The sequence below is a fragment of the Ammospiza caudacuta genome, chromosome 4 (genome assembly GCF_027887145.1).
Source record: "Ammospiza caudacuta isolate bAmmCau1 chromosome 4, bAmmCau1.pri, whole genome shotgun sequence".
NCBI lineage: Eukaryota > Metazoa > Chordata > Aves > Passeriformes > Passerellidae > Ammospiza > Ammospiza caudacuta.
Window position 1 is genome coordinate 11,023,405 of NC_080596.1, and position 63,043 is coordinate 11,086,447.

The following is a 63,043-nucleotide window of genomic DNA, read 5'->3' on the forward strand; positions in this document are numbered from 1 at the left end:
AGTGAGTTTGTATCGTTGTTGCTTCAGGAGCCCCAGTCCTGCTCCTAATGGCACATTGCTCCTTGCAAAGCTTATTTTTGAAATGACAAAATTTTCTAAAAATCTGTTCCTTTGCCTGAAATGGTGAACTGAACAGCAGAGGCAAGAATTGCATCATATTACTAAAGATGAGCAAATGGAGTATAGAAGAGGAGAGGAAGTAACTAATTAAACTATAAACCTATTAAGATGACTTTTAAATTATGAAAGGTTTATAAACACACAGCATGGGAAAGAACAATTAACACATCCATGTAAATGGAAATTTGAAACAGTGAAGGATAAAAAATCCTTTTATGTCAAACAGACTATGAGAGATCTACCTAGTGGCCTTCTACCAGAGAAAAACAATTTTCCTTTTTTTCCAGTTTACCTTATTAAACCATTTATACATTAGCCCATCAAAAATTAGCCCACAATAGGAGAAAGGCTTCACTGTGAGAGAAAATAATAATTTAGAGGAATGAAATTAACTGAAATCAGATCAAAATTACAAAGAAAACCACAAATTCCTTGGTGTTGGAGAGACTCTACTGCCCTCACAAATACAAACTGATTTCAATACAATCTATTGCACTGAAAGGGAAAGTATATTTGGAGTAAAGCTACCAGCAGAATTTTCTAGGATTAGCTTGGAGACTAAAAATAGCACATAGTATCATGACTAATTTTGGTACAGCGTAAGCGTGTGCTTATGACATTTTCTGATGACAAAGTCTGGAGGCAGTGTCAAACTAGAAAAGGCTTGGAATATCATACAGGTCATTGAACTCCAGTTACTGAAAGGGGATGAGGTTAGAGTGTACAAAGTGCACGGCTGCAGCCTTGGAATTAATAACAGGAATATTCTATTACCAGATGATAGTTCATAGTTTAGAAAAGATAAGGTAAAAAACCCAGTATATACATCTGTTGCAGCAAAACTATATACTATGAGGGAGATGAAGCTATGAAATCTACCCTAAAAAGGATTTATCTTATTTATTACCTTATTTCATTTAGCTTGTTACCTTCATTTCATCATTGAGGCTAATTAATTAAAATCTGTGAAAATGTTCATTTATTATTTCTCCTCAGTTATACTGGGGATGAAGAAGGACAAGAGAAACACTAAAAGGAAAGATATTTGAAGTAGAACTTTGTCACAACATGAAACCATCTGAGAAAATTGCCAAGAAAATTCATCACAGAGACTCAAGAAGTTTCCAGTTGTTGGGGACATACAGAGCTGCAACGGCTTCCTAATGGGAGTATGGGGGCAAAAACCCCAAACCTGTTTTAAGATGAAAGCTTGGTAAATTTACAAATGGGGTTGTATGACCTGTTTAACTGCTGCAGGGAAGGAACTAGGCTCCATTATCCATGAAATATTTTCTGATCCTGCATTCTCTTTAGAAAGCAGATGAGAAGGTTTCAGCAATGGAGGAAGCACAATGCAAAATGGACATTTCAGTCCAAACATAAAGGAAAAAAATTAAATGAAAAGTAGCTGTGATCTGATGACCTGGACCTAGGTTAGCTGGCAAAAAGGCAAATTCTCTTACTTGCAATTTTGGAAAACGTCCCTATTCTGTTTCCTTCACAGCATACCCTGCTGCTCTTCCAACTACAGCTCTGGTATGTTCCCAAAGCTGCTAAGGGTGATAAATTTTTGTCTTAGCAGTTCTACTTTTGTTTCAGTTATAGTGTTTTCTTTACACGGATAGTCCAGAGCCAAAACCTCTCTCGCTAAGTCTCCTGTATACCTCGAACTCCTCCAGTTCGCTCTCCAGGGATATTCCCTCTGTAGCAACAGTTCTCAAGTCCTAGACCAAGCGTGTTTGGCAGCAGGGAGAGGAGATCCTGTAATTTATGTACCCATGACACCTTTCCACAGCTGCACAAGTCTGAAGGTTTTGTTTGCCCCAAAGCTTAGCTGTTTTTGCCAAGAAAAAACAGCTAGTGCAGTTAGTCCAATAAAAAGCAATTCCCTTTATAAACCTTGCCTTGAGCATTGAGTAAACAACAGGGCAAAGTCGAGACCTAAAAGCAGTTCTCAAATACCTTTTTTTTTTAACAACAGAAGCAATTCTCAGGTAACTGCTGGCCAAATTTTCACCATCAGCCTTGGGCTCTGCATTGTGGCGCCCTTATTTCCCTGAGTGCTCGTCGCCGGCTGCGCCTAGCTGGCACAGTTGCGCCGCCAGTTGCACTGGATTCATCCCCTTGCAACAGCCATGCCCTCCTAGAAGTGACTTGCCCTTGGACAGCCCTTCCTCTCGTCTCTCCAGTCCAGAATACGCACAACTCCTTGGGGTCGGTGCATGGCTCGGGCAGCGGCACACAGGGGGCAGCTCTGGCCGAGCTCCGGGCTCGGCGCCCTCGCTTGGTCCCGCTGCCCGCCCAACCCCGCTGTTCCCGGCCGGCCTTGGGCGGCCCCGGGGCGGCTGCTGGGGCACTGCCGGGAACTGGGGCCGGGGCACCGCCGGGGCAGCGGCCCTGCCCAGCTCTGCCCGGGGCACCGCCGGGGCCGCGGGCCTGTCCAGCCCGGCCCGGGGCACCGCCGGGGCCGCGGCCCTGTCCAGCCCGGCCCGGGGCACCGCCGGGACCGCGGCCCTGCCCAGCCCTGCCCAGCCCGGCCCGGGGCACCGCCGGGGCCGCGGCCCTGCCCAGCCCTGCCCAGCTCTGCCCGGGGCACCGCCGGGACCGCGGCCCTGCCCAGCCCTGCCCGGGGCACGGCCTGAGCCGCTGAAAGAGAGTGAGTGGCGATCGCAGCGCCTCAGGAATGAAAACCTCACCCCTTCCCCTTCGTATCGCTAGTTAAACCCTCCAACTCAAAGCCGAGTTATTCGTTCTCCCCTCAAAACATCGGCTGGTTTATCCACGACTCCTCTCTGTGTTCCTGCAGCTTGTGCTTTTCCACAGAACTATTTCTCTGCAAGGGCACGGCTTGTAAACTCTTCGGGTGGTCTCCTCAGGCAGCCAAATGTGCAGGCTGCACATTTATTTTAAAGAGAAATGGGAAAAGCATTTCATTACAAAGGATGCTCAAGCTGGCCTCTTTAATTTTGATTCCTTCCCACTTGAAGCTATAAATACAGCTGAAGATTACAGAGGGTTGTAAAGTAAATACCAAAAGACAACATTTACAATTTTCCGCACAGCTACACCCTAAACCCATAATATAAGGGAATCTGCCCAAAACTTTGAAGTGCTGTTATAATTTGTTATATCACAAAACACTGGGATTTCTATGTGTTTATTTAGCCACCTGCCACTCCCTCACGAAGTTTTCAAATCCATTTGTTTGCTATATAGCTAAACAGTATTAAGGCGAACTGTACTTTCAAGTTATTTGGATTACAAAACAGTAACCAAAAGCAAATTCATGCTAATGAGTATTTCTGACTTGTACTTTTTGCCTTGTACTTGGATGATAAAATACATTTTTAATCTAATTTTTTTTTGGTGGGGAGAAAGAAACCTTCAATCTGAAACACCTATTTTCTCCTTTTTTCCTCACACTGGATGTTATTCCTATGGCTCCACCAAAAACTTTTAAATTTTAAAAGTAATTTTTACCTCAGTTCCCATTATTAAAAAAATCAAAACACAAAAAGACAGACTACTAGTACTTCTGCTCATTTGGGAGCACATTGAAGGCAGCAGTTGCTACAGATCATCTAATTTTACCAAATGATATAATAAAGCAAAACTGAGAATTAGGAAGATTTCCTTTCCCTGTTTAAATTCACTATGATCCACACTGTAGCATGTCGTGTCTTCCAAAACCAGACTCTAATATTGCAGCTGATAGAATTATATTTGCAGACCAGATTTCTGTTGTTGCTTTGTTAAAAAATCATCAGGTTACCTACTTTGTGTTTTCTAGTTTTTACCACAGTGTATCTCATTTGCACTTCTCTGTGATGTTCCCAACTTAAGCAAAGTTGCACACTTGCTTAAGATAAACATCCTACATTGTGATTTCACTTTAGAATATTATCAGCATATTTACCCCAATATGAGGTAAATCTCTGAGCTCTTCCAGTATACTTTGGTCTAACTGAAGTTTATGGAAACACCTTAATGGATCTGAATTATCTCAGCAAGGTGCTGGCTGAAGGATGCTATTTCCCATACAAATTTTTCCATCAGGAGACTACTTGATATTTACGGTGTGACACAACTTTTCTTCTTTGCTACATTTGTAAGAAGTATAATGGAAAGCTTGAGTAGAATCCACTGAAGTTATGTGAAGCTTGGCTGCTAAGAATATGAGGAAAGCTAAAAGAAAATGTTTGGCTTAAACACTGGATTGCAGTGGTGTGTTCTTGGAAAAAGAACAAAAATATTTAGCTATTAAATGAAAATATTTTTAATTACAGAAGAAACCACACTGAGTTTGTGATGCCTGTTTGAAGCCTTGTGTCTACAGAAATGCACTAACAGTAAATTTCAAATGTTTCCATCAGAAGGTTTAAAGGAATTCTTGGTGCAAATAATTCTACTGTATTATATGAATTCTTCCTAGTAGAAGCTGTGTTGCTGCATTTCAAGCAGTTCTGACAATTACTCTCTTGTCTCTGCAGGTAAAATTTGTACTATGAATCTAAAAATTACTTAAATCTTAGTGCAATGTGCATAGGTATGTGGCAGCATTGATAGACATGTCATGCAGACATCCCCCTATGTTATGGTACTTTTTAAAAACAAGGTATTTATAGGCAAGCTAACCTGAAGTTTAATGTTTCTGCAGTGGAAAGTTGAAGCTGGCAAAAAGCACACAAATTGTCTCTTCTGCAATTTTAGCAAAGGGAGTAATAGTAAATCAGTTTAGACCACGAAACCAACTGCAATTACTCAAATAATTTACTGAGATTATTCAGTAGCACAAGTGTGGGTGCTTGTGAATATGCCCCAGGATATATCATACCCATCAGGAGTTCTAAGCTCTCAGTTGCCAGGGAAGAGAGTAGAATTTTTCAATAGTATGGCTCTCCCTATACCATGTATATATTATGTATATATTATTAATGTATAATTAAACTCAACACTGAATTAATGGAATTGTGGCATCCTGCTAATACTGCATATCAGATCACCATCTAAAATTATTGAGAATATTTGAACTTTAATAAATGTAGCTATGAAGATGGAACAAAGATGACCCTCTCTGGAGCTCAAAGAAAGACTTCAGGAACAATACTTTCCTTATGTCTTTCAATGTTGCTTATTAGCTGCCTGAATAAGATATTTTTTGGAATGTAATTCTCCTCCAAATACTGATCCCGCCTAAAAGCTTCTCAACTTGGTAATTGGTGCAGCCAAAACATTATTTATGTGCATACTGAACCACTTTAAAAACAGTCAAGAGAAATATTTTGTGTTGAAGAACACCAATGACAGCAGTCCAGATCGTAAGAGTCCCATCTCAATACCGAAAATTGAGTGGGTGCTACAGACTGTGAGGAAAAAATAAGGCTCAATTCAAAGTGAGAGACTGTTTGCTACTGTTCACTAATTTCAGTGCCAGATTATTTTAAATTGAAGCTCCACCTCATTGCCTCTTTCAGGACAAAGAAAATAAACTGCTTTTGACATGTTCTTCAGAAAACCCAGATCTGTCAGATAGGGTAAGTTTCATCTGATTTAACTTTGCTTGGGAAGATATCAGAACTAAGCTAGTTGCTTGCTCTTCTGCTATAGTTATAAGGAAGAGAACAGAAAATATTTATCTAAGCTGGCTTTAAGTGGCATGTGTTAATTTCAGTCTTTTTACATTGGGTAGAGAAAGTCTTACAGTAAATACCAACATTTTCAAAAGCCAGACCAGGCAAGATGAATTTCATAGTCTGCAACTTGGCTGCATCTCTTTCATATGAAGAGTAACAAGTTTGGAACGCAGCCTTAATCCTTCAAGAGTAAGCTGCATGAATGTCTGTCTGTATATATATAAATATTTAACAATAAATAACAAATATTTAATATATACATGTTTAGGAATTTATAGTGAAGAATATGTAGAACCAGGCAATACAAGAGAAGTTTGCAATAGGGCATTTAAGTCAAATTATAAACCATAACGATTTGAACAAGGTTTTTTCTGTTTTTATCTTGATAAATATGATCTATCTACAGGCAAGTTACGTAGGAGTTTATGAAATAACTGAAAAATGGGGGGCTTTGTATTGTAGTAATTAACATTAGTTTTATTCATCTCTTCCCTCCTTGCAGGTCTTTCCAGACATGCTTCACTAAAATGGAGGGTGAGTAAAACCAGCTGGGTTTGGTACAGAGTAGTGAACAGATAGCAAGCACTCTATGTCCAGCATCTCATCCATTCAACAGTTCAACAGTGCAGCTTTAACTGTAGTAACCTGAACTGTATTATGTTAAAGCAGTAGAGGGGGTTATGTTAGATCTGGAGCAATACATACCAGGAAAGTAAAAAAAAAAAAAAAAAAAAACAAAACAAACCACCAACAAAAGTGAACAGTACAGACTATGCTTGCAGATTCTAAACACTAAAAGACTCTCTGTAGCACAAATTGAAATCTGAGAAGTTAATGCTGTTAAGACATCTTGAGAAAGACCTTTAAATTCAGCTGGTTTTACAGCTTTGCCATTGTCACAGAGTAATAGTGTTTTACATGTAAGGTTTTGTGATATATTTAACTTAATCCTAATCCAATGTTTTACATGCTGTAGAAAGTGAACAGAAAAAATTGCATATTGGTAACTAAGGTCACAAACCTTGTAGAGATATGGAGAGATAGCTGCAGAGTTTTAAAGTGAAACTCAAACTAGCTTCAAAGGAACAAGCTCAGCTACTGGAAACAGCGTAGCCATGGCAGCAAGCAGTTCATGTCAGCTGTAAAAGCTGCCTGGAAAGGTAGGTAAATATTTGGACAACTTGCTGGCACAGAGTTCATGTGCTACAGCAGCTACATTACTTCAGCATTTTATGTGCCACTCAGGATGACCTCAGCCTAAGGAGATGGCATAATTATACCTGCTGGCAACTCAATGCCTTGCACAATAGGCTTGGAAGCACTCATGAAAAGAAAAATAAATTTAAAACTCTACCAGTTCTTTATGAGTATCTGTGTAGAAATCTCTTGGTCAAGAGAAATTAATAGATGCTTATTCCTAGTCTCAAGCTGTCAGTGGCTTTTCCCTCCCCAGTACTCAAATATCTGCCATTACAGAGTAAGTGATAACAGTTATCAGTGTATTCAAATAATATTACCACTTCTTGTATGTATATGTTTCCCATAAACTATTTTATATATTCATCTCATCATTCAGATGAGCACTCCACAAACTTGGTTTTGTTTCTGCACTGTTAAATGAGGAGCCCAAGAAGACTGTTGACTTTGGCCAGTACTGTTTCAGAGTGCCCACTGAAAGCCAGATTCCATTTTGTTAAAAAATTGCAAACATGAATAATTTCTTCAAGTTGTTCAATAGTACAGCCCCTGTTCAGGGGAATAGATGTGATAAGATACCTTTCAATGTATGGTGTACCCTTCGATGAAGGGTGTTAATCTCAAGGCTTTAGGACCAGTCATTTATTATCCACATTGGTTTTGTTTCCTGCCCTGAAAGAACATAACAGGCTAGTTCTTCTGAGATTAAGGTGCCTTCTGAGGCCTCTCATCTAAACTTACTTTGCACCACTGCCTTTATATTCAGTGGCTGAGAGTGTTTTTTACCCTCAGTATCTGATACCCTCAGTATCACCCTCAGTGACTGAGATGCTACTAGCAACCGATGGATTGTTAGAAATCACTATAGCTAAGCCAGCTGACCTCACAATTCTACTGCCCTTAAAATAGATTTCACTAAAGGTATTTTTCTAGAGTTGAATTTGGTTTAGACATGAATAATTTAAAGAGGTCTTTTACAAGACACCACAAAAGATCAATTCAGATATAAACATACCCAGTGCTGTGTATGCCAGCTACTGCAAAATGCCCTAAGTGTTCCTTTTGCAGAACAAACTCCAAACATATGTACCAATTCAATACATATTGTTTTCTTTAAATCATACAAGCTATCCATTAATGAAATAGTTAATAGTGATTTCTTTTTTATTTTCTTCTAGTTACAGAGTTAGATACAACAAGAAAAGATTAAGTTGCTATTCAGTGCTCTGCTTAGGGGACAATATAGGCTATTCATTTTTCAGGGTTTATTTCTATTTTAAGTTTCTATAAATATGCTAATAGTTAAAAACTGTATTTTCATAATGAGATAGCAAGATTTTTCATACATACTTTGTCATATTTATGCTTTTATGTACTTATGCACAAGAGAAAATTGGACATGAGGAAATGCGGTTATTTAGACAGCCTAAACTTATTTGGTTCAAACGGCTTATTTGGTTACAAACAGGCAGCAAAGTGCATAGGAAGGCCTTTGTCTGCGAATACTCATATTCTACAAAGTACATAGATTAGTCTTTATACTGTTATGATTAGACTTCTAAAATTAATATTGATAGGAAAGATGATAGATGGCTCTGTCTAGAATTATTTGGATCTGAAATTCTACCTATGAGATTTAGGTTTTATAACTGAAGCAACTCACCTAAACAGAATCCAGGAGAATCTAGAATACAGTGATGCCCTAGTATTTAACCTGAAAATTTAATTGACATTAATATCTAACTGGAATCTAACTTACTGAGCTTTAAAAATGGGCAGAAACAAGTGTAAGTGGTTAGTTGCAGCTAACAGCAACATCTTAAGATAGATTATATTTACCATACACATTCATGTTTTTTATTGTGAAATCTCACAACCATTTTCTGGAACATGTATATGCAGTTATGCAGTTTACCACCTATCACTACAAAATAATATCATAGTAAAGATTTGCCTTGTTCTAAAAATAGTGTGAAATATACATTTTTAACATGTTTTAAAGTTCAGAGAAAATAAATATATGACTAGCCCAGTTTTGACAATGGGTTGGATTGCATGACCTCTAGAGATGCCTTCTAACCTCTGCTACAATTTAAAGAAAACTCTGTGGCCTAAATTACCTTATGTTTCAATCACAGGGAAAGATAGGAACACCTTAGACCAGAAAATTTATAAGAGAAAATGGATATTCCATACAAATTTATGTTTTTGTTTCCATGTGTACTATTTTAAAACCTGGTTTCCAGAGTGACTGATTTAAAATATATTCTCTGATGTGTCTGTAGCTGAGCTGCTCTGTATTAATTCTAAAAAAAGCATTTCTCATGGAAAGCTTGACCCAGAGTTAATTTTAGAGGTGCTAGCAAATGCTGCTGTTATAAAGCCTCTTTTCCTGTTTATGGTAAGAATGATCTCCTCTTTTTCTCGTACTTATAATCTTGCCAAAAACAGAGGTCATTAGCAAGGTGAATCTCTGTTTTTTCAGTGCTGCTGTCAATGTAATTTTAGGAAATATCCACAACTGCTGTACAAGTTTTCAGATGGAAAGAAATATTAGTTTAATCCACATTTTTTCCCATTGCTGGTATTGATGTTTGTACTTGGTATAAGGGATGTAAAGGTGGTTTTTAAATTTTTATTTGTTTATTTATAAACCGTACAGAAGATACTGTTTAAAGTAGAGGTTCATGCATTTTCCCTTATAACAGTGAATTTCTGTAAACTGAGAAGGGGTTTTGTAAAAGGTGTAATAATTGCAACTGATACAAATTACTATCCATTAGGGTTTAGGATGATATGACCCCTGTCTTAGCTGAACTAACATTAGCAGCACTTAAAATACATGCAATATACTTGTATATTAAAAAAACAACAACCTCTTTAGTATATACTTATGAAATAGCCTGGGAAGTCAAAAAAATGTATAAACTTTATCCTCCTAGTCAGAAATACAAGTACTTACAGTCCTTTTTTCCAGATCTTCACTTTTAGGTGACATTTCAAAAGTAATCAGATCAATGGGAAGAAAAAAATAGGGGATGGGTCAGCTCCCCCCAAACATGAATAGACTTATTTAACAGTTTCAAAATACAGTCACAACCCATCTAAATCTTTGATAGAGGAGGCTGGTCACAGTCCCTGGTAACTGGGTGTCGAAACCCAGTGAAAATATATATAAATTATAATTAGAAGCAACTTGCCAGACATTGAAAAGCAGACATAGAAACAGAATTCCAGTCTTATATTTGAAAATCCTAAGACAAATACTAGATTTGCAGCATTCCCTATCATTTATGAAGTTTGGGATTTTAGTGTTTGGCAGGCTAAAAATGTTTAGCATAATACTGTGGTCTTCTGTGGCCTTCTTTTCTGCTTTAATATTCTTGGAATAATATAACATAGTCATGTTAAAAGGATTACTCCAGCACTTTGTGATTCTGAAGTTTCTTCTCGTACTCCAAATACCAGAGGTGTGATCTGTTTCACAGTGCAAGCACACACACGGACACTCTCCCTGTCTCAATATGTTCTAATTCTGAACTTATTTCAAAATTTCAAGATTTATTTATTCTAGATGCACTAGATTTCTCACTGATGAAAAATAGTGCCATGTTTGCTTGTGGTATATAGATAATTGAGCTGCAGTCAGAAAACCTCATCCTCTTTCTGATATGCAGTTGAATGTTGGAGAAGTCAATACTGTACAATCCCATTTTTATCTAGTAACTAGGAAAGCCATACATACTTTCCTTTCTACAAAAGCATGGATGCCTAAAGATAAAAAACCTGAATATTTTATTGCTAATAAGAAATTATTAGAAAAATCAACTGAATATTCATTACATATCAATATTGGAAGAAAGATTGAAAACATTAAAATTATGTGAGGCTGAGGTTAACACTTAAAGAAGACACCCTTACAATATGTAAAAAAATAACCATATCTTCATTTTCTTGCTGACTTAAGTGTTTAAGTTATTCAACAAAATCATAATTTTTTGTCACTCTGAGAGCTGTGTAAAGAAAAGAAGGCAGGTCATACAAACTTTGAATGAAAGCGAGAATATACACCAAGCACCTCAGCCATTCAAAAATCTGCAGAGCACAGGGAAAGAATAGCAGAGGAGGATGATGAAAATAATAATGAACAGGGAAAATTATAGTAAATTTAGGTGGAGGAGAAGCAGTCACAATGTATATATATCCTTCAAGACTGAGCTTGTGCATTAATGACTGCCTTGGATTCTACCATCAGACTTTTGAACAGTCAGTGTGAAAATGAAATATTTATAACTATTATTCTCATACTACAGCTTCGATTCTTGATTAAGAAAATTGAAGTAGTCATTTTAAATCCTGCAGAAAAGAAATTGTTGTTCTCAACCTTTTTGACATTATCCCATAATACAGGAGATATATGGGACTTTCTTCCATTTTATTTTGGAAACTCCCTCCTAGATCAACAAAGAGCTGGCAATTATGACCCACCACCTTCTTGGTTGCTAAGGACTGAAATAAAATATGATTCAGTATTTCTTCTTTAAATGTTGGATTTCTCCTAAAAAAATGTAGGTACATAAGCATATTTCTGAATATTTTATAATATATAAATTTTGTGAGATTTCAAGAATATTATCAGTAACCTGCAGAACTTTATGGATTTGCATGGAATTTTTAATCCAGTTTAAACAGTTTACTGATTTAGCAGACATTCAGTTAAAGTAGATAATAAGTTTGTCAGAAGAGAAGCCCTAGTGAAGGCCTAGAGCAGCCTTCCAATGCTCAGAAGAAAGTTACCAACCAAAAGTCTGATGCCAGGCTCTACAGAGGGACAAGAAAAGAGAATGAGAAACAACAGTCAGAAATCAAGAAAGGGAGCTCCAGCTAGATACAAGGAAAACGGATTGGAGCAGGTTTCTCAGAGAGACTGTAGTCTCAGTGGTTTTCAAGACCCAACTGGACAAAGCTCTGGGCACTCTGGTCTGAACTGAGTGTTGACTCACCTTTGAGGAGGAAGTTGACAGGACAGAAAGCGAGATGTAACTCTGACAGTCTCAGGGAAAATTTAGCTAAGTAAAACAAATGTATTTCCTTCAAGCTGCATTGGGCAGTCACAGTCAGTATTTGCATTCATCCCTTCTGTGCCCTAGCCTGCCTGGCAGTTTTTAAAGGATAGTAGCATAAAACCTTCACTGTCTACAGAAGTTATTGCCACAAATCCATTATAAGATGTAAAATGTAATTTACAAATGACCAGTAAATAATGCAAGTGTTTTAAGACAAATACACAGGAAACAAAAATTATCCCAGGAGCTGATGTCTGCATAAAGGACTGCATGACCATAAACCTGTAAGCATCAGCATGTGGACTGCTGTGATGTATAGGAAAAGAGTGGAATAGAAATGACTGACACTGGCCACTGGTGGGGTCCAGTTCTTCTGTTCCCAGGATGACCACTGTAAGTTATATCATGACCTCTTAGCCAAGAGCTCTCTGGTTCAAATGCTGTTAATCCCCAGATGATTCCAGAGATATAAGGAATATAAGACACTTGTATTCCACTTTACATGCCGATTTAATATTTTATGCTGCTGGAGATATCCTGTGCCTAATTTAAAAATCTGTTTCCCTCTCTTTCTGTCTATAACTGGAGTCAGAATCACAAATAAGAATACACACACACACACACACACACACACACATATATGTATATATATATATAAGGGATTGTTTCTAGTTTGTCTTTCTACTTGTCTCCAAATGACAGCAAAATAATAACACCTTAAGATGTAAAGCAAGGCATTTCAAATTAAGTAGAAATAGGTTTTAAAAAGAGAATTTTAAAAAATCTCAGTACCTCTAAATACAATGTTTAATCAACTTGTATAATCACTGCAGCATGAAATCTTCAGGAATCATTACACAGACTCCACTTAAAACTCTTGGGTATGTGAAAATACTTTTCCAGTGCTGTGGATTGTGCCATTCTCAGCTGACATGTGTCCCAGGCCCCAGGAGAAAAGGTAAAGAAACAGGTCCTGACTAGCTGGAGTCCCAGTGACCACAGTACTGTGTTTAGCCATGACTGCCTACTGTGGCATAGTTCTCTGTTGCAATATTTTTCTGGTATTCTCATTAGCCACTCCATCAACATTTTTGTGAAGAAATGAACGAAGTTATAAAATAATATTTAGAAAATACAAGTATCAAGCAGAGTAGAAATAAGATATTTGGGTGAGAGTGCATACTGGATATTTGCAGAGCGGGTTTTTCTTGATTTTGGTTTGTTGGTTTTTTTGCCTTAGAAGAGACCACAGGTACTGCAGGTTTTCCTGATGGGCTAGAAAAATGCTTGCCGGGAGTTATTTCTAAGAGGTGATCAATAAAGACTGCTTTTGGTTCAGGCAAACGTTCAAAAACTTCTTCTTTTCATTAATTACATTTGGTCAGTAACTTACTAAGGATGTTATTGTGAAGGCAGGGGCTGCCACCATTTTCTCATTGTTATTTAATCAGAAAGAAGTACTACTGTCCAGTCAGAGCATAATTCATGCTTTGCTTTTCTTCATACTCTGAAAGGAAGCTAAGGATCCTCATATTTCTGGTTTCAGTATAGTTCCTTCTTCAAAGCCTATTACACTGTGGATTTTTAATGCTTTCATACTTTTTATGCCTATCCCTGAACTGGCACAATGCTAAATCAGCTTGGTGCATAATTAATCAGTATCAATTATATTCATACTAGGTACAAGATTCCCATCAACATCAGATTGCTGAATATACTTCCATTTCCAGCGTACTCTCTATTGCCTTTCCTAGTGTGTGCAAACTTGGAGACATCTATATTTACAACTCCTTGTGATTTATTTATAAATGCAGAACAAGAATCTAGACTCTTAACAATGAAGACATCTCAGAGGTCTGCCCATGTATAAACTTGAGCACCTAAAAGTCAAGACAGTGCTATTGTGTCTTCCATTGAGATACTTCATGGAAAACAATCAGCCTCCTCATCTGTTCTGTGGTCTGCCCCTCTTCTCAAGCTAGGCACTTGAGAAGATACTTCATCCTTTTTCTTATCAGATAGGAAGAACCCCTCTCCCTGTATTATAACTCACACCTGCATCCTCCTCCAAGTCAATTTAAAAGCATGAATCAAAGGAAAAGACACTTTAGAACATGTTTTTACAACAGTAATGTACATTTGGCAGGACATAACAATACCTGGATCCCTTGGCTTCATGCCTTCAGAAGCCATCTAATCATATCTGTCTGATGATACATAGAAACTGGCAGAAAGACTTAATGCTTTTCAGTCTAAGAAATCATCCATTAAACAACATTTTCTTTACCTTGGCCTTTGTGCTAAATCTCATGGCCACAGCTTTAGTAAGTGACACTAGGGCATTTTGCTTCCAAGTAAGAATAAGCACCAAATTACTTCTGAATACATTTCAAATACAGTGGAACAATAGTCTACATATCCTTTTTACCAAACTCATTTATCTTTTGGGTCCTGTGGAAAAGAAGACATGTTAATGTCTAATGTGCTAATACACAGCATGTCAAAAAAGCATGTCATATTTAAAATTCAGAATTGATATATGAGTCAGTTCTGTCTTTTCCTTCTTTACCTTTGAGGTTCATGACTCATTCACTTACCTGGAGGATATCTGTCAGAATGTCTTTAGGCATTATTCAGAGTCAAACTTTATTCTACAGTCTAGTGCAAAATGATAGCAAAATTTCTTTGACACTATTTTGTACACCTTCTGGTATTTTTCCTCAAACTTTTTTAAACCCTTAGACAGATAGGCATGGGATTGTATTAAGGTCTTACATAATTGAGGAGCATCACAACTTATCCACAACAAAAATGCACCAAAAGCATCCATCTTTTGGTGTTAAGTGCATACTTCATTAAAATTTACTTGTTGGTTGCTGGTCTTTTTATTTAAAAGGAGAAAGTGCATCTCCTGTTATGCTAGGCAGGAAGTAAACAAAAGGAAATGTCCTCAAGTTGCACCAGAGGAGGTTTAGCTAAGATATTAGCAAAAGATTTTTCATGGAAAGGGTCGTAAAGCATTGAAATAGACTTCCCAGGAAAGCAGTGGAGGCACCATCCCTGGAAGTGTTCCATAAATGTGTGGCTGTCGTTCTTGAGGACATGGTTTAATGGTGAAAATGGATGGTTGGATTTGACGATCTCAGAGGTCTTTTCCAACTTTAATGATTGTATTCTCCTTTGGAAGGGTAAGAAGTTAAGCAGCTAGGACAGAAAAATGCTTTATGCCTTTCTGTCCTTTTCCCAGCTTTTCCTGATTTTGCCCCTCTTGAAGCTTCTTGCATTGCCTGCTATCAGAGCCAGGACAGAAGATTAGACAGGAGGTTACCCTAGTACATTAGAGCTCTCCATGTGTTTCATACTGAATTTCCATTCAGATTATAACAGCAGTCACTTTTTTATAAAGTAGGCCCCCTGTCCCTCATGCAATTGTGCCAGCTGCTTAGGTTTAAAAATAATTTTTGCGTATAAAAAATTCCTCACACTAATAGAACCCTCAAATGTAAGATAATGATACAAAAAATATATTGCTCCCAAGCTTAAGTGGGGAGGGGTTAGTCTTAGCAGCTTTGTATTGCTCATTCATGTTCCAGTCTTACTTCCTTTTCCCTCAATTTTTTTCTCCTTTTCCAGCTGAATCAGATAAAATTCTCTGTCATAGAAAAAGCACACACATAGAGACAAATAGAGATCATCTGTTGATCTGTTCAGCTACTGTTCAGTTTATGTTAAAATTAATGGGTTTCTGTTTTGCATTACTGGGGAAAAGCCCTATAAAGCCCTTTTATTGCAGAGGATGTTGTCTAGTAGTCAGAGGTTTAACCCAACTATTCTGTTTCAGAATATAGACCTGCTGCAAAAAAAATCCCAATGGTGAGAAATTAAAAGAAAGTTATATGGGAAGGTGGGATCAGAGGAGTTAGAGAGGAAAGCTATTCAGCAGCATGAAGAGAAGATACAGCAGATAGGCTGAGTAGCAAAGAAAATGGGCTAATTCACCTGTCAGTTGACTTTGTGACAATTGTTACAGCGCAGCAGTCTTGTCTTATTTTTCATGCATTTAATTGCATATCCAGAAATCCTTATGATGTTACAGAAAAGCTTTAATAAGCTTTAGCTGCCTAGCATCATTCTTCTGATCTTCTAGTTGTTGCCGAAAGTGTTACCTTTTTTTCTGAAGGAGACTCAGAGTATTTCCCATACTTCTGCTTGATGCAGCGTCATAGAATTGTAGAATGGTTTGGCTTGTAAGGGGATCTTGAAGATCCCTATGGGCAGGAACACTTTCAATTAGACCAGGTTGCTCAGAGCCCCATCCAGCCTGGTCTTGAACACCTCCAGGGATGGGGCATCCACAGCTTCCCTGGGCAGCCTGTTCCAGTGCTTCACCACCCTCACAGTAAAAATGTTTTTTCCTAATATCTAAACTAAATGTACTCTATTTCAATTTAAACCCATTCACCCTTGTCCTTTCACTGCATGCACCTGTAAATAACCTTGCCTCATCTTTTTTGTAAGTTTCCTTCAAGTACTGGAAGGCAACAATTGGTCACCCTGAAGCCTTCTCTTTTCCAGGCTGAAGAATCCCAGTTCTCTCAACCTTTCTTCACTGGAGATGTGCTCCATTTCTCTGATGACTTGGTGGCCTTCTTTGGACTCACTCCAACAGGTCCTTGTCCCTCCTGTGCTGGACACCCCAGAGCTGATGCAGCCCTGCAGGTGGGGTCTCAGCAGAGCAGAGCAGAGCAGAGCAGAGGGGCAGAATCCCCTCCCTGCCCTGCTGCCCACGCTGCTCTGGATGCAGCCCAGGACAGGTTTGGCTCTCTGGGCTGTGAGTGCCCATGGCTGGGTCATGTCCATCCTGTCACCCACCAGCACCCCAAGCCCATCTCAGCAGGGCTGCTCTGATCTGCTCCTCCCCAGCCCGTGCTGGTACTGGGGGTTGCTCCAACCCAGGTGCAGCACCTTGCTCTTGGCCTTGTTATGCCTCATGAGATTCCCAGGGGCTCACTTCTGGAGCCTGTCTAGGTCCCTCTGGTTGGTATCCTGTCCTTCAATTGTGTCAGCAGCATCACCAGCTTGGTGTCATCTGCATCTAGTTTCCTAGAATCACCTTGCACACATATAGCGGTGATAAATTAGAATTTATTTTCATTGTTACCCATGTCCCATTTCCCCCCTAGAGCCTCTGTCAAGTATTTCTGCCAAAGCCTTGCTTCATCAGAGAAAAGTATTTATTGTATGCCACTGTTGTGTATAGAAAGCTCTCTGAAGCTGGAGACAAAGATTTTGGATGCACATATTTTTAGATAGAAGACCAATTTTTAGGTTCATTTTTTAAGAAAACTGGTTGAAAGACACTGAACCAAGATCTCTTTATTTCACAGCTTCTAAGGCGTGTCTGATTTAATATAGTTTGAATACTTAAAGAATTACCAAAATCAAACAAGAAAACACACACTCCCCCACCCTTCCTGTCTCATTCCTAATTATATTAGGAAACAATTTCTTCCCTGTGGGGGTGGTAAAGCACTGGAACAGTTGCCCAGGGAAGTTGTGGATGCCCCGTCCCTGGATGGGGCTTTGAGCAACCTGGTCTAGTGGAAGGTGTCTCTGCCCACAGCAGGGGTGTTGGACCTGGATATTCAAGGTCCCCTTCCAACCCAAAACCAATGATATTCAAGGTCCCCTTCCAACCCAAAACCATTCTTTGATTTTATGATTCTATGATCCCACAATATATCCAAAGGAAAAAAAAAATAGGATAAATTTGAGGTACAGCTTTTTCTGGTTATGAAAGTGAAATAGTGACAGAAAAGTAAAAAGCTTATTTTAACTTACTGCTTTGTCAAAAAAATCTGTAGTCTAAATTTGTTTTTTCTTTTTCCTCATGAGCTTTAGCAGGGAGCATAATTCCACAAAGCTTCATTTTTTATTTCCCTGAAACTATCCAGGGATGTTCTCAGTAACACATAAGCTCTTGAAAAAATAGTTTTTAAAACATAATATCTCTGCCTAGCTGTTGGTTATGAAAACAGCTAATACCGCAATTTTTGACGAATGTAAACTGTGTAAAGCACCAAGGTTAGGCAAACGGGAGACAATAATCACGGATTTGTAGGTCTCGTGAAGTCGAAAGAAAGCGGCTGGAGGAAGCATCTGCTGTCTCCGCTGGCAGCAGACCCGGCGGCGGCGGCCGCTCCCTCCCGCGCCCGGCCGGCACCTGCGGGCGGGGGCTCCCGCTGCCATTGGCCTGGCGCCGCTTCCCGCCTCCTTTGAAAGCTGGGGAAGGGCGGGCGGCGGCCGTGCCTCGGCACTCGGGCAGCAGGGCCGGGCTGGGGCGGCGCGGGCCAGCGCGGGAGGCCGCAGGTGAGGCCGGGCAGCCGGCGGGAGCGCTGTCCCCGGGGTCCCTCGTGGGGGTGCGGGGCTCCTGTGAGCTCAGCGAGCCACTCGGGGGCTCCTGTGCTCGCGGGTGCTTCGTGCGAGGTGGTAATGCCGGAGCGACGTTTGTGTGCTTAGTGTGGCAGCGCTTGGCTTGGCAGCTTAGTGCTTCATAGTAACTATTAGTCTTCTTTTTCTTTAAATTATTTTGGGGAGTTGACCTGTTAAGGTAGGCTTGCTATCTGAGCAGCTGAACTTGTGCTTGATCCAGCTGTGGTGATTTATAAGCATGTTTCTTAAGGCCCCTGCCTCTCTAGTAGTAGGGCAGGACTGTGTACTTTGGAACTGGGGCTTATGAAGGAATGATGGAAGAACTTGTCTTGTGATTTCTATTGTGGCTTATCTTTTCATCTGCTTGTTCAGTTGCCAAAAAATAGTGACATTAATGGTGAATTTACAAGGTAAGCTTTCTTCTTCTTCTAAAGCCCTTGAAGATGAAAAAGAGTCAGTGAATGGATTAAAAATAATAATCTGGAGACCTAGAATTCATGTCATTGCTGAAAGGCATCTAATTCAAAAACTCTGGAACTTATTTTTCTTAGGGGGTGTTTAAGGATTTAGGAAGTGTATACTGATGAAGAATCTCTTCATTGTATAATCCACTTACATTGGGCTTTTGTGTGTTTTACTCTTTCTTGAGTGGGAACAATAAATCATTCTGGAGTTCCTCTATCTGTTTTAAAGTAGAAGTATGAACTAGCACCTTCACAGATATAATAGGGCTGCCATGAGAACCAGGGTACAGAATATAATGTTAGACCTGACTAGAATTAGTTGGCAGGATTACCCTGATTTATATGCTACTTGAAGAAAAGGCAAGGAAGAACTGTTAGTGACTATAATTATGGCAGTGTATGGCATACTTCAATATTAAATATGTATGTTTTCATCTGCCCTTGACTCATCTGCAATAAAGGCTGCAAATGCATGTGAACACCTAAGAACATATGTACTTATACAGTTAATTAGTTCTGAAACGACTTAGGCGGAGCACAGGTACATAGTTTTTGCCTATCAGTTTCTGCACAGAATTCTGCTATGGCTTGGCTACACACACAAAAAAAAGCAGCTTTTTTTTTGTTTTTTTTTTTTTTTTTTTGTAGTAATACTGTTTATTCTGTCTATTAACTGTAAAGTCAGCTTGAGCTAGAAATTTCTGTATGGTTCTTGGTTCTCCCCACCACAAACCCAATCTTGCAGCTTCAGTTCTCCCATGGCAGGACTAAGCAGGATTCTGGTGGTAGCTACTTCTGAAAACTGCCCAAGTGTCTCTTTGGAAATAGTCAGAATTTTAATGCACAAGCTGGCTGTGTTCTCTTATAGAATTACTGTTTCCAATAATATCCCTGCTGATCTCATGAAAGGGGGAAAAAGTAAACAGTAATGAAAAAGATGCTGGGTTTGTTCCAAGTGAATGGAACAGTAATTTTTCCCCTCAAAGCTCTGTTTCTGTATTCTCTCCCTCTCATCTGCCTCCCTGGGAGGTGAAGGGGAATGTGACTTGTATGTGAGTCTCCCCATGGAATTCTGTCTGTGTGTGCAAGGTTTCTTTTTCCTCAAAATGAGTTTTCATTCTGTAAGTCTTGTTATCTCTCACTTAATTTCTGTCTAAAAACAATCTTCTGAATTCAATTTAGTTTAAAGTAAAGGTCAAGAGATGTGCTGCTATTTCCTCTGGCAAGTTTTGTGACTTCACAAATTTGCTGCTTGCTTTTGAAGGTTTGTTGTTATGCAGGACTTGCAAACAGTTTTTACCAGATTAGTTAAAGACCCTCTCCTGGAAGCTACTCCTCACAGGCCCACCCCTTAGCTCTACACTTCAACCTTTCATCTGCATGGATGGGCTTGTGGGGTTGGGTGTGAAGTGTAGCCTTGAACAGAGTAAGAAAATGTACTGCTACTTTTTACTTACTCAAATGCAGTGATTCAGAGAATATTATTATAGAGTAATGCTGGTGTTTCAGCTTGCTGATCTCTCTACATAATTTGGAAAAATGCCAGTAAAGTTTCAGGTCTTTGCTTTTAACCATTCTTCAGTGGTTCTTTTTTAATTATGGAAAACTAGAGGAGGCCTCTTTGCTTTGCCTGTAGATAGTAGTTTTTTTTTTTTTTCACTTGTGTTGCTGTTTCTACTCTTGATCTGTTGCTCTGTCTGTTATTATCCTCTCTGTATAACAGCTTGAAGTAAGATATGATTCTGCAAAGGCACGCATGTGATTGTGTCTGCAATAAGGCATATGTAGATATCTCTGTAATCAGTTAAAAACAAATTCCCTGACCATGGTACCTTTTTATTTTTCTTCTTTAGATTTTATTTTAAAGGAAGCATTACCTACTTAGGAGAATTGGAGGGGGGTGTGGTGTGAGGGGAGATTACAATGGCAGTAAAGAGAGCTGTGAGGTTCCAGCAGACCTCTTTGGTTCAGCACTACAGGTGTGTATGTATATTCACCTAGCAACAGGAACAGCAGTAGCCTTGCTGAATTGTTTATCTGGTATAAGAGACCGTTTGCATTAAGCCTGCAGGAGATAAAACTTGGAAATCCTGGCACTCTGTCTGTAGCAGTGCTCTGGCTGTCACTGTTGGACCAGGGCAGTTTCCCTGTCCCACAGAAATCCGAGAGTGCAGAAAATTTTTCCACTCTGTGCTAGAATAAAGCAGATTCTCTCTTCCCTTCCCCCAAGCTTTTGTGGAAAACAACAAAGTGTGAGCAACCCAAGCAGAATAGCCAATAGCTGGGTGAAGGGGGCTTTCCAGGGGTGTGACGAACAGAGGGTCAGGTGCCTTCCTCGAACCCGGGCTTGTGTGCTGGGTGTGTGCTGTGCTCTGTCATGTGCCCGCTCGGCGCGCAGCCGGGTGACTGGGGCAGGACAGGTGTGTATCGGCCGCAGCGAGTTTCGGTGAGGATGAGTTGACACCTTCCTCCCCTCCCTTCCTCCCCCGCCAATCACATGCTCACATGCTTCTTACACTGGAAAACTCCCAACAAAATCTGGCTGCTACGTAGTGATGGGGGAACTCTTTGGAAAACAAAAGAGGGCGGGGGGGGGGGGAATACCCCTCCGCCCACCGCAAAAAAAAAAAAAAAAAAAAAAAAAAGGCAAGGAAACCCCAAGGAAAACCGAGTCCAGAGGCGGGAGTGAACACTTGACAAGCAGGGGGTTTAGGGGGTTTCAGTGCCAGTCATCTCTCACGTGAGCAGGTTTGGGGAAATCAAATCCCCCGGCACAACCGGGAAGGCCGTGGCTGCGGAGTGCGGCGGCGCTCGCCTGTGGCCTGGCTGCGGAGCGGCTCGGCACCTGTGCCCGCGCTGGCTGCGGGGGCGGGCGGTGCCCTTCCCGTAGCCGGCGTTTCAGGGAGGGCGGGGCAGGTGTCGGCGCCCCCTTTCGCGGGCTGACGCGGCTCCCGGGGCAGCCGGGCGGGAGGAGCGGAGCGGACGGGCAGGGCCGGGGTTCGGGCCGGGATGGGCCCGCCCGGGGCTGCCGCGGGCCCGGCCGAGGCGCGCGCCGGGGCTGTGCGGGCGCGCGGCCCCGCGGGGAGGGGGCGGCGCGCGCGCGCAGAGGCGCGCGTAGGGGGGGGCCGCGCGGGCGGGCGGGGCCGGCACCTTGCGCGGCGGGCGGGGGCTCCGGGCGGGCCGGCCCCGGACAGCGGCGGCCGCGGCAGCGCCGGGTGAGTCACTGCTTGGAAATGGAGTGGGCGGGCGTGCGCGTAGCAGAATGAATGATGTCAGGGAGCTCCGCGGCGAGCATGAGGCTCGCGGCAAACGCGGCGGCGGCCGCAGCCCCGAACGAGCGCTGCCCCCGGCGCCCCCCGGCCCGGAGCCGCCCTCCAGCGGGAGAGCCCTTCCAGCTGCGGCACTGCTGAGGCAGGGAACCTCCGCGAGAAGTGTCGCCTCTGCCGCCGCCCTTAGAGCCGGTCCCTTTCGCCAGGAGCGAGAAGAGGCTGAGGCTGGGAGAGGAGCAAATTGCAGGGGAAGGTAGAGATTGTGGCAAACTTTCTAGCTGCTTCTGCGTGCTGCTGCCGCCTCACTAGTGGGAGTGTCTGCCCGTAAGGAACTGCAGAGCCCAAACCCAGGAGCCCTGAGGCTCCAAAAACGACTCCAGCCGCCTTTGGAGGACGATCTGCCAGCAGTGCAAGATTTTGCACATACGGCTGAGTAGGTAAGTTGGGAGCGGCATAGGTGGCTTGAGAGCGTGGCGTACCACAGGTGCCCGCTTGGAGACCCTCTTTGACGGGAGACCTGCAGCTGTCAGCCGGATAGAGACTGGGAGGAGCAGTCCCACGCTTGTGGGCTCCCGTTTCTCGCGGCCCCTCTAGCTTGGGAGGGCACCTGCTGTTTTGATTTCTCTTGCCAACGTGGAACTTATCTAGTTTGTAAGTAAAATTCTACGGTTTTGGTGTGGGCAGTTGTGTACCTACCTCTTAGAGCAGTACCACATACCTAGCTGCTCAGGGGGGGAATTCAAAACGTGGGATTTCAGCTCAGGAACACAAAGTATTATTATAAGGCTGTTGTAAAGGTCTTTTGTTGTAGGTTTGGGGGTTTTTTTCCCTTATTGTGTGTCTGCTCTGTTCAAGCCACTCTTAAATTTCCTGAACTGCTGGTAAACTAAACTTTTGACTTAGTGGCAGGTTGCATTTCTTTTAATGTTGTGTGGTTTCTGGCGTAAATTTCTCTCTAAATTCTTGTGAAAAGTAGTTGATCCATAGTCTTCTGGCAAATTATTAAAACTAGGATACAATGTAGAATATCTGTTGTTCAGTTTAGTCCATTTCTAAACATTTTAATTTGTTTCATTTGAACACGTAGGAAATCAAACATCTGTCCTCAAACCACTTGACAGCTTTTAATTTATGCACAGTTAATTATACAAGTGAATGGTTCTGTAGAAGTATTAGCATAAACTGAGCAGGTGCATGGTTCTTCATCTGAGACACCAGGCCTTACAGGAGTTTTGGCAGGCTTCACTTTAAACCACATTTATTAAATGCTTTGTCCAAAATCAATTTGCTTTTTAAAATTATATTTAATGTAGTTACTTAGATGTATTATTATTTGACAAGGCAGGTTTTTTGAGGCTCTATAGCCTAAATATTTTCTCGCTGTGAAACTAATAACTTTTATTCCTTATTTTGCCCTAACTTAAATAATCTAGGGCTTAATTTACTAGAAAGATCAATGTGCTTGCTTCCATATTTCTTTCCTTTTAGGTTGCTAGTCCAAAATCAGACAGATTATCACATTCTGCTGAAAAACATATGCTTGTCTTTGTCCTTCACAAAAATATTCCAGTGTACCCTGGATCATATGTCAGTCTTAGAGAGCATTGGACAAATCAAGTGGTGATCGGGAGAAACTTTAGGTGAAAATCTAATGGGACAACGGTAGTAAGGTGATAAAGGCCCCTAATGAAGTAGATTTCTGTGCTGTCCTTGAAGTGAACTTACACAATAGAGAAATGACAACTTGAAGAGAGCAAAGATAGATTTTTTTTTTTAAGTCACCAGTTGGTAATCTCAATATAGAGTGCTTTTACTCCTGTATTTTAAATACTGAGCCATGCATGGCATGTTGATAAGCATCTCCTTTTCTGCATTGTAAAAGTGTGCTGTAGTTGTAATACTGTAAGACAGAAATTAATTCAGAATTGAATGTTTCAAGTAGACATCAGAAGTGTTATATCAGGGATACTGTATAGTGAAAAACTGAAGATTTCCTTATCAATGCAAAAAACTCAGCCCACACACGTACCTCCCTGTCTCTGGAAGAGCTGAATAAGAGACTTAGTCTTAGGTATTTTTAATTCTAAAGCCTGGAGTTATTTATTTACAGTGTATGAGTATAGCATTTTAAAGGTATGAAGACTGAAAAGCAGTGTATTGATTTTTAAGGATTAACAAAATAAGTATTGAAACAAGTGATGGATTTAAAAAAATAAGTAACCTTTTTAAAGGAGCAGAAAATGCAGAAGAAGGTTTTTCAAGAAATGGCTCATTACTCTTAAATCTCTTGGAACAGAAGTGGTCTTTGAAGATAGAGGTACTTGTAATAAAATGGCATGCCTTTTCTGTTTGGATTTTTTTCCCTAATTTTGGTGGGCTGTTGGCCTATGCTAGTTTTTGATGCTGTTTGTGGACAATACAGATGCTGTGACATATTATTTAGTATGGCTGTGGTATTGCACTAGTCTGCACAGATGCTGCGAAGATTAATGTAACACTAGGTCCACTGTCTTCAGAGATCTCTCCCTGCTGGGAGAATTGTTTGTACCATGGACACCACTGTCCCCAAAGATGCTGTGCACACTAAGAATGTCAGGCATCCAGGCACCACTGTCCCAGCAGATGCTGAAGACCTTAAGAGCTGCTAATGGGAAAGTTTTATGTAACACAGATAGCTCTGTGTTATGTTTCTAACAGAAAGTCTATTCTGGACATTTCTTAACTCTCCTGAAAGCCAGCTGTTCTAGTGAGGCTCCAGGGTGTTAGTAACCACAAGCATCTCCTGTGTGAGGGTGCTTGCTGAAGTTACCACTAACAGCTACCACTGTTTCTCTTCCTCAGAACAGATCTTGTGGGGATATAGGTGATAAAGAGAATTAAGTACTTCTTACCAATAGAACTGGTTTTGGAAGTCTGTGGCTGTTGCTAGGAATTTTAATAAGACCAAAATATGAAGTAAAAGTAACTCAGCTTTAGGGAAACATGGTACTTACCCTCTAGCTAACATACATGCAGTATCTGTAAAATAAGGGGACTACTGTGCTTTGAGGTCATGCTTGTGGTTGCTGAGTAAAACTTTCTGCTTACTGTCTGTCAGGTGGATCCTGCTTGCAATCTGATGGCATTTAAAAATGTTGGAGTCGAGTCTGTTGTATAGAAGAAACAGTTTGTCAGTGTCTGAGGCTGTTGAGGTGATCATTACGAATAGAATGGTTCTTAATGAAACACTGTTTGGGTTTAGATCATCAGAGAAAATAATGAGCATTGGTAATCAGGAGACCTTCACTGCCTTCATTCTGACAAGAGACTTTTATAGCAAAAAAGCATATATTACTTATTTTTTTCATAAAAAATAGTTTCTCCAATATGTAACTCCAGAATGGCAGAATGTCCTGTTTATTTGTAGGTACCTGAACAAAAAAATCAGATGTCACTTACCCTCCCCAGTTGACAGAGGTTAACTTTCAACTGCTATGTATAAATTTTAAGAACATTTCACTTATTATTGATAAAATTTGTATACAAAAATGAAGTTGCTGATATTAGTAGATCTATGAGGGTTCTGAAGTCAGATCTTGGCAGTCACACATTGCAATGTCTTCCTGTTCCTGGCTTTTAGAGTTCATCTCTTTCTTTTCTGTTGTCTTTTGTTTCTTTTTCTTCATAGTGATTTCCTCAGGCTGAATCTTACTAGGATCCTGTGCCATGCAGTGAGCTTTGCAGTAAACTCTGCAGTGTTGTTGTGTCTGTGGTTACTGATGCAAATTAGGATTAGGGCTGTACACCTGTTCTTCCTTGGGGAAATGCTGAGCCTCGTGGGTACAGCACTAAATGTTTTCAAAAGTTGCATCATCTTAATTTGGTTGATTTAAGCTGAACTGGTACAGAGCATTTAGGAATATGGCTAATTTTAAGAATGGCTAAATTTAAAATAAATTCCCCCTGGATTATTTTTGATTTAGAAGTAATCTGAAATCTTAAATGAATTAAGAGAGTTGGATTCAGTTTTTCAGATAAGATGTAAGCATATCATGGTTGAAACTGGGAAGGAAGTTTAAAGTACAAATAATGATTAACTGTATGTTCAGTTACAATAAGGTTACTTTGATGGTGAGATTGATATCACAAAAGGAATCAACGGAAGTGAGCAATAAACCCCAGGAAGCTACTTATATTTAAGGTATTTTTTCTAACCCCCCATCTGGGAATTACAAACTGCCTGCAGCAGTTTATGATCACAGGTTTTCAAGGGTCCCCAGGCGATTGATCATGTTGTTTGTGAAATGTTTCAGAGACAGGTTTACATGTTAGTTGTCATAAACCAGTATGGCCCCTGTAGAGTTCTATAACCTCCCCGCCTTTGGGAGAGGCCTTTTTGCCTAGAATGCCTGTTGCTGTCTTTGGCCTGTGTCAGCCTTGCTGCTACTGTAAGCTTAAATATTCAGAGTGAAGTTTTAAGTACTAATATGGGCTGAATACATATAAATAAAAAAGCCCAATATTGGTACATTTGTCTAAATTAGTATATTATTTCTGTCTTTATGCAAGTTCTGACAGCAAGGTGTCACTAAGAGCTATCGAAACTAACGAGTTTGTGTCTGTAGTGTCTAACTTAGAGAAGGATGGGTTTTTTGTTTTGCTTGGTCATACATCCATGATCATAGCTCATGCCTCTAATAATAGAACTTGAATTTGATTGGGTTTTTTTGGTTGGTTGGTTTTGAGTGTGTGTGTTTTGGGTTTTTTTTTTAATCTAAGTTAACTATAAAATAAACGGGAGTCTTTAATCCTGTCAGAGTGCAGAAATCTGTCCAGCCTCTACGAACAGGCCTATTGGATCTTGTAAGACCTAAGCACAAGGTAATGTTTTCCATTTCTTGAAGTATTATTAGAAGTATTTTGGCATATGCTACCTCTCTAAAAGAATCTTTAATATAACTCTTGTGTCTGTAAAAGTCCTTTATTAAGAAGTCACCTGCTCTCATTACTTGGTTATTTTTTTATGTTGAAATATGTTTGCATTTTCTAATCTTTCTCTTTTTAGAGTGTGTATTCTGCTTAGCCTCCTAAGATCTTAAACTGTTGTGTGATGAATGCTGAAAGACTTCTCACAGTTAGTTTCAGCCATGTGAAAGGTACATAACAGTGACAAAATGTTTACTTATGCACACACCCAAGTTCCTGCTTATGTTCACTCTAGTGCTGGCCGGTTGGTTAATGGAGCAGAGCTAAGTAAGGAGACAGGGTCTCCAGACTTTTTTTATCCAGTTTCAGCTGTGTTATGCTTATGTCCTGTCCAAGAAACTGAATTCAACCCTATATGCTTCATTTAATATTCCAGACTACTGCTAAATCAGAAATAATGAGGCAGTCTCCTTATTTAGGTGACATAATTTGCTGGAGAGAAGCAGCAGTAGAGAAGGTCATGCCTCATAGTCATTAATTCTTTCTTTCATCTGGAGGGCATGATATAATCCTGTAGCTTGTTGATAGTTATAGTATGCTTCCACAGTAATTACAGTTTATTTGATTATTTTTTAAATTTCTTTTTTTACTTCCCCACATCAGCCTTGTGAATGGGAAGCTGCACTTGCTGTCTGTAGATGCTTTATGCCAAATACTGCTTCCCATGTCTTGGTTTGAGACTGAACACAGGCTGTATTGGAGCAAAGTGTTCCCATCACTGCAGTTGCTTAAAAAGGACATCTTAAAAGCTGTAATGCTGTGTTACTGTCTTAACAGTGCTAAAGCAGCCCTTAATGTAAAATTCTGTTTCATCTTCTGGCAGTTATTCTGGTTCAAATTTATGTACTACAGTTTCAGTAAAAAAATCAAAAGCATTTACACTGAAATTCTGAAAGCCCTGCTTTGTTTTGGTGGGATTTTTTTCTGTAAAACTGAGAGATATTAATTCTTATGACTCTCATTTGGATTAGTCCATTGATGCTGTTTTTTTTTTCTGGTAACTTAACTTTTTCCGGAGTGTATAGAAACTGGGTATGTTGTAGCTTAAAAAGTTAACTCATGTTACTTGTAGTTCCTGTTTATTAGGAGCCTGACAGAAGTCCTACCAAAGCTTGTGGTTTTTCCTGTTTTCATAATGCTGTACTAATCTGTAAGGATGCCAGGTATGAGTTCCTTACAATGCCAGTCTGAGAACCATGAGCTTGTCTTCATTTGATTTTACTCAGATTTTATATGTTAGAGTGTCACTTGACAAGAGTTCATTCTTGTCTTCTGGCATACCATCTTGGTCTCTTATAGGCCAAAATTTGGCTCTAATTTATAAGTAAAAAAAATTAGTACACTTGCTTAAGCTGTATTACTGAAATGCAGATGCTGTTTTTCACAGAATTGTTTGCAAGTTACTTTGAAAGCATGTGTATCCTTTGCATGCAGCTACAGGGAATGATCTTGAAATTTTGGGGAAAAAAAATCAACTCCACTTGATGTGGAAAATGTGCCAGAAAGCTAAAGCTAGTCCTCCAAAGTGAAGCTCTGTTTATTTCCATTCTGTGGGAAAGCACGTTGGCTGAAGTTGTTTGAATCCTATTATTGGCTATTAAAAGTGCTCATGCACTAACATAGAAAAACAACACTCCAGTGTTTTTGTTTTCCTAGAAAAATTTTTTAACTTTCATGGTGGACTTCAGTCTTGTGAGGAAGGGCTGTGGCATCCTGTTTGGCACTGAAGCAATAAGTATTAAAAGCATTGTTCCTTCCAAGGTGCCACAGTGAACTTAGAAGTTAAATTGGGAGTTAATATTAAGGCAACTTATTGAAGAGTTTAGTGTTATGAGTTTGAACTTCTGTCCACTGCAGTGATTGTATCCTGAGTTTCAGATTATTCAAAATTCATTTTTTTTAGTGATAACTATGACTTGGAAACTGAATACTACACATGCTGCACAGCTGAATGGCAAGTGCTTTCCAATGAGAATGGTTACTGCAGAATGCAAAACAAAGGCCAACAAGAAAACCTTAGTCATTAGCTTCCTCCATGCCGGTCTTAAAAAATGGCTCAGCTATTTCCATGTGTGCAAACAAGCATAAGTGTTAAGATAGGTAACATTTATTCATTCTCCTGTTTGGAACAAACTATGTAATGTAGGGTGGAATAATGTGTCTCTCTCTGGTAAAGCCAGTAACTTGTACTGACTTTTAAAGGTTAAGATGGATGAAATAAATCTCAGCTGACCATCAACATTGCAAGACATAATACCTCAAATAGCAAAACTTAAGTTGTTAGGCTAAATAAGTATACTTCTTGCTCTTAAAGTATTTTTCTTTGAGGTGAAGTGCTTGGGGTTTTTTGAAGTGTGATTTTACAGATTGCAGGCAGCTTATGCTTTCTTGTGTGCATTACTCCTAGTCACTAGACAATCTGAACCAGGTAAGGTGCATGGCTTAGTTTTACTGTGCAGAATGTTCCCATAAATTTTCTTGTTTGTTTTTTTTTCCTTAATTTGTTGTAAGATGAAGTTTACATTAAAGTGTTAAACATCATAGAGGTTGACTAAACTCTTTACCTCTTCTATATTTGAAGAGCTCAGAACTAAATGACAGAATTTAAAATGGGATACTATTCCCTTTCCAAGGCCTGGAGGGCACAGAAGAGGGTAGGAAGGCAGAAGCTCTCTGTTTTTCTATTCTGCAGCAAGGGCAAACACTAGAACCATGTTCTCCTACCTTACTGTAACTCTTTTGAGTGTGCACACATATGTGCCTTCTTCCTATTCTACCTCTGCATCCCATGGTAGTAGAATCAGGAACAAAGCTTTTAGCTCTGCAAGCCTTTCTAGAACGTGTGACAGAGGCAACACAGTTTAGTCACAATTTGACTGTAATATGTGTAACATGCTGATAAAGTTCATTCTTATCAAAGTCTCTATTGCACTTACAAGGACAGCTACAGGAAGAATATTGTACTTTGGCTTCCATAATTTGCTTGAAGAACCATTATCTTGATTCATCTTCCATAACACTATTATGAAGATGCTTCTGATTTTAATGGTTTGTATTGCTCAGAAGGTTTTAGACTGATGTTACATAGCTTATAATTTGGTCATGCATTGTTGAGAATGTAGCATGAAAAATGTCCTGGTGTTTATGGTGATATTCTATAGTGTTTCCAATTAGATTCAGAGAAAAAGGCTTTCTCCTTTCATCCAAAGGCTTATAAACTGCAGGATGGTGTTTTTAATGTTGTGTATTTGTCATAGTGTATGAATGGAGAAAAAGACAAATCTTAGGGGACAGAAAATGTATTGCTATTTAGGATGATGTTTTTGTCTTGTCACTATTACAACTGTTTTATAACACTGTTTGCACACCTCTCATCTTCTCTTTTCATGAGTCCCGTTGGTCAAGGAGAGTTCAAAGGTCTGAGAGGAGCTTTGTGTCTGTTTACCTCTTAGCCAGGCAGCACCCACCCAGTGATTGCCCATGAGATATGTTTGCAGATAACCAAGCTGTAAGTCAGATTTTCATGCTGGTACATGTCAAAGAACAGGCAGCTTTTTACCTAAGTTACAGCTCTAGGAGCCTGTGCTGTGTGTGAGCCCCTTGTCTTGTGATTTTCTGTCTCCTGTATATGTTAAGAAAGTGGTTTGTGTAGTTAGACTGAATAGTACCTGTTCCAGTTGGTGTTTGTTGGAAGTTTTTGTTTGCTTGTTGCTTTGTGTTTGTTTTTTCAATTGCCTGCTGTGAAGTCCGCACATTAGCTCAGATGTTGAGGGTTAGTGGCAAGTCACTTCTTCCTGCAAAGTGTCTCAGTATGTGTTTGTGAATATTCAGTGTTCTGATGTCTGAATATGCTTAAGGAATTTTACTGCAAGTTTTTATCCTGGACAATTCAGGTGATTGCCCTGACTGCCTCTTGTAGAATAAGAGATCAGTTTGTGCTCTTGCCTCATAGAAACACAACTGAACAAGTGTCAGTTCTGTCTAAATCTGTTTTATAAATATTACTGTCAGACATGAGGAAGCTTTGGCAAGCCATGAACTTCTCTGAACAATCCTTTTTAGATTTAAATCCAATTCATGGTGTTGGATTTAAACTTCAATACTTAACTTGTTTGAGTGTATTCTGTAAAGCTCTCCCAGGAATATAGGGAAATGTAGGCTATGCAGATGCCTCAATTCTAGAGATGTGGCACTTCTTTTCTGCATCAGACCCACACATCTGAGTATTCTATACTTAGGGCAGCTCACAATGTGCTTTATGTGAAAAGGCAATTAGATTTGTTCAAACTTATTTTTTGGGCTGATTTGTTTACAGTCTTTGCTGGACTGTAACATTGCTGTGTTTAAAACCTGTTTCTTTTCTGTTCTTTGTCTTGCATGAGATATGGAGCTCATCTGGAAGGTTTCAGGGAGGAATAATATACCTAGGGCATAGATTCTCTTCTGAAGATCTGTGAAATTCTGACTCAATTTTTGTCTTGTGCTAGAACAGCATTTTGCATTCCTTGTGTTAAAAGACTTTTGAAACAGGGGTTTTTAAACTTTTTTAGTGTTAAAGTACTAGGAAGGAGAGAAAATGGATCTGCTCTGGGATTTCAGATTGATTTCTTCTGTTCTTTACCAATAGAACTTACCAATGCATGGGTAACCTGTGATCCACTATTGTTTATACAGGTGTGCAATATGGATAACTGCACTTCATGTGGTTCAATAAAATTAACATTGACCTGTCACATAAGTTAAACATGCATGGCCTAGACTGTTTGCATGAGCTTAACTAATTAATTCTGCTGCACTGGCAGTGGAACAGCTTAACATGGGCTGGAATATGCTAGTATCCCAGCCTGACTTCTGCTTCCAAATAAATAAAATGTCTTCCTGGGTGGCAGCTGGGTGGCCAGTCCTGAACCATCCCCATCTTTGTATGTTGTCTTGATAAAGCAGTGTTAAGAAATTCCATGAGCTGGGATTGGTATGGAATGTTTCAGGCCATCTTGGTCTTCCCCAGCTGTCATTAACATCTTAGCACACCTCTTGAGTTATAGTTGTAACCTAATATAATGTGGAATTTTGATTTCTTCCTAATTGGCTTGCATGAGTCTAGAAGGCTGTTGCCTTTGCTCTGCAGACCTGTAATTGCTCCTGTGGGGGTGTTTCTTGTTATACAATGTCTGTCATGCAGGGTGTGGCATTCACCTGTTTAATATTGCCATGTGCAAGTCTTGTGCTTCAATTGTGCACCTTTGAGATGGTGAAGTTACCCAGCTTTTAAAGTCATGCTCAAGTGCAGCGATGTGGAGACCTTCTAGGTGAGACTTCCCTTTGTTCTCTTTGCTGTATGTCTAGAATAGATTTGAATTTAGGGTGTTCTTGGTGCCACTGATACTTGGATGTGCCCTCCTCCTCCTGGCAAGATGATACTCCCCCAGAGGAGAGTAGTTGACAGCAAAGACACCTGCAGTGGCTCTAGCTGCAAAGTGCAGGAGCAGTTCCTGCAACAACTGATGTTAGAGGCTGTGCTGTGCAAGCCCTTGTCCTGGCCTGCATAGTCAGGTCAGTACCTTAAAAATGGCCTGGCTTGCTGTAGTGCTCTGTTAATGAAAGCTCCTGAAATCCAAGCCACTGCTGGGTCTTGAATTCAGGCTATGCTCTCGACAATAATTTTCTCGGATTATGCCCATTTGTCCTAAATTTAGAAGGCTACTTATAAAGCCAGAATGTGATCTGTCCTTGCTGATAGATGTAGATCTTTTGACATATTTGGTATTTTTGAGGAAAACTTATGCAGGAACACAGCAGAAATAGCAGTATGTAATAAGATAGTGTCCTCCTTCATGGAAAAAGACAGTTGGTAGACCAGAATAATTATTTTTACTGTGCCCTAATTTTGCCAAGTTCTTCATTCTCTTTAAAACTGCTTGGCACTATTTCCAGTTGAACACTTAGTTCTGTCCTTAGACTTTTGCAGCTGATCACGTGGTATTAGTTGATTCACCACTTATTTACTGTACACCATGGCTGCTTAGCACATATTCACATCTCTGGTCTCAGGGAGTCTAGAGATGGGACTGACTTTGTCCCCAACAGTTTTGTCAGCTGCAGTTCTGACTGAGGAACAGTTTATAGAATCTTTGGCCCTTCATGTTTCAGATAGTCTACATGGCACATCTTTGGCCTCCCTTCTTCTTCCCAAATTATTCTGTATCTAGGTGTCTGCTGGACATTGGGATAAGAATGCCATAAAATGCTTTTTGGATAATTTCTATAGAATACTTTCTATTTTAAAGTAAGCTTTAGGGCCTCCCATGAAAATGTGACCAAAAATAAGGATGTATGTTTGTAAATCACTTTTTTCAAATATCCATCTTGAAACATCTTTTTTGATGACTCATTCTTTACTTCTTCTGCCCTAAAATTTTTCATGGATGGTAAGACAAAGATCAGAAGTGGTCCTGGTTTCCAGCCTGTGGGGTTTTTTTCCTGTGGAAGTAATCTCTTGACTCAGAATTTTAAGTTACAGTAATGTTACTTAAATGAAGAAATGGAAAATAAATAATGTTCAGTGCAGCACAATGTGCTGCTGGTATGAAACTGCCATTTAGCAGGCAGTTTGATTGGCCAGCTTCTATTTCCACTTCACATTCTGCCTTGACTGATTTGAGTGATCATTTGCTTGCCTGTGCTTCCAGAGAGAACGGGTTCAGTGATGACCAGATGCCTTCCTTGAGTACAGCACACAGTTGAAGGTGGGAAAGCTGCTACTTGAGGTACATGATGATACACTGTAATATACATCATCCTGTGTAGATTGAGAGTCACCTCAGTACCTTCACACCAGGTTTTACCAACTGTAATTTCAGTCATTAATTTAATTTGTTCCTTTTTAGTTGTGCTGTGTGTGCATGATGTGCAAGATGTAGGTGTTACAAAGCAGTTGTGTGATGTTGCAATGAAAGACTCTAATGGTAGCTTTTTAGGAGCAATGATGACTTTTCAGCTGAAGATGCTATTCAGCTGTTTTCTTGCAATTTTAATCTTCTATTTTAATAAGTGGGAATTTGAACATCGCCAACCTTCTCATTTCAGTCCTTTCTAAGTTGGTTCTTTTTAAAAGCTCTTAGAAAGCAAAAAGAATTCTCAAACCATTAGGCAAGAAGGGGAAGACAAATAAATGAAAGTACTGATGGGAATGGTGAAAACCTTTATGATGAGTCTCATGAGCTGCTTGTCATGAAGGAATTTCGTTATTGCCCTGGTGTTCAATGCAGGGTTGTTCTTACCAAAGGCTGCAGTACAGCAGGGAATAATGAAGAGAGGTTGGAATTATTTTGGAGATGTTTAGCTAGGTTCTTAAATAGTAGCTCTGTGAGGGGCAGTAAAAACATATTAAAAGGATTCTTGGCCTCTTTTTATGACCTCTAGGGTGGGACTGAAATGAAGATAGCAAAATATATGAGAAGGGTATTACAGAAAGGTTTTAGATTATAGTTATTATTTTCCACTGCTGCCCCACTGTTAACATCTTCTCAGAAAAATTATTCAACAATGATATCCTGTATTGTGGGGAGATAGGATAATCACTTCTCCTGCCTGGCAAGCTAAGGAAATAAGTGTTATGTTCATCTGTCTGTGGCAGAAACAAAAATGAAGAAGGAAGTGTTGAAGTGCACAGTACTTAAGTGTTTAGTATTTAAAACTAAACACTGTCTTTTCTTAATTAAATAATATAAAAAGGAAATATTTTTTCTTGCCAGCATAATGTGGAAAGTATTTTCTTCTATAAATAGAAAGCTTTGAGCTAATGGAATACTTGTTGAAGTTTAAAGAAAACCATGGCACTGCATTGGAAGCTTAGGCTCTGATGCCTTTTTTTAACTGTATAGTGCTTCAAGTTGGTGCATAGAACTTCAGTGAGAAACCCTGAAGTTACATATGGAAAGCATAATATAATTTTGGTTATTGCAAACTGGAAGCTTGAAGAGTATATTATGAAAGGGTTCTTTGCTGCTTTTCTAATCCCCTAAGTAAACATGTCTGGATTGCTCTTGGTAATTGCTGAAATTTGTCAGTACTCTTGACTTGGTGTTAGGATTAAATTTACCAGGTTTTAGTTCTGAAAGTGTGTCCACAGAAGCTTGGGGGGAGAGGGGGGTATTGGCAGGGTACTGTTAAGGAAGCATGTAGTGTATGAGCTAGATGTAGATTTGGATGTCTGAGCCTGTAAACAAACAGCTTGAATGAGGGATCTGTGTATTCCCATCTCTGGTCGACAGGGGTTGCTGATTGTGATGCACAAGCCTTAGGCTGCTTGGTGGTAGGCGTGGCAAGAAGGTAAAGGGGAAGACCAAAATAGGAACTATATCATGTTTCTTGGTGAGTTTTAGTCACTCTGTTTACTGTGAGCATCATCCCTCTTAACTAATACTCATAAAATTTTCCAGGCAACTACATCAACAGAGCTGAGCAAGCTGAAAACTGTTCTTAGGGAGAAGGGAAGCGAGTCATAGATTCTTTTCTGACCGATTTTAACACTGCCTTGTGCTAGCTTTCTGTTGTTGGCACAGAGGGTAAAACATTGGTCAGAATGCCATCAGACAAGGGTGTGTGTGGGTGTGTAGATATGGGTGTTTCTGCTGCTTGTGTCTCTGAACACGGCAAGTGTTGCTGCTATGTACGGAGTCACAATTTGTAATGTGCCACATGAACTGAGGGATATGTGAAACCAGCTTGTAGTATGATATTAATTAGTTTTAAATATGCCCTGTCCTAAGAATTCATGTGGGGTGAGGATTACAGTCCTATGCTTTGCAAGGACTATTGTCTGTTTCAGGCTTTTAAAAAGGTGAATTATGAGATAGAGAACTCCGTGTACACCTCAGTGCTAAAAGCTTTTCTCTGGATTGTGCAACTTTTCTGTGTATTATTGCTGATATTGTAAAATGCTGCGCAGATTTAAGCAATTACTGTCCTCTCATTTTAAACTTCTAAGGAGGAGGGTTCTTGTTGCTGCAGAAAGTACACTAGAATGTTCTCAGAAATGTGACCTCTTACGTGCATGTGGAAAAGGCTGTGGATGTTGTCTGTTTGGACTTCAGCAGGGCCTCTGGCACTGTCTCCTACAGCACACTCCTGGAAAAGCTGCAGCCCCTGGCTTGGACAGGAGCACTCTTTGCTGGTTCAGAACTGGCTGGATGGCTGGGCCCAGAGAGTGGTGGGGCATGGTGCTGCATCCAGCTGGGGGCCTGTCACCAGTGGTGTCCCTCAGGGGTCTGTGCTGGGGCCAGTTCTGTTCAATATCTTCATTGATGATGTGGATGAGGGGATTGAGTCTTTCATTAGTAATTTGGGGCTGACACTAAGCTGGGAGTGTGTGTCGATCTGTTGGAAGGTAGGAGGGCTCTGCAGAGAGACCTGGAGAGGTTGGATGGATGGATGGGTGGAATCCAATGGGATGAAGTTTAACATGTCCAAGTGCCGAGTCCTGCATTTTGGCCACAACAACCCCCTGCAGCATTATAGGCTGGGGACGGTGTGGCTGGACAGTGCCAGGCAGAAAGGGACCTGGGGGTGCTGGTTGGCAGCCAGCTGGACATGAGCCAGCAGAGTGCCCTGGTGGCCAGGGAGGCCAAGGGCGTCCTGGGCTGTGCCAGGGATAGTGTGGCCAGCAGGAGCAGGGAGGTCACTCTTCCCCTGTGCTGGGCACTGGTGAGGCCACACCTCGAGTGCTGTGTCCGGTTCTGGCCCCTCAGTTTGGGAAGGACATTGAGATGCTGGAGCGCATCCGGAGGAGGCAACGAGGCTGGAGAGGGGCTTGGAGCACAGACCCTGTGAGGAGCAACTGAGGGAGCTGGGGGTGTTTAGCCTGGAGAAAAGGAGACTCAGAGGTGACCTTGTCGCTCTCTGCAGCTCCCTGAGAGGTGGCTGTGTCAGGTGGGGTTGGTCTCTTTCTCCAGGCAGCGCTGACAGAACGAGAGGACACAGCCTTAAGCTGTGCCAAGGGAAATATAGGTTGGATATTAGGAGAAAGTTTTCACAGAAAGAGTGATAAAGTACTGGAGTGGTCTGCTTGGGGAAGTGGTGGAGTCACCATCCCTGCATGTGTTTAACAAAAGACTGGATGTGGCATCCAGTGCCATGGTTTAGTTGAGGTTTTAGGGCATGGGATGATCTTGAAGGTGTGATTCTGTGATTTTTGGAAGTAGCATATAGGGGAAAAATTTGTCAGGCAATATCTTCTTAATAATGACTCAAATATTTTTAGGGTATATCACAGATCAATTTACTGTTATGTAACTTCCTTTTCTAGCTGCCTGATTGCTGATAAGCTGTCACACAGTCACTTTAAAGCACACATTAGTCATTGTGACTCCTCACTGCCCTGTACTGAAAGTGGTGACTAATCTCTGGGTCTGACTTTCCATTATGAAGTGCAACCTTTACCCTTGGTAACTAGGTGGAGGACTTCACAGAATAGTCTAAAACATTCCTGCCTCCTGTGCTGGGTCCCCCTTACCTCACAGCCAGTGTCTGCAACTTTTGATTCAGCTAGGAAAGATTTGAGGCATTTGTTGTGCTGCTAGGCTCTTAATAAATCTTCAGACTTTGCTATCTCTTTGAGAAGAATCTTGCTTTGGGTAGTGGCTCTTAAGCAGTGTCTGTGAAGCTCTAGCAGAATGAAAGAAGCCAGCCTGCGCATAAAAGCCTGATGCAGAGGCTTATTTTGGCACTCATTTTTGGCATTTTGTCTGATGAAACTGAGGTAGAACAGTGACTTCCATACTTTGTACAGTGTTTATAATAGGCTTTTGTAATGAATAGAAGAAGGTTACGAGCCAAACATTTTTTTTGCAATGTTACAAAATATGCAGTGGTAGAGAACCTTTTTGCCTTTATTCAAAAGCAGCTGATTCAGAGCTTAAATATTGCTTCAGGTTAGCAGACCTTTCTGTGCAGATCTGAAATACTGAAAGAGTCTCATTTTAGAGAGTATGGGTTAAGCAGGAAGAAGACTTAAACTTTTTTTTCTGGTATAAAAAAGTTGTGAGGGAGTCTTTAGGCTTTAATGTTGGAATAACATTAATACTTCTTTCAGCCCTGTTGAAAAGGGATTTAGCACTGTGCCTTGACAGTGAAGGCAGACAACATTGTCCTGAGCTGTATTTAATAGGAACATAGTCATTATTTGTAGGAAATGATTATTCATTCCTCTCTGCTCAGTACTACTTGGCTGTCTAGAATACTGTACATGGTTTTTGGTCCTTCCCCCAGGGAAAACATGAGACGGCAACAAGGGGACGATGAGGGTGGCCAGGAGACTGGAGCATAGGCCTGGGAGGGGAGGCTGGGGGAGCCTGGGTTGCTTCAGCCTGAAGAAGAGCAGTCTCAGAGGTACTTGACTGCAGCCCCCTCATACCTGCAAGGATGCCATCAGGAACATGGAGACCAGGCTCTTCACAGCACTGGGGAGATACAAAGGCTGCAACTTCTAATAAGAAGTAGATAAAAACCAGTAGACTTAACAATTAAAAAACAAGCAAAACAGCAAAAATAAGTCCAGCTTTCACTGTGAGAACAGCCTAGCAGTGAAACAAGCTGCATGGGGAGGTTGTGCTTCTTTGTAGGCAGGAAGAGTACAGCTGGATTGAAACCCTGAGTCACTGCTGATCCTGGCCAGAGGCCCAGGGACCTCCTGAGGTTTCTTCTAACCTGAATGATTCTGTTTGTTCTGTTGGTTCTACAGGTGTATGACTGACCATTCTCAAAACACTTGTTTTAGGGAAGACTGTTAACCTGCAAATAAAACCAACTTTGTCATGTACATATGGTTTATTTCTAGAATGAGTTACAGTAGCACTAAAAGATAACAAGTATTGGACAGCTATTGTGATCTTGTTTCTTGAAAGATAAGGGTAATACTAATCACAAGGAAAATCTAGCCATGTCATGGTGTCGCCTTTAAAGGACATCAGACTCTTAGTTACCAAATACAGTCCTTCAGAGTCTGGGGACCAAACAGTTCAAGAGTTTGAAGATCCCTTCAAGCAGTTAAGGCAAACCTACTCAGCAGTGTTCAAAATGATGGAGCTTAAAGATACTTTTTTCCTTCCTTGTTCAGTTCCTGAGGACAGGTTGGATGGGGCTTTAAGGACTTGCTCTAGTGGAAGGCGTCCCTGCTCATAGCAGGAGAGTTGGAACTAGATGACCTTTAAGGTCATTTTCAACCCAAACCATTCTGTGGTGCTACAAAATGGGGGTTTTTTGGGTGCTTTTTGGGACATACCGTTTCAGAAACCTGGCACTGCTGTAGAACACACTGGATAATGAATTACTAGGAAAATGAAACACAACCTACTTGTTACTATTAAGAGGTATGAAGAAACAGAATTCTACAGGACTGGTAAACCTTGTTTACAAATGGATAACTTGTAACTTTGAAGCTTTTTCTCCTCTCTTTAGTGTAGGGATTTAGTCCTTAAATATGTCTTCTGTTGGTATATTAGTAATCCTAAATGAGGGACTTAGAAATCCCCCTCTCAGGGTACAGGGAGTAACTGCTCTGTTTCTACTGCTGCAAATAACTGCATATGATGTAAATAGTTAATTATTTTTTTTAATAAAAAAGCTAACATTTCTCCAAGTGATAATGTGATGATAATGAACGGTACTTCTGTAATCCAGCTTTGTTTTATTTGCAATTCTTTAGCATCACAGCAGTTGTCTTCTGGAGGTTTTGGGTGGTGTTGGGCTTGTTTTTTCTTCCTGCCAGCAGCCTGCATGCTGTGAGATGTACATATAGCCTAGAGGAATGGATAGTGAGGTCTGGAATGCTTTCAAAAATCAAAATTAAGGAGAAACCCCTAAAAGGAAGTTTTTATTCATTGCTGTGTAGATGACAGTGGTAACCTGGCTTTTTTTAGTTCTAGTTCCATAGGTAGTCCTAAAAATTTAACTGATCAAAATACAAGCTAGCAAAAAAATTGTCTGCCAGTAACTGTGTGATACAGATAAGTTACTTCAAATTGTACTTTGTTTGCACACCCCTTTTCTTCAGTTACCAAATACAGCTGTATCAAATATTTGATTGATTACCAACCTTAACAAAAAGCTTTAAAGTAGTACTATCAGAAGTCTTTTCCATTTTGTATATGAAAGTATAGCTTCTCTTAATGTCAGAATAGATCAGTCTCACAGTTTTGGATATTCTTGTTCAAGTAGTGTTTAAACAGCAGGTTAAGAACTGCTTATTTGAAAACCCTGTGCAAATTGTGACTATTCAGTCCTTCATAAATTATAGAAATTAAAATATTTTGAGAAATGTGCAAGTTCCAATTCTGGATGAGAAATACCGTTTGGGAGCTAACTTTATGTGAAAATGACCTTTAGATGAAAATTGGATGACTAACAAGCTAAATAAAACTCTGTTATTCTTAAGTTCTAGCATAAAGAGCCAAATGCAGACATGCTTTCTGGTGCTTGTCTCAAAGCTGTGCCCCCCATCAACTATTTCTTTCAAATGACAGTCAAATGGGGATGCAGAGAGCTAAGGGCTGCTATTTGCATGGGAGCAGGTAGGAGCTCATCATAAAATATTAGGACACTTCCTCCTTTAGCATCTTGTTAATTCTAAAGATTTTCTTTGAAATATGTTGTTACTTGAGGCAGTTATGATTTTTGCTGTAAAGCTGCTGCTTAAGAAACTCTGCTTCTTGATAAGGTAACATTCATTTTTAGAAGGTATAGAAGCGGTTTCAAAAGGAAAACTTTCCTAAAACTTGGAGTTACCCTTTATAGGAATTTTATTTTTCCTTTTGGGTTACTTGGCCAGTTATTAGTGAGTTTGAGACTTCCCCAGTAGTTGCTCCCTATTTTAGAGCAATTTAGTATGCTTTTCAGACCTAGGTGTTGGCAGGATGGCCAGGTATAAGCATTGCTGCCTGGCTGCTGAAGGCCTTCTACTAGGCAGTTTGTGGGCATCTTCTGGTTTTGATATTGGGAAGTTTTGGATTTGACAAAAAAATCAAATGGATATTTTATCGAAAGGATTGTAAGGACAATGTGAAGCTAAAAGGAACCACTTTGGGTGGTGAATTATATTTGAATTGGGGACAGGAACTTGGCAGAAGAGCCTGTGCCTTTCTGGGGAGTTCCTTTTACAGCCAGTAGCACAGGATGATTGGACTGGTGGTGCTCTGTATCTCTCACTTCTCTGGCCAGTCAGATTGGCAGCAAGGGACTGAGAGACTTTTGTCTTTTTCATCAATAGAGTTGCTAATTTCTTTTAGAATATGGAAGAAAGAGATTGAAAAGGTACTATAAAGGGAAGCACTTACCTTCTTACACATCACTCATCTGATGATATATAGTACCTTTAATTATCAATGTAAACAAACTTTTGGCTGCACTATGCACTCTGCTTGAAATAATCTTGATGAGCCATCAGAAGTGGTAGATCAATATGCCTTACAATCCATTTAAAAGTACCAGGAAGGAACACAACTTTCTCCTGCAAGCTGTAGCTATAATTGTTTTGCTTAATAAGTTAATATGAGAACACAAGCGCTACTTGACTTTTTAAGTTCTTATGTTATTGTTCATCTGTACTTCAGATACTCTTTGATCTTTAAGGCTTGGATCACATTAAACATCTGAAAGTAAAATCTTTCACTTATGGCACTAGGCACTCTAGGTTAGGTATTTGTGGAGAACAGAAATAACTAAGGTAGCTTGCTCTCAGTTAATGCATAATTCTAATAATGTTTCAACTGCACAGGATGTAAAATTTGCCAGGTTTTGCTGAGTGCTGCCTCAGTGGCTGCTATATGTGACATAATGGTGAGAAGTGGGGTCTTGACTTAATAGATGAATGTTAGGTAGATGCATTCCAAACCCTAAGCAATTTGGTTCAGTTTTTCTCTACTGTCACTAATGTGTTCTGTCATATGCTTAACTTTAGTGGTAGACAGAAGGAATAGAAGAGTGTGTGTGTTAAGAAAAAGACTTGTGAAAGCTTAAATACTATTCTGGTGTAGTTTTGAGCAAGTCTCTTGCTTTCGTAGATGCTCTAAATAGGTATTTTTAGTTGTAGGAAGCATCAGAAGTTGTTGTCTGGCTGATCTTTTCTTGGAGATACAGAGATCACAATATGACTGGTAAGAGGGAGAAAAAGCATCAAAAATCACCACTTGTTTTCTTGGGTGTCTATTGTTTGTATGTGTTGTGTATGGATAGTTATACACTTGCTGATCAGGAATTTAGGGAAGGTCAACCAATGACAGTGGATTTCAGAAAATCTGCTAGGGCATAAATTTAGATACGTTTCTCAGCTATTTCTGTCTTCAGTTTTATTTGTATGAACCTCATATTTGGGATCTGAACTTTTACTACTTCTCTTTTTCAGTGGTTGGAGCAGCAGCCAGGAAATCAGTGAGATTTAAGTGCTGACCATGTTAAATGTCTTCTCTGTTTGGTGGGATGAGGCTGGAAGGACCAAAACACCATCACTTGACTTTCCAGGCTCTTTTTGGTTTAGATTGTCCTGTAAGCAGGTGACATGTTCTTAAGCAGGTCCTGTGGTGTACGGTTAGGGAGACTGGCAGGTCCAGCTGCCATCATGGTGAATTAATTGCACACAAAGCATGGCAAACTGGCAGCCTGCAGTTGGCATGCAGACACTTGAGGGGGTAGCAGTGCTGAACTTCTCTTGCAGGAACCACTAAAATAGGAAAGAATCACAATTTACTGGTAGATGGGGAGCAATTCGTACATGGTAATACTATTTTTGTCATAGGAACTGAACAGAGTAAGAAAAATAGGTACATCACAGCTATGGTGAGTAAATGATTTCATAGAACTTCAGAGATGGGGAAATGGCCTTTATTTTTACTAGTGAGATATGTTTGCTAGAGATGAATTTCATTCTTTGCTCCTTGTAGAAAAACTTGTTATAAAACATGTGCACGTACCTGTTTAGGTTGCAAAACTTTTATGAATTAGCAAATGCAGCCTGAAATAAATCCTGAGTAATAATGACTTTCTATTTGTTCCTGTTTAAAAACCTTCTAAATAGATTTGTTTTTAAAGTAGCTAAAGGACAAACACAGGTTCATTTGTCATCTGCTGTTTGTGTAGTGTACCATAACTAAGAATCAAATCCAGGGATATATTTCTCAGTTATCTGAAATTTCAGACATTTAGTGGATATTACAATGGCTATATAAATGCATTTTTGACTTGATGGAATACTCATTTAGATCTAATGAAATTTAATGGAGCTATCCATTGAGTAGATTTTCTAGATGAATCTAAATTAATTTATGCCCTACAAAATTGAATTCTGTAGTACCCTAGTACCCTTCTGTTTTTTTTTCCCATCACCTGAACTGACAAGATTTGTCTGATCTATGTGGACAACCCATATTAAGATCTGTAGCAACTGTATGGTCAAAATCAGGATATTTTGTATGGAATATCTCTAAGCAGTAAAATTCAATGTTGCTGTGAATATGGAGCAAATTTGGATGTTGCTCCAAATACGAATTAATTTTGATAACTGATAAAGCAAGTGATGTCATGATCATTAAGGTCTGTGGGTCTTGTCCTTTTAAAAAAAATCCAAGCCTAAGTTGTTACTAGTTCTTAAACTGATATGAGAGATTTATCAAGTAGGAGTTGGCTTGAATTATTTCAGTAATTTGCCTTTTGACTGTGTTTCTAAGTAGACTTGGATGGAATTGAAATACTTAAAAATGCCTGTTCTGAGAATATTTTGTTCACTGTCACATTACTAGTTATGAAGACTCTCAGTATCTGTTTTGGGTTTGTTTTTTTTGCAGATTATTCAGCTCTGGAAGAAATATTTGTCTTCACAAATTCCTTTGAAAGCACAATGGATGCATTTTAGAGTTCTACAGAAGTCATCTAGGAACAAGAACATTGGACTTTGAGGAATAACAGAGTTCAGAGAGCCCAGAAATTGGTCACTAATAAAGCCTCTTTGGCCATATAGCTTGGAAATGAATACCATTGAGACAGCAAAGCTTGAAGAGCACATGGAGGGTCAGCCAAATGAGACTTCTAATGGCTACTCACGACCTACTCTCTCAGTCAGTGAAGAGAACAAAAATGGCACTAGCAAACCAAAGGGCTTGTCTAATGGCTTGCGAAAAACAGCAAAGAAGTATCCTGATTACATCCAGATTGCTATGCCTGCTGAATCGAGGAACAAATTCCCTCTGGAATGGTGGAAAACAGGCATTGCCTTTGTCTATGCTCTCTTCAACTTGATTTTAACAACTGTCATGATCACTGTGGTCCATGAGAGAGTACCTCCAAAGGAGCTAAGCCCTCCCTTGCCTGACAAATTTTTTGATTACATTGATCGCGTGAAATGGGCTTTTTCTGTATCAGAAATAAATGGAATGATACTACTTGGATTATGGATATTCCAGTGGTTGTTTCTTAGATACAAGTAAGTTAGCAATATTTTTTTTTCTCTGCTGTAGGTTTACATTGCTCATTTTGGGTAGAAGAAATCATACAGTGAAATCCTTAACAATATTGTGGAATAGGGCTGGCAGGAAAATAACAAAGGAATAGCTTGTTTGCAAAATGTTGTAGAGTGTCTATTCCAGATATGAAAATACAGGTTTTCTGATTATTGAATGTCTTTGAATTCTGAATTTCTGAGACCTGTGTTGTATTAGTCAAGTTAATTCTGAAACTGGGCTTTTCAAAGTGTGTTTACTGACCTGGGGATGCTTAAACTGGGGAAATCATGACTGTAAGAAAATCTTATTCAAATTTGAGGAAGAGCCCACTGTCCTCTTCAGCTAAATAGAAGTTTTCTCCTGTGTCTTCGCTAAACTACATCTATTTAAGTCGAGAATGGGGTTATAGTATGGGACTAAAAAGAAAATGCCATTGAATTGAGGAAAACTGCCTGGCCACACCTTTAAGTTAGACTGAGGCCATCTTAAATTGGTGAGAGTTTCACTCTGTAAGGAGCTAACAAGACTGAAAGCTGAAGAGGGATGTTTTAATGCTTGATTCAGCGGAGTTTGTGGTGAAGAGCTGGGGTGAAGCTGCTCTTTCATTCTATGAATTCAGCTATCTAATGTAGCTAAAGCTCCATAACTGTTGAATATCCTGCATGTCAACTTTGTACTCAATCTGTTTCCCCCCTTTCCTTACTTTCAGATCAATAGTGGGACGCAGGTTCTTTTTTATAATAGGAACTTTGTATCTGTACCGCTGTATTACCATGTACGTTACCACCTTACCTGTGCCTGGAATGCATTTTCAGTGTGCACCAAAGGTAAGAGTCTTTGCCTCTTGCTTCTTGCCTTAGTCTCTGCATTAGTCCTGATGGCTCCTTACATCAAATAGAAGATAATGTTTCAGGTATTAGTAAATAACACAAATTACTTTCAGTTGATGTCTTCAGAAACATAGGTAGTGATAAACCAAAACTTGTGTGATAACAGAGCCTCAAATTGTTGATGGAGTTGGCTGCTCCCTTTCAGAACATCTTAGGTTGAAATAGTGTTGCTACTAAATCAATCAACTTGCTTCTGAGGCTCAAGCTAATCACTCTTAATACTGTAGCAATATTTTTTCTTATATGGTAGGATACCCCAGGTCAACACTGTAATTCATAGCCTGATATGCAAGCTTTTGTTGCTGTATCCCTGCAAAACCCCACACTGTTACGTGCTTTGCCTAGTTTCTCACACTATTTGGTCAAGAGCTATTGCAATACCTGAACTCAGCTGCCTGTCTTGGTTTCCAACCTGCAGAATGTATAGGAATGTGACTTAAATTCAGCTGCATAAATGAACTGATACATACAGAAACATGGATGTACTAATAGTTTTACAAAAATATTTTAAGAATTTAATGACGCTGGAGTTAAATGGTGACATAAAGGAGTTGTTACTCCCACTTTAGGTTACTAATAAAAAGTTGTAGACTTAAAATTCCTTGGAACAAACTATTGTGTTAGCTGTACTGAAAAAATGTATTGCCAGTTTAGTGGGGGAATAAATTTGTCACCTCTTGTATAAGATTTCTAGTCTTGAGTTACAGCATCATGGCTGTTGTCTTGTACATTGAGACAACTTGGGGATATAGTGGATGAAATAATTCTCTTGCAAATCAGTGTCTTTTTGAAAATGCTTTATTTAACTGCCACTATTGTAAAGATTTAATGGTTTTGTTCTAGCAGCTCGGGGAATGACTATGTAATAGACTGTATTGAGGAGTATGAAGAGGTAATCAAAGGAAAATGCAAATGTCTCTGCTGAAAGTGCATTTTGCTAGCATGAAACCAGGATTAATTACTTGAACTCTGGAAAAACAGTTGATGATAATTTTTCTGGATTATTATTTTAATATATGAATAGTTTTCTGATTATGGAAAACAGTTACCCATTTTCTTGGGGTTTTTTTCTAGAATAATTTAAAACCGCTAGATAAAACTGCCTAGTATCTATAAGAAAACAAAAGCTGGTCCTAATACGTGCTTTAAAAATGTACATCCTCCAAATATGAGTTAAGTCCTGAATGACTTTGTAATTAAATCTAAAATGGAGCAAGTTTGAGGGTTTTACTTGGTAGTAACACTGGTCAACTCTGGACAGAATAACAGAATTTGTATGAAGGTTGTACCAGTTTTTAATGAGTTTCATTGATTATGTCAACTGCTGTGATGAGAGATCTGACCTTACAAATTTTTAATGTTTACCTTCTCAGTATATTCTGCATTTCATTCTCATACAATGCATATTTTAAAATAGCCTGGAAAAGTATAGATGAAATATAGATCGACTATAAATCAAAAGTATAGACCAAATGCTAGTGTTACCAAAATGATCTTTATCACCTGTCAACTGGGAAATGCATGCTTATTTAAGAATATGTGAAAGAAACCTGAAGAAAATTAAGATAATTTGTCCTTTTATCCCTGTCTCCCTGACTCCATATATGTTTGCGCAAGAAGTTTATTTGAGTCACTTACGATACTTCTTTCTGGTGTTCTAGTTGAATGGAGACTCTCAGGCAAAGGTTCAGAGAATCCTGCGACTGATTTCTGGTGGTGGTCTATCCATAACTGGATCCCACATCCTGTGTGGAGACTTCCTGTTTAGTGGACACACTGTAGTTTTAACGCTGGTCTATCTGTTCATCAAAGAGTGTAAGTGTTTGTATTTCAATGCACTTTCTTGTTCATGTTCATTGTACCAGCAAAACAAATGACAGAAGTACATGTGAAACTACTGCCCTCCAAAGGTTACTCATCAGTTGTACACAGCCTGTATTTATATGGGTTTGAAACACAAATTGAGTGGAAATGGAGCTGTGGCTGTAGTAAAATCATAAAATGGTTAAGGTTGGAAGGGACCACTGTAGGTTATCTAGCCCAACCTTTCTGCTCAAGCAGATTTCCGTAGAGCACACTGCACAGGATTGTGTCCAGACAGTTCTTGAATATTTCCAGCAAGGGAGACTTCACATCGATGAGGTTTCCTCTCACACTTCTCCAGTCTGAGCAGGCCTATTGTCCTCTGTTGTTCCTCATAAGAGAGGTGCTCCAGCTTCCGAATCATCCTCATAGCCCTCCACCGGACTTGCTCCACATCTGTCTTGTACTAGGGAGCCTGGAACTCCAGATGTGCCTCACTGGGCTGTGTTGAGGGTCAGGACTACCCCCATCAACCTGCTGGCAATGATCTTACTAATACACCCCAGGCTACTCTGCCCTTTTTGGCCATGAGGTTGCTGCTCGTGGGCAGCTTGGCCACCAGGACCCCCAGGTACTTCTCAGCAGAGCTGCTTTCCAGCAGGTTGGCCCCACCCTGTAGTGGTGCACCAGGTTCTTCTGTCCCAAGTGCAGGACCCTGAACTTGCCCTTGCTGAGTTTCAAAACGTTCTACCCATGCCCATCCCTCTGCTGTGTGAGATCTGAAGGGCAGCACAGCACCACTGCAGAGCTTTGTATTCTCAGCCAACTTGCTGAGGATGAACTCTATCCCTTCATCTAAGTTGTTGATGAGTAAGTTAAACAATACTGGGCCCGGTATGAACCTTTGGGTTGAGGTAGACTCTGCCACTGATTAAAAACCATCCAAGCCCTGCCATTCAGCCAGGTCAGTCCACCCTCACTAATTGTTCAGCCTTGCCTGTGAAGCTATCATGGGAGACAGTGTCAGAAGTCTTGCTTGAAGTTCACAGAGACATCCAGCTGTTTCCTGGAATCTATCCAGCCAGTTGTCCAGATTTTAAAGGTTATCAGGCTGGTTAAGCATGACTTCCCTATGGTGAATCCATGCTAACTACTCCTGACCACATGCTTAGTGATGGCCTCAAGGGTGAGCTGTTCCATCACTTTCCTAGGGATTGTGATAAGGCTGACTAAAAGTGTTATAGGCTTTAATTAAGGGCTAAATATAGCTAAACATGTCACCTCTATCTTTATGTAAGTGTTTATTACTTGATTAAAACAAGATAGCTTTTCGTCATTTGTTGACAGATGATTTAAATTTTGGATAAAGCATGCTGTAGTAATTGTGCACACTAGCTCTGTGCAGGTTAGCTGCAGGGGGTTGTAGGCTTGAGCACAGCGTCATTGCACAGTTACACTGCATCTAGAAAACAAGTTACTTTTCTCAGGTGTGCTATACATTAGTTACTGCAAGTGAAAAGTTAATTAATGATCTTTGGTTGTCTTGTGCTCGAGTCTCCTACTTAATGTTTCTTGTAGTTGATAAGAATTTGGCAGAAGATGCAGTTATGGTTTCTCCCTGAGCTTTACATTGCTGTGGGCAATGGGAGGAAAATTCTTCTGTGCTGCACTGAGAGCATCTATTGAAGTGTGAGAGAACTTAGCACTGACCTCTAAATCTAATATATGGTAAGCAGTGCTATCCTGGGAGTTTGGCCACTCAGGAATGTGTAGTGGGGAGTTCCCTTCTCAGTTCACATGTTTGGAGTTGGAGTCTTCCCTCCTATTGTTGTATCCCAAATTATGCAAATGCCAGCTTGGCTCATGGGAATGTGGAATTCTCATTGAAACAAAAATAAGACTAAGCAGCATTAGTTTGATGCCTTCCTTGTATTAAAATGTCGAGGGAACAAGGTGCTGCCATGCTGCATTCTGCCTTAAACAAAAAACACACTATAAAAGGGCCTCTTGCATGTGATAGACTCCAAATCACAGATTTGAGATGTTCTTTGAACAGTGGTTTAAGATGCTGATGATTCTTAGACCTAAGAATCATCATTGTTTTCCTTGTTTTTTCTGTTATGGTGTATTTTAATGCTACTCATGTGCTCAATTGTACCAGGAAAGATGAAGACAACCCAATATTTTCTGGGCTAGTTTCTCCTTTATATTATAAGGGATTGGTGCAATTTTATCATGCAAATTTTTGTAATAAGCTCTTTGACTGCTGCCTAATTGTTAGGCATATATTTCACTGAAATTGTGCTCTGTAAGTGAGAAATGCATAGCTTTCCTTTTTTTACCTCCCATATAACAATCAAAATGTCATCTGAACCAGGGCATAAGCCCTATAATTGCTCTGAATTAGAGGCTGCTTGTGGTGGTCTTTTTTGCTCTTCCAGTAACATGTCTTTGGTGTAAGATGCATTCTGAGGTTTTTATGTCTGGCTTAGTGGAGTTTTTGCTCTGTTCTTCTCTTCCTTCTGTACTCTGCCATTTTTTCACTTATTCTCTGCACAGCACGTTTTTCACCAGAATAGTTGTTCGTATTTTTAGCCTTGGTATGTCTGACTTTCTCAATGCTGTTTTCATCAACTTCTTGATATTACTTGGCTTCTCATCTTAAAAAAAAAATAAAATCAGTAGATGGAGATCTGTCCACAGGGTTTTGGGGAGAGTTAAGAGAATTTTTTTGACACTTGCAGTTGTTTTGCACAGGCCTCTCAGCGCCTACTGGGTAGGCTTGTTGAGATCAGTAACTTTTCTGCTGGTATTGTGTGAAAGTAAAGGCTGACCATTGCCCCATAAGACAAGCAGTGCCAAAACCTCCCACTGTGAGTGAAATGAAGCCAGTTTGCCTGTCAGAAGTTATGAATGATCATTGTGACACTCAGGGCATTTTTTCAATGGGCAAAGAAGTACAGGAGAACTTTTCCACTGATGTGGCTGAAATGCATTTTGAATAGCTTTGCTCCCATTTGTTAAATCTTTCATTTAAGGGTATAAATTCACATACTCTTCTATACAGTGTATTTTGTTTCATAGAACTGAGGCTTCATGCAAATTAATTAAAGCCTAATAATTAAAATGAGTGTCCTTCTGTTTAATTTGTGATCTCTGCTCAGGTTGTATCAGTTCTAGAGACTTGATTTTACTCAAATATAGACTGTGAAAAGAAAAGATTAATTACAATGAAGTTGAATAAGCAAAGTGTATGTTTTACCTCAATTTTGTCTCTTTCTCTGCACCCTAAATCCTAGAAATTATTTAACTGGAAAACTTAATTTGACTAGAAAATGGGTGGCAGTCTTGTCTAGCTAACCCATCTTGTGCTCACTTAAAAAAGTAAGAACACTGCAGTAAGTTTGTGTAATTCCTTATGTAGATTCATACCAATCAAAACAGGGGATCTGTACCAGTGTGATAGCAGGGGATCTGTACCAGTGCGATATGAGTTGTGTTTTCAAATTTAGCAGCCTTAAATGAATTTTCTTATCTTTCCCCCTTGCTTTTGTGGATTGTTAGAATAACAGATGACTTTTTGCTGTGTTTTTCCCCATCGTCTCCCTGTCTCACAGATTCACCACGTAATTTCTGGTGGTATCACTTGATCTGCTGGCTGATGAGTGCTGCTGGCATCATTTGTATCCTGGTTGCTCATGAGCACTATACCGTAGATGTCATCGTTGCCTACTATATCACCACACGGCTCTTCTGGTGGTACCACTCCATGGCTAATGAAAAGGTGAGTGGCCTTCACAATCCATGCGTAGCCTGCATTTGTTACAAATTGCCTGAAGGTTAAATCTTCTTAAATATTCTTTATCTCAGAATAAAAAGATGTTCCATATTGAAGTTTAATCAGAATGGGCAATGAGTTTCACTTCATTGTTATTGAAGTAAATAATATTAATTTGCCTTAAAAACATTTTTGAGCTTTTGAGGTTTTAATACTGTAATTGATGTATAGAATACCCCTTCTTTGTCTCAGCTTATGAATAAACAGTAGTTGAGTAATAAAATTTCTGCATAACTGAAGTTATCTAGATAGTCTCAAGCTGCATCAAGGGAAATATATGTTGGATATTAGGAAAAAGTTTTTCACACAAAGGGTGATAAAGTACTGGAATGGTCTGCCAGGAGAAGTGGTGGAGTCCCCATCCCTGGATGTGTTTAACACGAGACAGGATGTAGCACTCAGTGCCATGGTTTAGTTGAGGTGCTAGGGAACAGGTTGGACTTGATCGTCTTGAAGGTCTCTTTGAACCTTGTGATTCTGTGATTCCTACAATTCTAATGACAATTCTTGTGTAAATGTCGTTAAAGGTACACAGTTCAGAAGGTTGTTGCTGCTGTTGTTTCAACAACACTTTCAAGCAGAAGCATAGCTCTTAAGCCCATTTAGTCTAATTCTCAACTATGACTCATCAGTGGAAACATGTCATGCCTGAAAGCACTCATACTGAAAAGTCTCGAGTGCTTTGTTGCCCCAAATTTTCCACTGCAACAAAGCATCTCTTTGTGGTAAAGATGCTCAGTTTGTAGTATGCATTTGGACTCTAATGTCTGTCTCAATTCTGTGTTTTTAGGCTAAATACTCAGAGTCTTTGCAGAAATGCATGCACGTGCATTGCATTTTTGCTGTTGTCTTGACTCAGTGTAATAGATTTTAAGCTTTTAAACTGACAGTTGCCTTTTCCTTTTTGCATGCTTGTGCCAATACAGACTTTAAAGGTGTCTTCGCAGACGAATTTTCTCTCTCGAGCATGGTGGTATCCAATATTTTATTTCTTCGAGAAGAATGTGCAAGGCTCTGTTCCTTGCAGTTTTTCCTGGCCAATATCTTGGCCTCCCAGCTGCTTCAAATCTTCATGCAAAAAGTATTCGCGGGTTCAGAAGACAGGAGAGGACAATGAAAAATCTACCTGAAGAAAAGAAGGAAAGCATCTGCTGTTTTTTTTCATTTTAGATTTTTTTTTACCAAAACATTAATGCTGTAACCAAAGTTCTTAAGAAGACTGTAACTGAAGAAGTGGACCAAGCTTCTGTGCAATTGATGAAAAGACAATTGTAGACATATATATTGCATTTCAGATGTTTTCTTCTCATCTGGCTGTACAGACCTATTCTACTCTTCAGTGCTGATGAAAAGCACCACTGATGGGATTTTTTTTTAATTAAAGGAAAAAATGGAGCAGGATTGTGCTTTATTAATGAGATAGAGGTGCCAAAGACCACAGTAACACTTCCATTACTATCACTCATCTATCACTCATCCACAGAAGCACCCAAAAGTCTCCTCTTCAGAGCTCTGCAGTGCGTAAGGGCAAAAACATGCTAACATGTAAACGCACGATATTGGCATACTGAGGTGTATAAAAAAATAACACAATTGTGGGAAGTGGCTTGTTGCATTATTCTTGTAATGAAGGTAAGGCCTTTGTATGACTGGTACAGCTAGAAGCAAGTCTGGCTTTTTTACGCACTGTGGGTATGAATATCTTAGGACCCTAAAATACTACTTACCACTGTTAACTCCCATGTATTCTACTATATACCAATTTTTACATTTTTATTAGTAATTTTATATTTAAATAGTTGTTACCTGATGAATTTGCAAATTAGAAACAGCTGCTAGCTCAAGGAGCCTAAAATTTTATTTTTAGTAAGAGACAGTTTCAACATCTGAATCTTGAATTACAACTGGCCTTGTGTATATAGCTCTACAGTGCCTGTCAGTGTATATAGATGCAGATATACACAAAAGCACATACCTTAAACAAAATTACTTACTGGGAAGAGTAATCCTAGAGTTCTTGATGCAGGCAAAAGTTGTACAGCTCTCACCTGCTTGAGGAATGCAAGGCCAGGTCCAAAATGGGGCTACATTTAAAATAAACATTTTAATTTTAGTAGCAATCTCTTGCTGAAGCTATGTAGCAGGTTTTCTTGGGAGCCATAGTTCTCCAGTGAATTTCTGTCTTTTACCTCTTGACACATGTTTCTGTGACTTACTTTAAAAAAACAACCAAACAAAAAAGTGCTAAGATAAAATATCTACAACAGCAGCATTTCTTCAATTACAACATAATTTCATATTAAATGACACTGTGGTAGGCCTCAAAAATAGATTACCTTTTTTTCCCAGGGATACGGTCCAGCTAAAATGGCTATCTAAACAAGTTGGCTGAGAATGGGGGAAACTACCATGGGGTGAACATGTAACAAAACCACAGATTAACAGCTGCCTGTTTCTTGTTGGTTTGTTGTTTTGTATTGTTGTGAAAGCAAAGTAGAAAATTAGCACACCATGTTTAGCCATTTATATTCTGTATTAATTTCTGCAGTTAACTCAATATTATTTTCAGATACTCACTAAAACCTAATGAAAAGATAAAACTGCATTGTGTTGAGGTGATACTAATATAAATGAAATGCTGCATATTTTAAGAATGTCTTGAACTGAGTGATAAGTGTGAACACAATTTAAATAATGACAACTTTTTAAAAAGTCCAGAGTTAGTTATAAAATGAAATACAGAGTATTCAAATATAAAAATTTTCAGTTAAGGGGATCTTTTCTCTGAGTTGTACATGAGAATATTTTTGTGCATTTCAAATATTTTTGTGCATTATCAAAATAATACAATAAAAAGTGTTCCTTTCAATACATTTTTGGAAAAACTTAGTTAAGAAAGAAATTCTGCTGTGGTTTGGTTGTGTTATTTAAATGAGTTTAGCGGACTCTGATAATGTGCCCCTCAAGTTGTGTGTATATGGGCATACCTGTGCTTTCATTTGCTTGCTTCTAGCAGACCTTGAACAGCTACAAAGCCAGTATCAAAAAACTTTTGAAAATCCTTTTTCTCTGTGATACAAATGAATCTGTTCAACACCAGTCAGTATATCTCCCGAGATACTTGTTATATCAGTACTACTTCATAGATCATCATTTTTAAAGCTAAAATCTAAGCTTTGTGATACCTTAAATATGGTCATGTTAATCCACTTGTAGTAATGCTATCTTTTAGGAGTTATGAAAGGATTTCTTTGATAGTCACTGTGCCTTGAAAATAGCATGATGAAAAGCATTACCTAAGGAGCTTAGAGTGGTTTTCATCTGTTGGCTGAAAAATAAATACTTTGACAGTGGGTTTTCTGTAATAGATCTGCGCAGTAGGCTTTCTTCATGCAGGATGAGGTGTTTGGGGTTTTCTACACTTATTCCTGTTTCAGAAGGAAAAAAATGTGAAAGTGATGAAATAGAACTAAGTAAAGACTCTGCTTTTGTTGGGCTGCATGAGCTTTTATTCTACTGCTAAATTTGATAGAGACTTCTGTTTTAGTACAACAGGAAAGTTTAAGTAGCAGCTCTAGCTCAAAATACTTGGTTCCTGTTCTGGCTCAGTCCTCCCTTAAGTACTTAATATTTATCCATTGTATGAAAGCTCTCAAAGGGATATTTGTGTGTTTAATCAGCAGAAAGCCCCAGTTTTCTATCCTCTCAATAGCTTTTAAGTGCTTTTACAAACTTGGATGGTATAGCTGTATTTGATGACTCTTTAGACCTATATGCAAGGTGATAAAATGGGGTAAGTAATGATATATTCTAGTTCTTACTGTTATAGTAATTTATCCAATATAAACCACAACTGCTGTGTAAAAAATTACTAATTGTAACATCTTGGTGATCATTATATACAAATACCACAAAGCTTAAAGTATAGTTTCATCATACAAAGCAAGAGATTGCAGTAGGTAAAAAGGAGAAACTTGGACTTCCCTTAGGAAGTAGGTAGGATGGGACCTACCATCAAGTGGTTGTTGTATTATTTGGTCTGTGTATTATGACATACTTTGCAGTGTGTCACTAATTTTTTTTTTCTAGTTACAGTAATATTTCTCAGATGTCACATGAGCTGCCCCTTTCCTGTGACTATAACATGCTTCTCTCGACTGAAGAGCATTTACATGTTGAACTTTACAGACACTTGGTAAAAAAACCCCACTACATTTGTGCATATCAGTATGATTTAAATGCCGATGGGCTTTCTTAAAATGCCTAACATAAATTTAAATCTGGATTTTAAATGTTAACTTGAGCATTTAAAGAAATGTGCTGCTAAGTGGTCATGCTACAGATGCTTACTCCTAATGCTAGAAATTGTTAACATCTACTTGAAAGCCCTGTAAATGGACGCCTTTTTCGGTACGTGCTTAGCACTCCCGTGTGGACACAAATGGTACTGTTAGTTATCTTTCACTGCTGTTTTCTTGAAAAGATCGCCACAGGTGGCGTAGTAGCAAAAATAGCTGTGCTAAACATTGCTATGAACCCTAGTACGGGATTTACTGCCCTCCTTAAAAAATCTGGTTGGGAGAAAAGGAAACGAAAGAAAGTTTATGTTAAAATACACTACCTTCGTGTGATAGAGAAATAAAGCTCAGCAACAGAGACAGAACTGGGAAGTCTTAAAAGAGATGAGAGACCATTCTCTTAATTGGATTATTGCAAATCTGCTTACTAGGGTCTTAAATCAGAATCTCTGTTCAATCTCTGGCTTTCTCTTATCAGTAGTATCTAGCTAGACAGTTTATCCTAAATTGTTTGGTACTAACCCAAATTCTTTTTCTCATTTCATTAGATGGAATGTTTTAGAGACAGATCCGTTAGCTTCAGTGCAAGATGGAGTCTTTCCCGTTAACTTTAAATTAACTATCTCGTGCCTCTATGTTACTTTTTATGTTTGCTTGCAGGATCTTTTTTCTTTGTTAGTGGGGTTTTGGATTTTGTGGTTTTGGTTTTGTTGGTTTGGTTTTTTTTTAATGCATAAACCTTGAATCTTAAAGATTCATGGGCTTGTTTTGAAAATGGGTCCAAGCTGCCATATGAACTGGAACCATTTTGCCTTACTGGCAGATGTAATAGTTGTAAAACTCCATTGTCATCTTGATATTTTCACAATATACATGTTTTGGACTTACCTAGAACTCTTTACATGGGCACACAAAATTAGAGTGATGCTATGAGATTGATTTTACAGTGCCTGGAATAGAACACTTCAATACAGAACTGTTCAACATCTTAAATTCAGTTAGAGAGAATAGGGATCTTAAAAGTAAATACTCCTATTAGGCATCATTCAAGTGGGTACTGCTGCTTAAGTACTCATTAAAAAAATATGCTAGCATGTCATTCAAGTAACTATGATGCTTCTTACAATCCAGAGAGTAGTGCTGAGAAACAAAGGCATTTTGCATGAAATTGAGCTTAAACTACACCTAACTTGTTAGAAGTGTAGGTTTAAATTGTGTAATAGTTCTGAAAAAAAAAACTATAAGGAAGTAGCAATATTAAGCACATCATTCTATGGTACAGCTGTGTGTCTGTGCTGGCTCTCATCCGTAACTTACAACATAAAAACAAAACCCAACCCAGTGATAAATGCTTGGAGATTAAAGTACTTAAATATTATTAGCAGTCTTTTATAAGTTGTTCCTACAAGCTGTCACTAATAGTTTCTAAAACAAGAACAAAGTGCTGCAATGCTTAAAACATACTGAAGCTTTTTTCTAGTTGGCTTCAGTTTCCATGGATTTAACCATAAGATTAAATCTTATTAACCTATAAAGCAGCACATGAGGATGTCAGGTTGGATACAGGTAGCTCATGTATTTCAAGGAAACTTTCCAGTTTTGAGCTCATCTTTCCTAACTCAACGCTCAATGCCTGAATGATTTTTAAAGATGAAGTAACAATACTGCGTAGTCTCTAATGTGTGTATGAAATACTGGTGTTGAGGATTCCTTCTTTCTACTGTAAGTCAGTGACTAAAAACCCACAAAGGTTTGAATTGCTTTCAGCGAAATTTTTTTAATTGCAAAGGACTTGGTGTTGAGCAAATAGCTAGCTGCTTTTTTTCTGTGGCACTTGGCTGTGTATTAACCTTTAAGATGCAAACTAGAAAGGAGGAGAAGGCAGACCACTTCTTATTGGGAGGAGCAGTGTGTTTGCTTTTTGAATCAAAATTATATTGGCTGCATGTTACATGCAGTCTTATCTGTACTACAGTTGAAAAAAGATGCTGTATTATACTGTTATAGTTAGTGTTTGCACTTTTTAAAATGATTCTGTAGTGGTTGACCCAGTCCTTTTGATCGCTGAGGAGTGAGTTTTTTTGTCTTTTACTTGCTGTCTGTATGGTGAAATGTAACTGGTTTTAGTTCTGGTAAATGTAAATGAAAAAATTGCAAATCTCTTGGATACAGTGCCTAAGGTGTCTGTGCATGGGTTTCTTCTAGGAGAAATATTCTTCTTTCAAGCTGTGCCTAAAAAATAATAATGTTAGCTCTTGCCTTTTCTCTCAGCAAAATATGATCTTTAAGAGGTTAGCATTTGTGACACTGCAAAGAATTACTACAGAAGACTCTTCTTTGTGCCAAATGAGTTCAATTTTTACAAAGTATCTTTGAACTACGTTTGAAGATGACTTTTGGGTTTTTTTTGCATTTTTTTTTTAATTTTTAATTAAGAGAAAAAGTAGTCAGAAATGAATCTGAAATAAAAGCATCTCAAGCAGTTGGGGTCAGGCACCATGCAGGCACATGGGTGTGGAAGGGGTTTCTCTGGGATAAGCAATACTGGATTCAGTACACAGCGGCTTCTCTAGGAAGGCAAACCAGGCTGTACTTGTACAGTACAGATGCCTGGGAGCATCTCTGTCTTTTTGAGCTTCTTTTGGACTGACAGTGCAGTGCTAAAGGTGACAATAGTTTAAAAAAGTGAAGGTCACTTACAAATCAAAACTATAAATGGGGCTGAAAAGGCAGATCTCTGTAAAACCACTTATCAGAAAGCTGCATTCCAATTCAATGGAGCATACAATTGGGTGTTACTTCAGGTGTGTGAGTTGCATTTAAGATGAGTGGGACTGTTTGCTTTCTACTTTTTTTTTTTTAATTAAAGGTGGCAGGTATGCTGAGAATACCAAGAGGAAATTTATCTCCCTGCTTACTTTTACCTCTGCCATTGAAGTGTTTGTGCGTGAACCTTAAACATTACTGAACTCCAACCCCTCTTTACATTTGGAGTAACTTAGCAGTGCTTTGTTACTTCTGTAAAAACTGGGTTTGCATTCCACTTGTTTCAGTTTGTTGCCATTCAAAATGCTGCTTATGCTGAAGCCTCCTGTCTAGCTACATCTGCTTCTACTGATTGTATTTTCTAAATGGCTCAATACAGAAGAGTAGAATTTACATTTGAGAAGGCTTTAGAATTAATCCTAAAGCCACAGACATTCTTGTCAGACACATCTTTGCGCAATTTGTACTTGATAATAATTTCAAGTTTTGAAACCTAACATGCTAGGACATAGTTCTTTTCCCTCAGGAATCAATTCTTGCTTCTTAAATGTTTAGCACATTTGTTTGTGTTTACTTTCGTGATTCAGGAGAGCATGTGTGAGATGTGAAAAAGTTTCTGCTAGTTTTTGAGGTCAGGGTTGTACCAAGGAACCTGAAAGTAAAAGCAGAAATAATGGTTTGATGCTTGTGGTTCTCATGCTTTCCATGTGACTTTGAAAACTCTCAAGACTTCCCTAAAAACAGCACAGGACCTCACTTTGGCTGCAACATGGTTTCATCCTTGTCAGCTGACAGCTTTTCTTGCAGGACTTCTCCTAGGCTGGATCCTAGGTATCCATAGCTCTTTATGTCAATTGCAGCTGTGTATCCAACCTTGGAAAAACTAGGCAAGAAAAGCCATTGGCTGCTGAGGAGCCCTCCAAGGTAGTATGAGAATGCTGTCATGTGTGCATGATAAGAATCTGATAAGGTGGCATTGTTTTGTAGCTTCAGGGTCCAGTTCTGCAAACACCATGCAGCAGACTACTGCAATAACAAACTGAGAAACCTTTGGTGCTCTAGTTTCTACTGATCTTTGCAAATTGGCTGTCATTTTCATAGAAATTCTTCACAATTAGCAAGAGTTGGCTTTTATGTTGTCAAACTTTCAGGATGACACTTTATAGCTGATACTTTGTCAGGTAACTGAGTGTTATGGTTTGCTGTATATGTGCAAGAGGTACTAGAGCTAGAGTTGTGGTTTGTGCTGCAATCTGTTCACTGTGTTAAAAGAACCCAAACCAAAACCAACTATTGCACTAGCTGTACTTTAAAGAAAAGCAATAATGGGAGCATCTTGTAGCTTTTCCCTCCAGAGGTGCTGTCTGTCATGGTCACTTCACTGTCTGTCACTTTACCAACTGTGAATTCGGTAAAACATGTTGAAGAAATTGTCCTATGTGTTTTACTTATTTACTTGGCACGTACAAGTTGAATTTTTTTATTGTCAGCCTGTGTACTAATTAATACAGGTGGACTATTTACATAACCACCCACATATTTAAAAATCTAAAACCTTATATCTATTTATGGTGCTAATAATCTCAAATATTATAAAGAGCTGTTATTCTCTTATTAAACATGAACACTAAGGAAAGCTGTTGTGACACCTTTCAATAAAATAAAATTTCTCTACATTTTAAGCCTGTTCCAAATGCTTTTTATATACATACAACACTTTTCTATTTCTGTTTTATATAAAAATGGCAAAAATACTATTTTAATGCAGGAAAACGTTAGGCGTGTATATCGTTCTAAATTACATGTCAAATTCTAAATTTTCATACATTTAGGATAGCTAATCTTCTGAAACTGTCTAAAATATAAGAATTTCACTAGGTAGGATGAAGGGACAGGCTGGCAGTTTAAATAAAATAATTCTCTGGCTTCATCATCACTGTTGAAGCCTTGGGGACAGAGGGAGAGGATGTGAAGAGGACTAAGCTTTATTAGGAGGTCACTGATTATATAGTGTAGATGTATATTTCACTAAAACTTTAAAAAAAACCCAAACAGCTTGTGATGGATATGACCATGTAGCTGTCTGAAGAGCAGAAGTGAAACAACATAATTGTCAAGGCAGGTCACAGTAGGACATTATAAAAACATGTGAAAGAACCTTAAACTAGATTGTTTTTAGGTAGTGAAACAGCAAAGTAATATTCTAGCTTTGTTTGAAAGCTTCACAAGCAACTTTTTCTTAATATGAAAAACTATCTTGTGCCTTCTGTTTGCAGAAGTTATTGTTGCCTTCCTCCCTGCCTTTGGTTGTGATTTTATTGTATATAATGGACAGCACACTTCCAGATCTTTCCAAGAGGCATTTTTAGGCAGCAGTACCTACACTTTCTATCCACAGAGAATACAGAGCCTTTAGTTCTTGTTAAAGGCCCTTACTTGTGAGCTTACAGTTGTGAAGTATCTGCCTGTGACAGGTGTGGAAATCCTGCTGGAGTCAGCTCTTAGATGAGCATGATGCCCTTAATACATCTGGACATGTGAACATGCAGAGTGGGTGCCATGCCCAGGTGGCACTGCAGCACACCCCTCTACTCTGAAAGGGTTGTACCCCACGCTGCTATGCTTCAAATACTAGAATAAATTCTCTTTTATCACTTCCACCTAGTACTTCAAGAAGTAAATGGGCTTCTCTGAGATCTATTTGATGGAACTTCTATATCAGTGCAAAGAATATTCCATGTTTAGAGTAACTTAATTTAAAGCAGAAACAAGCCCACCATCTAGGATGAAACCAGGGCTGGGTGGGGTTTTTGTTGTGCGAAGGTGGGTAGTCTAGTAACAATAGTCTGGATCGTCTTCCTACTTGTGTCCATGCCTGCTTTTATAGTAGGACCCTTGGAAAAGCCAAAGATTGAACAAAGTCATCCATAATAGTCCTAAGGCTCATTGAAATATAATTTTCCTATTGTAATTACTAGATGTTTCAGAGAAAATTTACTGTATTTTTTTAACTTACAAAAAAAGTGCAATACTTACAGAATATTAAGAGGCAAATGGCTGCATGTTTCAATGCCCTGCAAAAACAAAACCTTTATGAGCATGTGACATGCACTTCACCAATGTGGGGTTTCTTTAGCTTTAGCTGCTGTGTTACACAAACATGTTTCAGTGCATTAGTGTAACTCAGAACTTTCAAATACTTTCAATGTGCTTTTCACAAGGAGAGTGTTTTTTATGAATAAAGTGCCTGTGGAAGTAAAAATCCAAAAGTTGCGTGCAAGCTCAAATAAAGCATGTAAAACCACAGCCCATACTTGAAGAGAATGGGTGCTAAGTCAGCAGCTGCAGAGAACAGCTGGTCAACAGTCCTAAGCCTTGATGGGACTCAAAGATTAAGTTTGAGCAAAGAATATTATGTTGCTTTTGGGAGTTTACTGTGCTAATTAAACTTTCAATGTTTCTGCTTGGGCCTTAACTCTGTAACTTGGTTATCTTTAAGGAGAAATTAGTTCCTTTGAACTATTCTATTTTTAATGTTTTTTTCATGATAGTCTTTACTCTGCTGGGGATGTTTGTTTGCTTGTTATGTGGAGCTATTTTTTGACCTGTTAGAAGTGGAGTCACCAAATGCTTTGATTACTCAATTAGGGGTAAAAGAGTTTGAAGAATGGTGTTTTCTTAAGTGCAGAATTAAAGGGGGTGTATTTTTTATTACACTGATGCTAGGACTGAACAGGAAGGACTTCCATGGAAAGTACTATAGTGCTAAAACTTGTATATGTAGTTATTGGAGTATGCAGAATATTAGTAAAGTACTTGGATATGTTTTGCTATTAATTTCATGCTTTTAAAAGAGGCTATTTGGTTCTAATTTAAATTGGAGAAACTGATTTTAATGTTGCAACAGCTATTATGTTAACTTGAAATATCTACTGGTATGTTAGAGGAAAAGTAATATTTTATCACTTAGCATTTTGAAATTAATCACATTTTCTATCAAAATTAATGTGCAATTTAATCTCTGGACATCCTAGAATTGGCTATATGCCACTGAAACCAAACTTTCAGCTGCATACATAGGGAAGGAAGGCATTTTTTAAAACTAGTTCAGCTTCTTGACGAGACTGAGAAGGAAATGGGGCTAGATTACTCTTGTACAAAGAAAACAGACAAAAACAGTAATTTGTTTCAGCTGTGCTGAATACCTTAGCTTCTTATTTTTACACTACAGAATTTAAACTTTTCTGGAGACTCAGATATAAAATATCTTTAGTTCAGCTAAATTTTCATCTGTTTTTATATATTTTTTCTAATAGATGCATTTTATTTGTATACATTGTAATTAGCTGCTGAATTTTTTGCCAAATATGGAGAAAATAAAAGCTGAATTCTATTCTGCCAGTCTAAATCTGTTCTTAGTTTTTATCTTTTGTTCAGTTCATGGCTGGTAAAATGTCCACTTGCTGTTTAGATTAAAGAGACAGTTGCCTTAATTGCTCAGAGGAAAACTGACCTTGACTATTTAAAGCTTTATGTATTTCTGAAATTGCTGTAACTCCTGTATATTTGCAATAAAAACTTTTTAATGCAGTTCAGCCACTATTTTATGAGCAACTTGTCACTATCTTTACTGAATGTTCAACTGTTTAAGAAAATAGTTTGTTTAGCAAAACCCTTTTTATTGGGAAAGCTCCCTTTATTCTGTCCTTTGTTTTGTTTTTTGGGGATCACTTTATAGAGGGAGCACTGTGGGCAAAACATGAATACTTTTCTCTATTAGTGAGGGTATATCAAGAGCGCTTACTAAACCCACTGA

At 39.2% G+C, this 63,043-nt stretch overlaps 1 protein-coding gene across 2 annotated transcripts; it reads left to right on the forward strand.

Moving 5' to 3' along the window:
• The first annotated feature begins 18,345 nt into the window (after window positions 1–18,345).
• SGMS2 (sphingomyelin synthase 2) lies at window positions 18,346–54,389 on the forward strand. Of its 2 annotated transcripts, none has more exons than XM_058803541.1 (6): window positions 18,346–18,385; window positions 43,979–44,613; window positions 45,342–45,459; window positions 47,184–47,337; window positions 50,943–51,109; window positions 52,090–54,389. In XM_058803541.1, the coding sequence occupies exons 2-6, from the start codon at window positions 44,159–44,161 to the stop codon at window positions 52,291–52,293; spliced, it is 1,098 nt and encodes a 365-aa protein (XP_058659524.1). In that variant the 5' UTR covers window positions 18,346–18,385; window positions 43,979–44,158; the 3' UTR covers window positions 52,294–54,389. The 2 variants fall into 2 exon arrangements, with proteins under 2 accessions (XP_058659524.1, XP_058659525.1); XM_058803542.1 differs by lacking the exon at window positions 18,346–18,385 and adding an exon at window positions 22,528–22,618.
• Window positions 54,390–63,043: the final 8,654 nt, after the last annotated feature.

What these genes read in the sequence shown, in the direction of transcription:
- SGMS2 (XM_058803541.1), top strand. Translation starts at nt 44,159, where the DNA reads ATGAATACCATTGAGACAGCAAAGCTTGAAGAGCACATGGAGGGTCAG. An exon ending in CTATCTGTTCATCAAAGAGT is followed by an intron (nt 47,338 to 50,942) that starts GTAAGTGTTTGT and finishes CCTGTCTCACAG; the next exon opens with ATTCACCACGTAATTTCTGG. An exon ending in ACTCCATGGCTAATGAAAAG is followed by an intron (nt 51,110 to 52,089) that starts GTGAGTGGCCTT and finishes GTGCCAATACAG; the next exon opens with ACTTTAAAGGTGTCTTCGCA.